This window comes from Mus caroli, unplaced genomic scaffold (genome assembly GCF_978045245.1).
Source record: "Mus caroli unplaced genomic scaffold, Mus_caroli_1 scaffold_7, whole genome shotgun sequence".
In the NCBI taxonomy this organism is placed as follows: Eukaryota; Metazoa; Chordata; class Mammalia; order Rodentia; family Muridae; genus Mus; species Mus caroli.
This window is the reverse complement of record NW_028227262.1, coordinates 106,134,285-106,205,811: the sequence shown is the minus strand read 5'-3', so window position 1 is coordinate 106,205,811 and position 71,527 is coordinate 106,134,285. Positions and strand designations below refer to the sequence as shown.

General features: G+C 43.0%; 2 protein-coding genes across 4 annotated transcripts; one reads left to right on the top strand and one right to left on the bottom strand.

Moving 5' to 3' along the window:
- The first annotated feature begins 12,030 nt into the window (after positions 1–12,030).
- Positions 12,031–36,788, top strand: Arhgef5 (Rho guanine nucleotide exchange factor 5). Of its 3 annotated transcripts, none has more exons than XM_021165422.2 (15): positions 12,031–12,131; positions 18,753–21,876; positions 22,430–22,487; positions 23,014–23,075; positions 23,283–23,536; positions 25,921–26,081; positions 26,638–26,790; positions 27,075–27,204; positions 27,428–27,502; positions 27,900–27,989; positions 29,640–29,797; positions 30,335–30,496; positions 31,792–31,862; positions 34,036–34,140; positions 36,070–36,788. In XM_021165422.2, the coding sequence occupies exons 2-15, from the start codon at positions 18,765–18,767 to the stop codon at positions 36,225–36,227; spliced, it is 4,749 nt and encodes a 1,582-aa protein (XP_021021081.1). In that variant the 5' UTR covers positions 12,031–12,131; positions 18,753–18,764; the 3' UTR covers positions 36,228–36,788. The 3 variants fall into 3 exon arrangements, with proteins under 3 accessions (XP_021021081.1, XP_029334547.1, XP_085696780.1); XM_029478687.2 differs by having other exon boundaries at positions 12,032–12,190; XM_085840654.1 differs by lacking the exon at positions 12,031–12,131 and adding an exon at positions 12,364–12,385.
- Positions 36,789–51,199: 14,411 nt separating this feature from the next.
- On the bottom strand, positions 51,200–56,811 carry Nobox (NOBOX oogenesis homeobox). Its single transcript, XM_021165767.2, has 9 exons — positions 56,775–56,811; positions 54,643–54,933; positions 54,439–54,543; positions 53,977–54,083; positions 53,565–53,671; positions 53,226–53,311; positions 52,765–52,996; positions 52,128–52,432; positions 51,200–51,510 (listed from the first exon to the last, which is right to left on the bottom strand). Exons 1-9 carry the CDS (start codon positions 56,809–56,811, stop codon positions 51,200–51,202), a joined length of 1,581 nt encoding a protein of 526 aa, XP_021021426.1.
- Positions 56,812–71,527: the final 14,716 nt, after the last annotated feature.

The following is a 71,527-nucleotide window of genomic DNA, read 5'->3' as shown; positions in this document are numbered from 1 at the left end:
TTTAAAAAAAATATAGTTAGTGAGTTGGGGAGATGGCTCATGAGCAACAGGAAAACCTCAGTTAGAGTCCCTAAAAGTCCCATAAGGAAGTGGAGCAGAGCAGCACACACCAGGATTCAGAGATAGGTGGGCTCTTCATGCTTAATGTCTTCATGTTCACTGAGAGCCTATCTCACAAAATAAATTGGATAGTGATATCAGACACCTGGCATCAACTTCTGGCCATATGCATCTGAATATATACATACATGCATCTGAACATACATGTGCACACATTCATGAACACACACACATACTAGCAGTACAGCTGCTGATGATTTATGGGGCATCACACATTGCTGAATGTTGGTCTAAAACTGCATGGAAAATAGTCCACTCATATCTACCACAATTCTAAATGTATACATCATTTGACCTAGAAATTCCATCTCCTGAAAAATACCCCACAGGTAGACTAACATGTACAGGATACTTATTAAAGTACTGTTTGTATATCAAACTATTGGAAGCAATAGCAACAGGAGACTGGAGAGGTACTTCATCCAGAAAAATAAGCAAGGGATCTCTTCATGCAGGGATACAGATCAACCTATAGATCCAAGTGAAAGGCTGCAAACTCAAAATACTTTTCAGGTCATTGATGCAAATATGCCCTAAAAGCACAGACTATTTTCGAAAACATTCTATAAGACATTTAAAACCCTGAAAAGAAGCTGGGGTGGGGGGTGGACAACTTGTGCTCTGAAGTATGTATTTCCACAAGGTGGTGCTATCGCTTCCAGCAAGCACAAACTCATGTTTCCTTCAGAATGTGGTATGTAGACCATGTCTCTGATTGAGGACAATCTGTATGTTTGGTGAGTCCATCAACAAAACACAGTAGGCCAACCTATCCTGAAAGAGGATGACTTAGGTCTGAAGAGTGAAAACTCTTCCAGGTAAATGCCTTCCACTGCCCCCATCCATACCTGAGTTAATGCAGATGCTTCCTGTCTGCCATAATCCCCAGCTTCTGCTGCACCCTCCTCTTCCAATTGCTGCCCTCACAGGTCAGGGCTACATGACACAGGGTGGGACCCTGTATTGAGGAGTGGCTGGAGCTATCCTGGAAATGCAAGCAATGGAAACCCAACCCCCACACGCATCACCCACAACCACCGCCCAGCATAGTGAAGAACCTCTAATAAAGCCTTTCCGTGCCACCCCAGCCCACATTCATCATCCTTTCCTCAGATGTTCTGGGGCTTCAGTGTTTCCAACCCCTTTGGGCTTATCAAGGGCTGATTTAGAATATTTCAACATTTCCATTTAAATGTTCCAAGTTCACTTAAGTCAATGACCCACGATAATGATCTATTGCATATCCTAGAGCAAAAAGCATCATAGCAACAAGTTATGCATAGTAATGAGACCAGCAAATGCCCACAGTCTGAAATGTGTTCCTTTACCTGCTGGAGTGACAGGGAAAATGCTAGTCCCAGTGGTCACTTTTTAGGCCTAGGAATGTGATTTTTAGATCATACCTGCTTTGGACTGTTTGATCACCTCTAGACAAGCCAAATGGAACTGTCTTTACTCTGTGGTTACCGAATTTGGTTTTTGCTTTTGGATAGCTTGCTTCTATCAGTATCTTGAGAATTCTGTCTTTGAGAGAGCTATGAAGGCACAAGTATTTGTATCACAGAAGAGACTGGAGAATTTCTTGTGAAGAAAACAGCACCATCCTTTCTGTTCTTCTTCATTCTTGGCTCTACTCTTCTCTCTTCGGCCTCTGTGCCTCTGCAGCAGTCAGCACCACTGACACAGATGCCTGTGGCTGACAGTCTCTTTCCACATCACCTCTACCCTCACAGGACAGGAAAAAGCAAGGAGCATCAAGGCCTCAGGGCACAGTGACTACAGGTTATCTTGGACCCAGTCTCAGGAGTAGTAGAAGAACCTACTGTGCTTTGGAAAAACAGCATGGAAGAGCAAGGACTAGGGTGGAAAAGAGGTCTTTCGTACTAAGGTGAAGTCCCCAGGGGGTTGGCAAAGAAAGCCATCCAGGTATAGACATCAGGCCCTGGAGATAAAGTATAAAGCCAGCAATTCTCTACAGGTAAAAGGGTGAGGTAGGGTTAGAACAGTAGGAACAGAAAACAAGATTTTTTTCCAGTTACAAAATAAATAGTATCTAATTAATAGTCTTTGTTTCATATTACACCCACTAGAATAGGGGACAGAAAGAGGACCCAACTTGTTCTTTAAGTGATATGATGGGATGCTCAAAAGGCAGGTTTCCAGTTTACCCCAACTAGAAGGAAAAAGAAGTGTGTATATAAAAACAGCATTGACTTTATATTCCCACAATAAAAACTTCTGGAGACTTCCCTTTTCTGTCAATGTTACTATAAACACCTCCATATGTATGTCCTTCTACAGGAAAACTATGACTCACAAACATGTATACAAAGTTACATATACATTTGATAACATAAAGTTAAAGACAGATTAAAAAAATAGGAAAATGCAGAAAATAGAACAGAAACCAAGAGTTTGAAATAGATGTGATAGTCCCCTCAGGAGATGAATTCCAGGAATCTCTGGATATCTTCAGATACTTAAATCCTTCATATAAAACAGTTCATTAGTTATATATAACCTACAGCTATTCTTTTAATACTTCAAAATCATCTTCAGATTAGCTATGATGTTAAGTACAACATAAAGGCCTTAAATTGTATAAAATGCAAATTCTTAAGGACTTTCTTGTTTGGTTGTTTTTTGAGATAGCATTTCACTGTGTAGATCAGGCCGACCTCCCAGAGATTTGTCTCCTGAATGCTGGGATCAAAGGCATGTGCCATCACGCATGGCCTGCAAATACTTACTACATTATGTCTTTCTGGTAACAGCAGGCAAAACAGTCTTTAATTCTTCAGTAGAGACAAATAAGAAGCCTTAAGATACAGAGGGCTGGCCAATCTTCCAACACATCTCTGAAACATAATTACAATGGTGTTATTGAATTCTATTTTCCAATTCAGACTGAGAATGAGAGTGCTATGAATTTCCTCAGACTAGGCTTGCTGTTTCTTTTAGTGCCTCCCCTAATTTGTCATGAAGATACAATCTTTACAACCCTCGGTTTTAGGAAACCAGAAGCACCATCCTCAAGGCTAGAAGTCAGTGGAGAGTCATGCTTCCCACCCCCAAGCACTTCGAAGCCCAAGCCACTAAGGACTCACTTTGAGTGGGGATTTCTCTTGTCTTCAGCCTTGAAGATCATTTGACTTGGAGCTTCCCTCAGAGATTCAAGGGTAACCACTGTGGCCATCTATTGAATAATCTTAAGTTGTGTGCTTTAAGGACTAGATTGTTTCTCATACAAAACAAACTCTGACCAAGCGTCTTGGTATGTAGTGAGCAGTAAAAGAAGTGAACCTCAGCCTTTGTGATCAGTTGCACCCCAAATGCCATGAAGATTAAAAGTGAAACAGAAGCGTGAGCCAGAGAGAAGACTCTCCCTCTTGCTGCTTGTTCACTCGTCTGCACTTGGTTTGGTTTTTTTGTTTTATAATTTTTAAGCTTTAACCAGAATCACTATTTTCTTTTAAGTTTTTTTTCCACTGTATGTTGATTGCACAAAGCAATGGGTTTCATGCCAGTTCCATCAAATCTCATGTTCTTTGATTGTACAGTTCCCTGGTACATCCACTCCCTGATAATACTCCTGTCTCTGGGTTTGGAAGCCGAATTCAACTCTTTCCTTTATGAATCACTCAGTAGTGGAAACAGACCAAGGCGTATGTGCATCTTTCACAGGACTTATTTCAAGAGCCACAGGCCTCTCCAGACACAGAGAGCATGGAAGTTAACTTACTTTGCATCCTAGCAGTATTACACAGAAAGATACTATCAATCAGAGCTTGCTTTGGAAACTCTAATATTTAGAGGGAACTATCTCTATAGGATTTCTAAACTCTCATGGTACTCTGCACACACCACTGCCGCAAAATATATTGTTCCACTCAGTGTCTGTGGGAATCTGTTCCAGGACCCCTCATGGTAACCAATATCTGCAGACGCTCAAGGATCTTACATAAAATGGGGTTGGTTTTGGGTAGAATCTATGCACATGCTCCAAAAACACTTGATACCATCTCTAGATAACCTCTACTACCTAGTAGTATGTAAGCACTAGGCAATGGCCAGCACACTGCATTATTTAGGAAATATTGATGAGAACAAAAATCTGTATGTGTTCAGTATAAATACAGGTTTCACACTTAGTTGGTTAAATCTTCCAATATGAAGCTCCTGGAAACAAAGAGCCAAATACATACTTTACTCCATTGTTTTTACCAGTTTCCTCTGTTAGAAATTAAGGCCAGTGGCCTGATTATCTCCCAGAGCCAGGAGATAGTAAAACATTGCTTATGATTGAGGTAAAAACACCCTTTTCTTTCTCCCTTCTGTCTAACCCATCAACACCTCCTATAGACACAAACAGTGAACAAAATAAATTGAATTAATTTTGGCTAAGCTGGTCTTTAAAATGAGAGGTCCATTTAAGAATCTGAGCAAACACTTGTTAGATCCTTTGCTGACACTATATCAGACTTTTTATCTCGGAAAGCATCAAACTATAAAAATATACATGTTAAAAGCATCTTTCGTGGGGCTGGAGAGATGGCTCATCAGTAAAGAGCACTGACCGCTCTTTCAGAGGTCCTAATTTCAAATCCCAGTAACCACATGATAGCTCACAACCATCTGTAATGAGATCTGATGCCCTCTTCTGGTGTGTCTGAAGATAGCTACAGTATACTCATATACATAAAATAAGTAAATCTTTTTTTTTAAGAGCATCTTTCTTAAAAAGAATGACTCCAGATAACCTCCATGTGAGCTGATTTTAATCCAGCTCTGAAGGGTGTGAAGAGATCTCAGCCTGGGACCTAGCTCCACACAGCAAGTGAATTCTCTATAGTAGGCCTTTCACTCAATGCCATACCATCCAGGGTAAGCTGGAACTAAAAGATTGCATATGACTTCATAATCTCAAAACTCACTTCACAGATAAAGTCAGTGTGCATGGCAGCAAGTTATCACACTTGTGTCCAAACAGACTTTTGAAAGATGGCTCAGTCAGTGCCCCTGGCCCTTAGTTTGATATTCCTTTACATCACTCCAACCTCACATCTAGTGGCTCAGCATAAGAAAGTCCCACTGGTCTGGAGAGATGTCTTCTCAGTGTTTCAGAATGCTTACTGCTTTTGCAGAGGGCCCAGGCTTACTTTTTAGCACACATATCAGACATCTCACAACCACATCTAACTCCAGCCCCAAGGGATCCTATGTCATCTCCTGGCTTTCACAGTTACCTATATGCAACTGATATATATATAAACTCATGCAAACATACACATACACATAATTTTTTTAAAAGTAAAATTTTAATGTCTTTTTCCCTGATGCTAATATTCTTAAAACAGATGTTGCAATCTACCCTATTTCCTTTCTCTATGTACTTGAACTCCATGAATCCCAAGCATTAAAGCTTTAAAAAAATGACCCACAAATCCCATTAAAGGCACTTGGGTATAGGCATCCTGCAAACTATACTTGAGGCATTCTGTACAGATGGTTATCACGGACACTATTAGTAATTCACAAATTAACATGATCCTGGTGTGTGTGTTGTAAGGCTATGGTGGTCTACTTAGCTTTTTCTTTTTTTTTTTAAGATACATTTATTTCATGTATGTGAGTACAATGTAGCTGTCTTCAGACAGACCAGAAGAGGGTATGGGATCCCCATTACAAATGGTTGTGAACCACCATATGGTTGCTGGTTGCTGGGAATTGAACTCAAGACCTCTGGAAGAACAGTCAGTGTTTTTTTTTGTTTGTTTGTTTGTTTTTTATATTAAATAATGCTTTATTAACTAAAAAATATTTTATTAGATGTTTTCTTCATTTGCATTTCAAATGCTATCCCCTTTCCTAACCTCTGAGCCATTTCTCCAGCCCCTCTACTTAGCTTTTTTAAATATATTAAACTACTGATGTCTACCTACACTTGGAATCTCTGAGAACACCTGAATGTTAGAACATTTGAACATGTATGAACATGCCTTTTATAGAAAACACACTATTTTCCTCAGTAACTTATTTTACTAATAATGAATTAAACCAGAAGGTAACAGGCATACTAGAGCTCTGGCTCTGGGACACAAATGAAAAGTGATCTGAGCTCCAGGGAAGGCTTGGTAGTCCATCATTGTAGTCAGTGCCTTCTGAATCCTAAATCAAAGTACCCACGTGAAAAAAAAACAAACAAACCAACAACAGCTCATTAAGTGAATATCCAAAGTAAATAGCAGATATTTATCTTCTGTGAGTAGAAATACAGTCATGAAGGTAGTCACTGCAGAAGCAAGACTCCAGCATTCCAGTACCATCTGTGGAGCATCATGGAGATGTTGTCTCGTACAGGCAGACCAAATACTCCAGAGAGAAATCATTTTTGGGTGGTGGTGGTGGTGAACATATGCAGTGACAGCTTCCACGGTAGTCGTTTTCATACATACGTCATTGTGCTCTGACTTTGTTGTCTTCTGTCTTCTTTTGCTAATGCCCTTCCCAATCCCTTGACTTCTATGGCTGATTCCTTCTCCACCTAAATTGTCCTCCTTTCTGCTTTTGTGTCACGTGTATCCCATTACCCTCTCTTTTCTCCCCTTCTTCCCTAAGATCTCTTCCTCCCCTACCATGGTCTCCTTAGTCCCCAAAACACACACACATTAAAATTCGGATTCTTCATGCAAGAGAAAACATGTAGTATTTGTCTTTCTAAGTCTGGTTTATCTTGCTTAACATGATCTCCAGTTCCATCTATTTTCCTGCAAATGTCATTTCATTTTTCTTCATGATTGAGTAAAATTCTAGTGTGCATATGTACAATTTTAAAAATGTTATACATTCATTCTTTTTTATTTACTTTTATTCATTGTTACGTGTGTGTTTTGCCTGCATGTATATATGAGGAGCACATGTATGCCTGGAGCATGTGGAGGCCAGCAGGCATTAAATGCTCTGGAACTGGAGTTCTAGAATTTAAGTTAGGCTCTCTGGAAGAGCATTCAGTGCTCTTAAACAAAGCCATCTCTCTGGCTCTCATCCATTGATTTCTTGATGGACATCTAGGATAGCTCTATATTTTAGCAACTGTGACTACTGCAGCAGAAAGCATGATTATGTAAATATCTCTGTGGTCTATTGCCTTTCAGTCCTGCAGGCATTGCCTGGAAGTACAGATGGGTCATACAGTAGTTTCACTTTTAGTTTTATAAGGAGTCTCCATACTGATATCTGTAGCAGCTGTACTAATAATATGCTAGGGGTTTCCACATTTCCCACATCCTTGCCAGCACCATTGTCCTCTCTTATTTTGAAAACAACTGTTCCTAAAGTTTCATGGAACTTAATGCAAGACGTTAATGTTAAGACCTGAAACTGAATCTTCTTGGAGAAAACAAAGATAAAACAGAAACTATAGAGTTAGAGTGGACTTTCTGCAAATGACTCAGAAGCACAGGGAATCACTCGGATATCTACACATGGGATTGCAAGAAGTTATACAGTGTTTACACTGCAATAGGAACAACCACCAAATCAAAGAAAGGTCTATAGGCTTGGAAAGATTCTTGTCCAACTGTATGTCAGGCAAAGACACTTGCTGGCAAGGGTTGAATTAATTTTTGTACAGAGGGAGAGAATGAGACCAACTTTTGCTGTTCTACATGTGGATATCCAGTTTGTCCAGCATTATATGTTGAAGAGGCTTCTTTGTTTTGTTTTGTTTTTCAATCTATTTCTGACAACTTTTATAAAACATTAACTGGCTACAATTGTGTGGGTTTACTTTAGTAGTCTTCCATCCTATCCCATCAGTTTACAAGTGAGCAAGTTATTTCATCTTCCCCCAAGTCAACTTTTCAGTTCTGAATTTATTATTTACCTTCAAGGAGCAGTCTTAACTCCAGTGCCTGCCTGCTTACCCACCTCTCCAGCACTGGTTCACAGTATCATCTGCCTTATTTAAGGACTGTAATGTGCACCAGGTTATCTACATCTATTAAGTAGCCTTCCCCATACCTACATTTCACTATCTACTTCTATCTACTCTCCGTATTCCAAAGAGAATGGCTTTTCCTTGACTTCTACGCTGATCACATCATGGTCTTGCTCACAGTTCTCCAGAGGCTCGCCTCCAGAGAATAGAATCTGAACTCAGTAGAATGCACTGCCATGAGATCTTCCTGATATGGTTGCCTGACCACCATTCCCAAACAGTCTCTGTTATTTCACCTCTCCTCTAGCTAAACCTGCACTATGTGCACTTCCCTGATGAGAAGATAATCAGGCTTCTCTGGTGTTATGTCCTATTTCCAATGTCCAATTGCCTTTGCTGTATCTCCCTCTACAAGCAAAAGAATCACTTTCTATAACAACTATGATCAAATATCTTTACCCACTAGGTCACCTCTGCTGCCCAGCAGTGAAGGGTGCTCTGCTTTACACACTCGTTACAATCTGTTCAGAACATGTGCCACACTTAGTCTGTTACTCTGATGTGGTGGGAATCTCCTTGGAAATAGACCTGGTCTTTGTATACCTGATGTCTATGAATATACGTGGAGCAGAGGATAGTGGGAAAATGAAGTCGTTAATTAGTACTAGCCGTGGATAGCACTATCTTGAATAAGCCAGTGTGGGAAGGCTGAGAAAGCAAATAAGTGGAAACCAAAATGTAGAAAGGATGGGTTAACCAAAGTGTTAACAAAAGAGCTAAGAACCATAGTGGCCAAGTCAGGGTGGATTTAATACACAGAGATGATGATACCACAGTTACATAAGTTAAGAAAAGAAAGCCACTCAAAGTCAAGTTCAAAATATTTAAAGGTGTGACACAAGAACAGGTACAAAGCAAAGATGCAAGAAGGTTTTGGAAATATTTAAAGAACCAGTATAGGATTGGCATGAGTCAGAGTTGCCCAAGAAAGAACAGGGAATATGCCATCAGGCAAATGCCTTAAAGACAGTGGCAGTGGCAGAGTTAAGCTTAGTGCACGCTTCCTGCAAAACACTTTAGTCTTACTATCTAGGACTACACAGGGAAGTTTCTCAGTCCTCTCTCACTTCTAACTGGATTTCAGAAGCACTTTCTCTGATTGAAGTGACCTCAGACTCTAAAGCCTACATTTATTCTTCTGCACCAAATACAGCTCTTATTTAAAAATATGTTTAATCTGAACCTATTTTCTTCTTGTTATTAAAAATTAATTCCACACGTATAACAGCCAGGCCCTCTTAGAAAAGAAAATAACCAATTACTAGCACGGTGGGGGCTATTCCTGGTTGTCAACTTGACTATATGAGGAATGAACTACAATCCAGAATTGAGGGGCACACCTGTGACCAGATCTTGAGGCTGACCTGGATATCAACATGGAGATCTCGTGGAATAGTGGCCATGAAAAGTTTAGGTCCAGATAAGGTAATACATTCCTTTAATCCCAGGAGACTGAGGCAAGAAGATGTCTGAGTTAAAGGTCAGCCTGGGACAGAGCAATTTCCAGGTCCAGGAGCGTTGGTACATACCTTAATCTGGGCCCCACCTTGTGCTGGAGGCCTACATAAGGACATTGGAGGAAGGAAGATTCACTCTTCTTGGACTGCTTGCACTTACCTGCCAGCACATCTGTTGGAACCTGCTTCTATAGAAGATCAGCTTAAACAACTAGCCTCAATGTGACTGACTCTCAGACTTACCATCCACAGCTGCCCATTTTTGGGTTAGTTGGACTACAGACTATAAGTCACCACAATAAATTCCCTCAATATATAGAGATATCCCATAAATTCTGAAACTCTAGAGGACCCTGACTAATTAATACAAGCACCTTCCCACAAGTTTGTATATGTGATTTCTCTCTATCCCTTCTTTAGCCACCTCAGCAACCCAGTGAAGTGGTATTATTGTATAGGAGCATCAACGTAAAGCACCAGAGAGTGATCATCCCCACATTGTCATGTTAAATAAGTGACAGAGGTAAAATTCAAGTATTCAAGTCGACAAGTGTCTGAATTTACATTTCATTCTCTTCCCACCACTCATTCTCTCTCATAGCTAAGAGTTTTAGAGGACATATGATCCCAAATAAAGTCTCTTTATTTCAGGACTGGATGACAACCCTAACTCCAAAGTCCAGGCACCAAGTAATGTTAAAAAGAAAAAAAAGAAAGATAAATAATGAAGCTCAGTCTGCATGGTGAGGAGAGCTAGAGTAGTCTTATATTCATGAATATTCATGAACACCCCGAAGATAGGGGCAGGGTCAAGAAGAAGCAAAGTGCCTAAGAAATCACTTCAACTTTTCTACATCTTAATACCAGTGGGAAAGCCAGGCCAACATTTATTTCCCTGTTTAACTAGTGAAAGGAGCTGGAGATCAGAGCAAAAAGGGTAGATACTTAAAGAGCAACAACGTTGCCAGCTCAGAATCAGCACACACCGGGAGGTCAGGCTGTGAGAGCCAGATGAAGAGAAAACCAAAAGTGAGCTTTCACTGAGGAGAGCCAAGGGCAGCAATGAGATTGCCCAGCTCCCTGTCCACACTGGCTGTGCCCAAGCAGGAGTGCTGTCAGACACCAGCAACTTCTGCAGCAGAGGTTGACAAAATATGTTCACCCACTAGAGATCAGGACTTTCTGAGTCCTTAGGTTTTCTCTCCCAGTCTAGAAGGAACTTTTTGACCAGCTTTAATTTTCGGATTCTCTTCACTCCTTGTTCTTATGCCCTTGCTGGGTTTATGAAGCATGCTGGCCTGCCCTTATATGGCCGAATCCTAGACTTGGCATTTCTTATTATTTCCTGTATACTTCATTGCAATTATGAGTGTGTCTAAGCTAGCTAAACTCTTTAAAGTTTAATCCTTCAAAAAGAGCATGACGGAACTAGGGCATTTTTTGAACACTGCATTGCTTCAGGACTATCAGAGAGGAGGCCTTTCTCCCTCGGTCATGTTTGATTCTACACGGCCTTCCAAACAACTGCTTAGCCTCTTCTGCCAGGGCCAGTGCAGCAGCGGTGGACACAGGGATCAGGGGACAGTCTACCCACAAAAGCTGATTGCAGTGGTGGGCCACAGCATTCCTAAAAGAAAAACAGCCAAAGAGCCTGTTAATTCTCCTGGGAAAAAAGTCATTATGGTACCTCCCAGAGCCAGGAATGGGTTTGGGGAGAGAGCCTGTGGACAGAACATCCAAAGTTCCTGTCATTAGGTAAAGGGGTGTGTGTGTATGTGTGTGTGTGTGTGTGTATTCTCTCTCCGAATACTGGAGAGAACAGAGAAGGATCATACAAACTGAGACATAAGATCTTAAAATGAACTCTGGAACATGGAGGCATACAGAGGCTATCTACAGAAAAGACATAAGAATGTTTCACATGCACCCAGTGAAGAGAGGGAGGAACATGGGAAGGAGAGAGGTGGGTAGAGAGGGAGAGACAAGAGATAGAGAAGCATACAGACAGGAACAGAAGAACTTGTGCAAGAAATACCCTTTATCTTATGGCAAACACCAAGTAAAGAAGCACGCTGACAATCCCAAATCTCGGATGTTCGGAAACATCGAGGGGGCAGAAAGTCAGCCGGGTCCGGATGAGCCTCAGTTGGAGACCTTAAGAGGACCCACGGAGGAAGAGACGCGCAGGGGAGTCTAGGGCCACGCCGGACACCGGCGAGTCCCGTGCCCACTTCTCTCCTGCGTCTCCCTGGTGACTCCTGCCGGGGTTCTGCCCCTGGACGGCCACAGCCTGCGGGTGCTATGGGTAGAGCTCAATCCCGCGGAGCTCGCTCTTCCCAGCTCTGCCCGGAGCTGCCCCTCCCCCGGGAAGGTGTGTCCCTGTTTCCTCACCTGAAACTTCCTTGGGAGAAGCCGGTCCCTCCCTCCCGTCCGGCGGCAGGGGCGGGCCGCGGGTGGGGCGCCGGGGCGGCCTGGCCTGGCTGGGGACCGCGGCGGGCGCCCGGACCTGGAGGGGACTCTCGGGCCAGCCCGGGGCAGCATGTGACTCCGACCAGGTGGGTGCTCTCCTCTCTTCTGAGCCCCGGACTCTGGGTGGTCGTGGCGCCCGGTGGAGGTAAGGCAGGGGCGAGAAAGAAGAGAGAACTAGGCCTCCCCCGGGACCAGTCCCGGGCAGGTCCCGGGGCGCAGACTCCGGAAATGGGGGGCTGGGCCAGTGGGCCGGGCTCCGAGTGAGGGGCTGAGTACCTGGTCGGGACCGGGAAGGGAGCCGGAAGGAATGGCCTCCTGGAAAACTTTGCTTTCCAACCAGGTCTGAGCCTTGGAAATGGGCACCCTGCCCCGCGATGTTCCCCGGCCAATAATCAGAACTTTTTTCCACCCGGAAAGTCGGGGCCCTGGGGAAAGCTAACTCCTTTGATAAAGAATTCTTGAGATTCAGTTTCTAGAGGGTTCCTTACCTGAAATTGTCTTTTTTTTTTTTTTTTTTTTTCTTTTGTAACCAGGCCTGGGCCTTGCTTCGTTATCTTCGCGGCATTTACATGCCTACGTATGTGTGAATCTGTGTACACACCTCTCTCTCTCTTCCCTCTGTTAACTAAGGCTCTGAAATCTGAATCAGGGATCCTTGCGCTGAGTTCCCTCTCCCCCATTTACCTGTGTATAGGGAGTTTCTTGTTGGCCCCCGCACAAGGTTCTAAGGAACGTGTAAGAGAGCTATTCGGAATATTGCGGGTGCGGGAGCCCATTTTCAGAGCCCTAGTTTGGGGCATCTTCTATAAATGCCTTTTAGCAGAACTGATCCGGGAGAGCTAACCCTAGAGCCTCAGTTTTCAAGTCTTCTTCCCCTCCGCTCACTCCCCTCCCCCTTTCCTGGATCTTGGGTTCTCTGGACAATCTTGTCCTCCTGTCGGCCTAGCAGTGAACTCTGGCCAGCGCTGTGTCAGACTGAGGGGGAAGGGCACACCAAACAGGAGGGTTGAGAGGGTGGTTTTCCTTTCAGCTTCCTTCCTCCCGTGCTCTCCCACTGTGCTCTCAGCTTTACTTCAAAAGCACCAAGTCCCAGAGAAACAGCCCCCAGTGTGGCCTCTTCCCACACTTCCTGCTTTATCTACACCTGGGGTATGCATGCTTCTGGCTCTATCAAAACAGTCATCATTTGTTACCCAGTCCTCAGGTCTAAGATAGAATCCATGAACCTTAAAAGGACTTGGAGGGGACAAGGGGGAGGCTGAGTAGAGGACAGACAGCTTATAAATTCTAAGTTTGCGGTAAAAGAGAGATGTAAGCATTGGAAGGGAGAAGTCAGAAGGAATGTGAAGAGATACCTCTTTTCAAAAGAATACAAAAATTGAAGATGTAGCCAAAGTTTTCATATATCTGTTTTCCCTGGAGGGTATGGCTGCCCATAATGTGGTTTGTCTGAAGTTGTGTGTGGTCACCTTATGGACTTGCCTGTCTTTGGGATAGACGTCATTTGTGGTGTCTGGAATAGTCACTTACTCTGGTGTGGACAGAAGTGCGATCTCCTGAGATAATGTTGTACAGAATGGTGTAGACACAAACAGGTGTTAGCCTGTGTTGTAAACAGGACCCTGTACCTGCAATGTGTGTAGAGTAAGCTGGCCACTTGGAGTGTCTGTAAAGTACACAATGTCATTTGTATGCCAATGACAAACAAGTCACACCTTGTTTGACTGGATGGCCCCATAGTCACTGGTAGGCCTAAGGGCATAAGCATCCTCACATAAGAGTGTTCTTATATAAGACCACCTGGCCTCTAAGACAACCCATGATATTGTCTAAGACATGAGACAATAGGTAAAAAGTGCTATTCCATTCTTTACTGGGTTGGTTGGACAAGTCATAACAGTGGTGTCATACTACACTTATTTCGGTGTCTGGAATATTGAGGGTAGTAATGTCAAACACTAAATCAAAGTACATATCTATGTGGTGATTATATGAGCTAAATGAAATGAAGAGGGTATCTTTTGGATTCCTCCAAATTCCAAGTGGGAGATTTGTTTTCTTACTGTAGGCAGAAGTATAGATGCCATTGTAAATGCAGAAGCAATCCCAAGAGGTAAGGAAGGGTATCTTTGAAATCCTTTTACACCTGGATAATTAGAAATGGACAAGAGCTAAAGTGTTGGTTGTGGAGTCTCTGTAAGACTGTGGAGGTCTTCCTGTGTTCTGCACTGTTCTGTTAATGGGATCACTTGGAGGTTTGTCTATGGGGTCTTGAAGATGTGAAGTGTCTCTGGTCTGGAGAGAAACCAGTTCCCTGTGATGCTCTGTGCCCTGTCTCTCCCTGTATGCAGATAAATAGTGATTAGTCATCCCAGATGAGAGGGATATGAGGATGTTTCATCTCTTAACGGAATAGGTAGTTTTAAAAAAAAATCCGTTCTAATGCCTTTATATGAATGTTTTACAGATTTCCTTTAGCTTTATCCATATTCTAGCTGGGCCATGCCTGTTTGCATAGGATTATTAAGTTAGAATTAAATATAAGAATTAACAGTATGTGCTAACTTTGGGGTATAGACAATTAAGTGGCTTTCTTTCCATCTTTCTTACTTACTTTTTTCCTTTCTTTCTTTCTTTCTTTCTTTCTTTCTTTCTTTCTTTCTTTCTATTTTTTCTTTCCCCTCCCTTCCTTCCTTCCTTCCTTCCCTCCCTCCCTCTTCTCTCTCTCTCTCTCAATCTCTCTCTCTCTCTCTCTCTCTCTTTCTTCCTGGGTTTTTGAGACAGAGTTTCTCTTTGTAGTTCTGACAGTCCTAGAACTCACTTACTAGACTAGGCTAGCCTCAAACTTAAAGATCTTGCTGGCTCCGCCTCCTGATTGCTGGGATTAAAGGGGCATGCCACTACCCTTCTTCTAAGGATATGATGATATTGGGAGAGAGGGTTCCAGACAGTACAGATGCTGATGAGGAGAGATAACAGGGTTTGTCACATAGTTTTCTGAGGCAGGTAGGAGCAAGTTTCAATGAGCAGATACGTTATTTAACATGTGGCTGAGAGAATAAGGTCATATTATGTATCATACATTTTATATTTAAGGGCTAGATAGAGTAAACCACATACTGCCTTTTCATAAGTGGAAAAGGACATAAAAGTCCTTCGATCCATGTGCCTTTATGTTAATCACATATACTTGCCCTATATAGATAATATCTGCATCTGTGAGGTGACCAGGAACTTGTCACAGACCACGTCTGCAAGATGCCTAGGGACCTGCTTGTTTGGTTATGTAAGATTGTATTGCATAGAGACTGTAAGGGTTGATTAAGTTGGTGTGTGTGTGTGTACCACACACACTTGAAAACTCAGCATGACAACAAAAGGCATTCTTACAAGTGGCTTTTAAACCACCTTTAAACCTGGAAGAAACCAGAAAGTTCCACAGTTGAGACCCACAGGCCCATGGTGTCCTCTTCTGTGTTGTGGCTGGATGACTGTGTACTTACAATAGACTCACATCAGGAGTCTTTGTTTCAGATTTACATGTATCCTTTCCTTAGGAAATGGAGTCTGTGGGCTTTAGTTTGCCATCTGCAAGTTGAGCAAAGTTTTGTGTTTCTAGGAATGTCTCTGCAGTCTTACAGTCTTCTATTTCTTTTCTACACATATTCAGTCTCTCAGATCAATAATACCTATACTTCCTATAACTTTTAAAGATAACAATTAACTTTTTGTATTATGTTAGTTAATCTTCATTAGAACTATGAAGGAAACAATTTCCCCATCTCTTAGAGATGAGGAAGAGATATTTAAATAGATTAAATGATTCCTACAGTGGACTTAAATAGTAGCAAAGAATCAAAAAGAACTGAAAAATAACCCTCGTAACTGCCCATCTTTACCAAGAACCATAAAACTTAAGTTAGAGAGGACTGCACAGTTAACATGGGAGAGGGTATCTCACAGAGATGTAAGATAGCTGGGGAAAATGACCGTAAAATCATAGGTAGTGGGGATTTCACAGTTAACTCAGTAGAGAGTGTACCTTCTTGAAGATCCTGATACAGGTGGGAAATGCTAGACAACTTCTATGTGTTTTTCAGAAGAAGCAGAGGGTTCTCTGGGACCAAATTTCAGCAGTGGTCCACCACATATGAAGGCCTATAGCTGAGCAAGAGGGGGTGGAGAGCTGAGGGTAGTGGCAGGTGCTGAAAAAGGAAGGCAAGGGCCAGATTGTACAATGTGTAAGACCATTGCTGAAATTTTGGGAATTTTCTTAAGTCTAGTAAGAAGATACCAAGGAATTTCAACTATAAGTGGTATTTTGTGTGGAAAATGCACTGTATGTGTGGAGTTTGGGACTAGGCTATGCTCCAGGTATAAAGATATGTGAGTATAATATGGAGAATCTTGGCCAGGTGGGAAACAAAAGGTTTATTCTTTATGTTTAAAATGTTTATTGAGCACTTACTATGGGCTGATGTTGTGCTAGATGTAGGCAACTGAACAAATCCTATCTCACGCTGCTTGCCACTTTTTGGTGAGACTGAAGTTGAATCAGAACACATCGTTATATAGTTGAAATGGTATACATGCAAGGGAAAAGTGAAGTGAGTCCTTTATTTTTATAAACTACCTGAAATAGGAATATAGTTTAAGCCTTTTGAGGAATTAGAAACCCAAAGCGTCAACCAAAGCAGGATAATGGCATAACTGCAAAGGAAATCCTGATGTGAGTAGTGATAGTCACAGCCAGCACCAAAGTGTGATCTAGAGGATCCTGGCAGAATGGCACCTATTGGAGCTGGTGGAGCAGGTGGGCGGGGAGGCTCTGAAGATAGCTCATAGGCAGAACTTGGTTTAGATATTCAGAAGTTGCCTGCTGCTGGGAACTCTTAGATACTGATTAAGTGTTAGAGCACAGGTTCTCAACCTCTTGGTTTTGACCTCTTTGTGGGGTGCTGAATGTCCCTATCTCAGGGGTCACCTAAGGCCATTGGGAAATACAGATATTTATATTATACAACTCATAACAGTGACAAAATTACAGTTATGAATTAACAATAAAAATAACTTTGTGGTTGGGGTTATCATAATGTGAGGAAATGTTTTAAAGGGTCATAGCCTTGGGAAGGTTGAGAACCACTGGTTTAGAGAGATAATCATGACCTAGAGGAGACAAGTAACAAGGTGGAACATGGGAAAGAGGAGGAGTGGGCACGAAAGCTTCTTTTGAATTGAATAAATTGAAGCAGCATCTCTCCATTGTTTGCTGATTGCTTGTTTTTTGTACAGTAGGATATGAGGTGATCTGTTGGAAGTGGGAAGTAGGGATACCGGGTAAAAGGTCACAATGTTGGCAAGTAGTAAGAGGAGTTAGCTTGGTGAGGAGGAGAGTATCATAAGGAAGGTGGCCCAGCCATGTCGAATATAGTAAGTGGGGTTATCTTAGCTCGCCATTTTAAAACAGCTGTCTCTATAACTTAACACAAAATTGTTTGTTAGTTATAAATAAGTACAGACACTGTAGAAGTAGGAAGATAGTAAAATCCAGAACCTGTATAAAGGATTCATCTGTTGCATATCGGCTATAATAGCTTGACCTATTTTAATCCCATGTCAACAGCTCAGGAGGACGGTTCTACCTCTGACACTGCTTCTCTGGGCTGTTAGATGTAGGGTGTGTCAACCATCATGTCTGGTAGTTACTTGAAGCTGACTCACACTGAGAGTCCAGAGAGTTGACTGGGAGAAATAGACAATGGCATAATAGAAGCTAGAGGGCAGTGACCACTGGGAGTTCCTGGAACTCCTTGACAATGGTCTTTAATGCTGATTGAATTGTTTATAATCAGTTTTTCCCACAGGGGTGCAAGATCAAATAGGAGCTTTGTCTTGGTCACTGCTGGTTGTCTGATACTTTAAAGGGTCCCTAAGTAGATGTGTGTGGCTTGTTTCAGTGTGTGTGTTGCATACGCCAGAATTTATGCCAGATATTTTTCTAGAAAGCTTTCCATCTTATCTTTTGAGAGAAGTTCTCACTCAACTGGTACTCATTGGTTGACTAGACAGGCTGATCAGGAAGCTCTGGAGATCTACCTGTCCCTGACCACACCCACACATATTAGGGTTACAGACATACATGATTATTCCTGGAATTTTTATGGCCATGCTAGGCTTCTTATGCTTGTACATTAGGCCAACCAAACCATCCTCCATACTCTCTTGGTAAATCTTCATTGTAGTTACCAATTGAACCATCACCTCAATCCCTCTAAGTCCCTAATGACTACAGAGATGACTTTAGCAATTAAGAAAACTTGCCACTCTTACAGAGGACCAGGGTTCAGTTCCTAGCACCCATATTAATAGTTCACAATCATATAACTCCAGTTCCAGGCGATCTGTTGCCCTCTTCTGAATTCTGTGGTCACTGAATGCACATACAGATATGTATAAATAAAAATAAAATTTTAAATTTTTATATAAAAATTATTTATTTGAAAAATGTATGTAACTCAGTTTAATTTAAAAATTAGTAAAGTTAAAAAGGTCACATACAAAGGCCAGCACTTGTATCACTGTATACCTGTCCAGAATGATCCTCAATGGAACCAAAGAAGTTTCCCATTCATCTTATTTGTGATCTTTTCTTGTATACATACACATAGAAGAGGCATTAGAAACTTTTATTTTGTATCCTTCTTTAGGATTCAGCCCTGATGGAGGCTGAGGAGCCTGAATATGGAGTATCTACAGAAGTCCCTAACATAGAAGAATTTAAAACTATCCCCGAAGGTATCATGAGGAGCAGTCAGATCCCTGCCTTGGATCCTGAAGCTCAAGAAGACCAAGACCCATCCTATAAGTGGACAGATGGACACAGACCCTTGAAGAACCAGTCAAAAGTGTTAAGGAACATGAGTGACCCTACACCTAATAGTATGGCAATTTTCTTCAAGAAAGAATCTTCGGATATGGAGACAAGCCAGGAAATCCTTCTGGCTGAGGCCTGTAACACTCCAGACCAGCAGGAAGCTGTAATCCAGAGCCTTAAAGACAGACTGTCAAGAACAATAGCTGCCCCAGAGCTCTTGGCATGTGCTGTCCAGGAAGAATGGCTAGACATACCCAGCAAACTAGACAGCAGAGTGGGGGCAGAATTGCAGTCAGAACTTATGTCTTTGACTTTGGCAGTTAGCAAAGAGAAAGAAGAGGAAGAAACCTCCCAAGACACCTCAATCCCTAGAGGATCTTGGCCTCCCTGCAAAAATCACCCTGATGAGACTGAGCAGAGTGAGGGCAGTGGAAGTGAACTGCTTAGGCAGGGGAAACAGCTGCAGTTGGAGGCCACACAAGAAAATCAAGGGCAAGAAGGCTTCCTTCAACCTCAGGAAGCCCGGGGACTGGAGGATCAGGAAGGACAGGAAGTAGAAATTCAGGAGGAAGGAACTCTGAACGAAGACATTTGTTCTGGTGGGCTCCTGGGAGAGCAGGAGGAGGTAGAAGAGGGGTTTAAGGGCAATGAGGAAGAACAGAAGCAGGAACAGATCCAAAGCTATATGCTACTTGGAGGACAATGGGAAAGTGAGGGGTTCAGTGGGGAATTAGAAGGTCTGAATTACAGTGAGAGAGGCCAAGAGAACAGGGAAAGGAGGGTTTGGGTTCAGAGAGATTCAGAAGAGGAGGGACAGGACCGGGAATTCAGGGAGGTGGAAGAGAGAAGGGTAGCCACTCAGTATACAGAGAATCAAAGGTTAGTAGAGAAATCAGAGATTGTAAGGAGAAAGCAGAGAGATCATGATCAAACAGGAAAAGTGATGCCCATAGGGGACCAGAAGGAGGTCATAGACTCAGGTGACAGGGTCCAAGGGAACGGGGATAGTGGTGGGCAGACAGCAGTGGAAAGGAGCAGACCAGGAGAGGACAGCAAGCCTTCTCTTCCGATGGCTTCCGTAGCTCCTGAGGTTCTCTCCCCAGGTACATTGTTCCCAGGTATTTCTTCCTCTGTGGCTGATATTCCACAGATTCAGAAGGAGCCTGTGTGTGAGGAACTGAGCCCTCAAGCTCCTGCACTGGAGCCAACAGAAGGGTCTCACCAACCCATTTCTCCCCCTGCCTCTTTTGCTCCTGAAGAATCTCTTGATAATAGGACTCACAACAGCCAGCAAGAAGAATTCAGGCTAAGGAAGGGGATTGAGGTTGTCTCTGCTAGTACATCTGTGGCTCCTTCAGGGACACCAGATTCACCTCCTTTCAGTCCTCCTAATGTTTTCTCCAGCACTGCCACCTTGTCACCTGTTAGCTCTTCAGTTACCCTTCCTGAGGAGACCCCAACAGCCTCTGTCTCAGCTGACACTCCACATCATTGTGGGCCATGTAAGACTCCTCCACTACCTGCAAAATCCTCCAGGTACCCATGTGCCACCTCTGACACAGCTGGCCCTCACAGCCCTCTTAGCAGCTACACTGGAGTTACCCAACATCTAAGAAGCAACTCGTTCCCAGGCTCTCACAGGACAGAGCAGACTCCAGACTCTCTGGGAATGTCACTCTCTTTCTCTCATTTGGAATTACCTCAGAGACCTCCTAAACCAGCAGCCATCTATGGCTCTCTGACCCCAAGAAGAAACAGAAGAAGTAGGGATGGTATTGTCTTTTCAGACTCCTCTACTGCTTTGCTTGCTTTGAAACAGGACTCTGAAGAATTCACTTCAAATCCAGAGAGGCCCAGCAGTCCTCATGGTAGTCCGACATGGGGCTCCCCACAGAACTCAGCCTTTGCCATAGGCTCTCCTGCAAATGTTTCTTCACCACCCGCTGTCTCCATGGATATGACGATACGTGAAGCTTTACTCCCTATTCCCCCAGAGAAGAGACATAGCTACAGTCACATAGTGGAGAGAGATGGCCTTCTTCATGAAGTAGCCTCTACACTGAAGCGGCATAGTCATCCTCCTCCACTGACCCTAAGTTCAGGGCTCCATAGATCTTCTAAAGGCTCATTTTCCCTAGTTCCTGACTCCACTGTGGCAAGGCAGCACCGCCCTCTGCCATCTACCCCAGAAAGCCCCAACCATACACAGACCTCCATCCCTTCCAGGCTGAGATACAACAAACCATTACCCCCAACTCCTGATATGCCTGAGCTCTGCCATCCCTCCATCTCTTCCTCTTATATCTCAAGGATATATAGGCCTCTACCCCCAGTCCCTATCATAGATCCTTCCTCTGAACCACCTCCATTGCCCCCAAAGTCCAGGGGGAGAAGCAAGAGTATCCAGGGAGGAGTTATACATTCAGGAGGTCAAGCCAAGCCAAGACCTAATAATCAAGATTGGACAGCTTCTACTCTCTCTGTTGGACGGACCTCCTGGCCTCCAGCCACAGGCAGATCAACAGAATCTTTGCCTCCCACCAGTAGGTGTAATAATGAAGTGTCCCCTGGCCTGGCTTTCAGCAACATGACAAACCTTCTTAGTCCCTCTTCTCCTACTACACCTTGGATCCCAGAGCTTCAGAGACCTACCACTAAGGATGAGTCAGGGCTCACTGAAGAGTCTGAGCCACCAGTGAGAGGATCATTTGGAAGATCCACCCCTCAGGAGGAATTTAATAATACAAGGAGGTCAGCTTTAGGATCAAGAAAGAACTCAGAAAAACCCCTCCACCACCAACTGGAGAAGGCATCCAGCTGGCCTCACAGACGCGACCCAGCAAGGACATCAGAAAGTAGCAGTGAACAGGTTGTTCTGGGCCAGGTACCCAACAAGCAAAAGGGCTGGAACCGGCAAGGCCTTCGTAGACCTTCAATTTTGCCTGAAAGCTCTTCAGGTAAGTAAGGAGCAGAGACTATAGAACCATTTATTTTAGACAAAGTTGTTTTTTTTGTTTTTTGTTTTTTGTGTTTTTTTTTTTTTTTTTTTTTGTACATCATCCATCTGCGAGGGCTCTATTGCTCTCTCAGCAGCTTAATTCACCTGTATCACCTACATCAACTCAGAAAGTCATGACCTACCATGATCCTGTCAGAATGTTCCCCCTCCCTTTCTACCTTTCCATCTTCTGCTTCTCCTGAAGCTCAATTCTTCTTGAAATTGCCAGTCTCCTTCCATTGCTATACCTTTTGAAAATTTTAAAGTACCCTTACTTATGCATTTCCTGTCTTGCATGAAGGCTGGGGGCACAGCTAATATATCTTCTGGAATTCCTACCCTGACATGAGCACCAGGGACACAGTAGGTACTGGGCTTTAGAATACCTTTGGAATCATTGTCTTCTCTTCCAGATTCCAGTAGAACTGTCTTCCCTTTGCTCACCTGTGGCTCCTGCTTATCCTTTCACCTACTCTAAATGTCCTTGTTGTGCCACCCATCTCACTTTTCAGATTTACGAAATCCAGCTGTGGGAAGACTTCCTGGCTCTTCAGATTCTGTTGTTTTCCGGTGAGTTGCCCTGACTCCTCAGTAATTCAACTGTACTGTCTTCATTTATGACACTAAGATTTCCTTAGTAAGAATTCAGTGAATAAAGATCCTGGGATCCAGAATTGCTGGTGCTTCTATGTCTAAAAAGTGAGGAGAGGAAGAAAGAGGCACCACGACTGCGGAGAAGGAAGGTTTTTATACCTACCCAGTTCTGCCTGCAGTGTCGGAGTCACCTATTGTCCTCCTAAGGCGTATGGAGGACACATACTATCCTAAAGACCCCTGAGTTACAAAGTAGAGTTACTGTTTGAGATGCCCCACTGAATTTCTAAGTTCTCCCTAAGTCCTCAGATCTCCCTGGACTATGAGATAAGGGAGAAGGGTTGAATGGAAGGACCCGTGATGGGGACAGGCTGAAGCAACTTTCCTTCAGTCCTGTCATCCCAGCATGTATATGGAAGGTTAGAGGATTTTAAATCTAAAGTCACTCAGGGTCTGCTGTCTCACAGTCAGTAAGCAACCTCAAATCCTGCCTACTCCACAGGGAGAAGAAACCAAAGGAGGGGATGGGAGGCTTTTCAAGACGTTGCTCCAAGCTCATCTCCTGTGAGTACTTTAAAGCAGATCTATAGGCTTGTGTGTGCTTTCTGCCTAAAATGGGACAAGGACTCATGACTGCCAGCAATTGAATGGTGGTGTCCAGAGAAAAAGGGTTGCCAGAGGTCAGCCATAGATGCCAGTTTCTGGCGGTGGGCTTCTACTCACTTCGTTTTCTCAGGATTTTCTCCTTTTCCTATGCATCTTCACCCATAGCCCAGCTACTTTATCAGGAGTACAGTGATGTTGTTCTGAACAAGGAGATTCAGAGCCAGCAGCGACTGGACAGCCTGGCCGAGCCACACGGGCTCTCTTCCCCACGGCATCGTCGAAAGGCACTGGTCTCTTCAGACTCCTACCTACAGCGCCTCTCCATGGCCTCCAGTGGCTCCCTCTGGCAGGAAATCCCTGTGGTGCGCAATAGCACAGTGCTGCTCTCCATGACCCATGAAGATCAAAAACTGCAAGAGGTACCACCAGGGCAGGGCAAGGGAAAGCAGGGGGAATAAAGTCAGATTCACTAATGTTTTATCTCCTCCTCACCTCTGCCACCAAGAGCAGGTTCTCCCCAACCCAGGCTCACCTGGATACATAGTGACTGCTCAGTGCCACACTGAAGAATGTGAAGTGCTCTGAGAATTCAGCATATTCCCTTCTTCCCTCACTCGTGCATGTGCCGTCTACTCTTTCCTGTCCTGGCTGGAACTCATACAGAGTGACCATGCCTTGGAATCCGTTGGGAGGGGTGTGAGAGTAACTTCATCGCGATAATCTCCTCTCCACATCTACAAGTGTTTCACACAAGCCATATACTCATTTTTTGCTGGTCTTTTGAAGAGGTTCTTTGATCTCACCTAGGCTTTACTATATCCCCGCTTGGTCATTATCCCCAGGACTAAGACTTCAGGAGACACTGCTTGTCTGGTTCTAAGCAGTGAGCATTAGTAAGTTTTTCTTGGGCAGATTCTGCTTTTATATTTGTCTGAAGGAGGAGGTAGAACATTCCTTCCCAGGGAGAAAATAGGGCACAGTGGGATAGACTTAATATCTAAGTAATTGGGTTCTATAACAGTGATGGAGAAACGATGCCTTTGTTACTATCTGTTTCTTGACTTTGGCCAAGTCACCTTGCTGTCTCTAAGCCCTTTGTAAAACAGATACACAGAGTTACTGGGAGAATAAGAAAGATAAATGGTTACTACAGAACAGTCAGTCAGAAAATATTGACTATTTGAATTTAGATGATGTAAGCCTGGCTTCAACTAGTGGGATAATCTTGGATAAGTTATATAATTTAACTGAAAACTTTAAAATACCAGTGTTTAGAAAATTACTAACCCGTTCTGTGTTTATTGATCAAATAATGGGAAGATGAAATGAACTCTGAAGTCACAAGGGTCCTGATTCTAGCCTTGATCCCTCTTGACTTTGCAAGAAGAGACACCTAAGTATCACCACCTCATACATACATATTCATTTCATAAAATAGCACCTTGGGAATCTGCAGGGTTCTTTGACAGACTCTCTTGCTATTGAAAATTGTGTTTGCTGAAGTGTGTTTGTGGTGGTGGGGTGGTCACTCTATATAAAAAGACAAAACAACAACAACAACAAAAACCCTGAGTTTCCGAGTGTTAAATGAGCCACTTAAGCCATGTGGTCTTTGATGTTATGTTGAGAATAAACCTGCAGTATCATAGTTTGGGCTTGTATATTAAGTTCAGCTGAGTGGTTGGCTATTTCAGTGATCAGTAAGGGATGCCTATCTTACTGTTTTCCACGTAGTCTGAGTGACCATGCTGAGAAGGAAAAGGAGTCCACTCATCTTGTCTATGAGTTATTGCTCCCCCTGCTGGAGCCTTCATGCACATTCTTAAGTGCTTTCCCTTTTAAATGACAACTGTAGCATCTTCTCTCATGTATCCTGTTTCTTTTTATTCCCATCTCTCCTCAGACATAAAATTGAGCTTGTCATCTTCCTCTCTCTCCCTGACACGGACCTCTCTGGCTTAGTCCATGATTCCACCATCTAACCTATTGCCTAATCAAAAGCAGGGTGGTGGCTTTGGCTCCTCCTCTTTACACCCCACTTCTAGCAAATAAGCAACGTCTTCCAAGTCCTGTTTGATGACTAGAGTGGTGCACTTTTCCACATGCCTATGAGTGATAGGCCTTCATCTCCCATCTAGACATGTTACCCAATTTCCCAGCAGGGCTCTTACGTCTTCTGGCCTTTTCCACACATTGCTAAAAGGTATTCTCATTCTAAGAAATGAAACAAAACAGAACCAAGAAGCAACCCAGCTAATTCTTGACCTTTTTACATTTTCACATCTCTTTAAGCTTAAAGGGTTGTGTTGTTGACATGATCTACCAGGCCTTGTACCTCATTCCTACTTGTCCCTCCAGCTTTATTTTCGTTTTTTCTTTTCTTTTAAATAAAAGTTCTACAAATGCTCAACTTAATTGTTTCTTTTCTAAAAGTAAACTTCATTGTGTTTAAAATATTAACCACCTTATTACGAGATCCAGCACAGTCTATTTGTTGGTAAAATGTTTCCTATCGCATGGTAAATTAACATACCTATGATATCACAGTTGTTTGTGTATAGGTATGAATGTATCTTTAAGTTTCTTGAAAACATAAAGGCTCTGTTCACGTTATTGGGCCCCTAAGTTGACTCTGGCATACTCAAATACTCCTTGTGCTCCTCCTAGACTAAGTTTCTTTACTATGACTAATGAAAAGATACAGCTAATTCAGTGATCAACCCTAAACCATTGTTCAGCAACTTTCATCTACCAGACAGTTCACAAAAGTATTCATTAATCTTCCTCTTTTCCAATCCTCTAGGCCAAGTTTGAGCTGATTGTGTCAGAGGCATCTTACCTGCGCAGTCTAAACATAGCTGTGGATCATTTCCAACATTCAGCCCAGCTGCGGGGCACCCTGTCCAACCAGGATCATCAGTGGCTCTTCTCTCGTTTGCAGGATGTACGAGATGTCAGCACCACGTGAGACTTCTTCCAAACTCCATTCTATCAACCTTGCTGTGCTTAGCCATTGAGGTTACAGCTGATTTTGTCCCACTTAGAAACCTTCTCTTTGTCAGAGTCTCTAGATAAAAGTGGGCCTGGGCTCCCTCCATGATTCCTTTAGGGGTATAAAGGGGGATAGGAAAAACTAAGAAGAGGAGGGTATGGAAGGTCACAGGTCTATTGATATAGATGAGTGAGAAGTGCTTCCTGAATTGAGATTTTATCTACTTTCTGGGTTTGTACTGCACTGAACACAATCTATAAGAACCACTGAAAGACTGGCAAACGAGAATAGAATTAAAAAAAAAAAAGAAAAAGAAATAGAATAGTAGAATTCTATTTAATTTCCATCAGAAATAAACTAGTAACAACCTAGGGGAGGATGGTACTACATAGCAAGGGCACAGAGTTAAGGAGAGTCAGGAGAAGTTAGTGATTCATGGAATTAGCTGCAGGCTCAGAATATACAGGACTGAGACAGATGCTGGGCTGAGGACCCAGTAGCTCATGAGACTGTTTAAATATTACACAGGTTCCTTTCAGACCTAGAAGAAAACTTTGAGAACAACATCTTCTCCTTCCAAGTGTGTGATGTTGTCTTGAATCATGCCACAGACTTCCACCGAGTCTACCTGCCTTATGTCACCAACCAGACCTATCAGGAACGCACCTTCCAAAGTCTAATGTAAGAATGATCCCTCTCCGTTCCCTTAGTGGACATTGCAGTAACCTTGTCTCAATCCCCAGCCCAGAGCCCTCTCTCATGAGTATATGTTTTTGTGCCCGATATGTCATTTGAAGTTTCAGCCCATTGCCCATATCAGATCCTCTCTACAGTCATATCTGGATCCTGTACATGGGTTCTCCTCATTCTTTCCTAATCCCAGATTCTCCACTAATTCCCACTCCCCATGCCTTCACTGAGCCCCCTTTACTCTCTGTCTCACTTCTTACTTGCTACTCATACAGGAATAGCAACAGCAGTTTCCGGGAGGTCTTGGAGAAGCTAGAGAGTGACCCCATCTGCCAACGCCTGTCTCTCAAGTCCTTTCTGATACTGCCCTTCCAACGCATCACACGTCTCAAGCTGCTGCTCCAGGTATGGCAGATACTTCTTTGGTTTAATTCCCTTGACTCAGACATGGTCTTGGAGAGATTGGAGGCAAACTGTCATCCATTTGTGAAGTTTGCACATCATGTGGAGGATGGGAACAGATTTCCAACTGTTCACATTTTTCTTTCTTAGAACTCATTGCTTTTGAAACTATGTCCCTGACTTGTCCTTCCCCTTATCTGGCTCTTGTCCACTCTTTGTTCCACAGAACATACTGAAGAGAACTCAGCCTGGCTCCTCAGAAGAGGCAGAGGCCACGAAGGCACACCATGCCCTAGAGAAGGTAGGCAGCCAATATATCCAATAACCTATAAGGGATATATAACCATTCAGGGAGAAGTCTTCCCTCTTCCCCCAATACTTATGACTGAAAAATGCAAGGGAGATGGGACCGTACTAAGGGGAGAGGTCAGTCACCTTTTGGCATCTACCAGAACTAATTCTTCACATTCCATATCTGGCAAGTATGTTCCTGATACCCCAGGCCCTCATCCCCGTATGTTCTCTCGGGTCATATAAAGTATTCCATCATCCCAGCACATGACTTTAATGCTGCTTTACACAATTCCAGCTGGTAGAAAAGACTGAGCTTTTCAGGCATCCTTCCAGGTTGCCTTTAAGGGGGCTTAAAGGGCAAGACTCAATGATCTTCCCCTTCCTTTCCCCTGCTCTGTTCACAGCTGATTCGAGACTGCAACAGCAATGTGCAGAGAATGCGGCGGACAGAGGAGCTCATCTACCTGAGCCAGAAGATTGAGTTTGAGTGCAAAGTGAGCTGTCCCTGGACACCTCCCTGCCTAGGCATCTCTTTAGCATATCCTACACACCATCCTCTAACACAGTCATCCAGCCTCTAGTGGTTCTACCTCTCCTTCTGTCCATTTCCGGAATATGCACATGAGCACTTCATTCTACAAGACATGTTGATAGGTGGAGGCATAGAATTATATGTGGATTTTATTACATATTGGTGTAAAAGTAGAGGATGCTGATCTATAATTATATCTGTGTGTATGTGCATAAGGAAATGATCAGCAATATCAGAAAAGAGGGAGGGGCAGTAGTTACTGGAGGAGGAGGAACACCCAGCAGATGGATAGAAGCAATTTCCCAGAATAAGGATATATAAAAATTTAAGGGTGAGGAATGCTTGACTCACTTATTTTATCAGATCACCTTCACCCTAACCAAAGCAACATGTCATAAACCTCAAATTCTCTTGTCCAAACAAATGTGAAATTGATCCTCGACATTTAAGTTGCAGTGCATTACAGATCATACATATCATTACTCCTCTAAAAGAGAACAGATTTCCTTCTCTAAGTTTTACAGGAGCTCTTTCCCAGGCTGCAGCTCCAGGCAGACCCCACCTAAAATCCTTATCCTCAACTCCAGTCTGATTCTCACTCTGCCTGTCTTGGTTCTGACCATCATTAAGGGGAAAGCAGATAACATAACTGCCCCTGATCTTTGGCTTTCATGATTCTGTGTTGTACCTTGACTGTTCATTGACATGTTCTCCTTGGGCTCACAGACGTTTGCTCCCACATCATCTCTTGTCAGGTCAGAGTCACCTTCCTTTCACCCAGAGTACAGTGTAGTTAGGGTTTTCCAAGAGAAACAATCTGGATGGCTTGATTTGCAGTGGTTCTCAACCTGTGGGTCACAATCTCCTTAGGAGATTTTTTTTTTAGCACGTTTCTTTTATTTGACATTTTCTTTATTTACATTTCAAATGTTCTCACCTTTCCTAGTTTCCCCTCTGAAAACTCCCTATCCCTTCCCACCTCCCCCTGCTCACCAACCTACCCACTCCTGCTTCCTAGCCCTGGAATTCCCCTATACTGGCCATAGAACCTTCACAGGACCAAGGGCCTCTCCTCCCGTTGATGACCGACAAGGCCATCCTCTGCTTCATATGTAGCTAGAGCCATGAGTCTCACCATGTGTTTTCTTTGGTTGGTGGTTTAGTCCCAGGGAGCTCTAGAGCTCTGGTTAGTTCATATTGTTGTTCCACCTACGGGGCTGCAAACCCCTTCAGCACCTTCACTGGGGACCCTGTGCTCCGTCCAAAGGATGGCTGTGAGCATCCACTTCTGTATTTGTCAGGTACTGGCAGAGTCTCTCAGGAGACAGCTATATCAGGCTTCCTTAGGAGATTTTTATATAAGATATCCTGTATATCAGATGTTTACACTGTGATTCATGACAGTAAAATTACAGTTATAAAGTGACAACAAAGTAATTTTATGGTTGGGGGTCACCACAACATAAGGAACTACATTAAAGGGTTGCAGCATTAGGAAGAATAAGAATCACTGCTTTAGAGCAAGAGGGAACATCTGGAATTGGTGGTTGGGAGGTTGGGCAGGACTAACAGGACACTCATCACCTGCCTCTTCTCTCTTTCTGCTCTGTAGATTTTCCCACTTATTTCACAATCTCGATGGCTGGTGAAGAGTGGGGAGCTGACGGCCCTTGAGTTCAGTGTCTCCCCAGGGCTGAGAAGGAAATTGACCACTCGTCCAGTCCACCTACATCTCTTCAATGACTGTCTGTTGCTGTCTCGTCCCCGAGAGTCAGTTTCTGGAATGGGAGTCCAGGGCATACCAAAGAGTGGGATAGGACCAGAGGGACATCAAATGACCTGCTGCCAAGGAATCCCTTTTCAATTAGACAACTCACAGTCTGAGTCATGAGTCAACTTAGAGGACAGAAGTGGGAATAGTGTTAAGACATGAGTAATCTATAGCATGAGATATTGTCTTCATGTGCCTTTTCAATACGTTTATTTGTGGCTTCTTTGGATTGTGCCCAGCATAATAGCCGATACAGCTACTTGGCTAATTTCAGAGCTGAAGCCCTGGTCATTAGGATTTTATAAAGTTAATATTGGTTCTCTCCTCTTCAATGCCTTAAAGTAGTGAATATCACAAATGCAGTAAATAGTTGGTTGGGACACATTATATTCAGAGCAAGTTGAAGCCCTCATATGGCTTTTATATGATACAGTCTGTAGAAGCTAGGGCAGGGAAATGGAATCCAAGACTAGAGGGTGAGGGTGGATGAAGTTCCAAAACTCTAGACTCAGACTTAAAAGATTTCTATCTTGCAGGGGCAGCCGGTTCCTGGTATTTGACCATGCTCCATTCTCCTCCATCCGAGGGGAGAAGTGTGAAATGAAGCTTCATGGACCTCACAAAAACCTCTTCCGTCTCTTTCTCCTGCACAACGCACAGGGCACCCAAGTGGAATTCCTCTTCCGCACTGAGACTCAGTGAGACGGGGCTGGACACAGGAGTTGGGGGTGGATGTCCCTGGACAGAACCATATGCAGACCATGACTCAGCACTTCTGGGGTCATTCATAGAGAGAAACCCAAGGCTCTAGAGCTAAGTGATAACTTGAAAAGGATTCAGTGTGGGGTGAAGATGTGAAGTTGCCACCACAGCTGAACATCTGCTTCATAGCCAGTACTCAAAAAGCACAAAGTCTGTGAGGTGTAAGGGAGCTGAGCTGGCATGGAATGAGTGAGAATTGGATTACTGTGTTTATGAGTGATCAGCTCATCCATGCAACCCAGCTCCACAGCTGGTGGGCACTTTTGTGAATAAAAAACACCTTGTGTGCTATCTGCTTTTCCTCAATCTCCTAGCTTCGTCCTCTATTGAGCAGAAATCTGTAGTGTTAAGAAATATGAGTTGTCATCTTTCTGATGATAATAACAAACGAATACATTCACATATACATACAAATGTTGAGAGTTGAAATGGTAACTAGAGAATCTGGCACGCAATATAGCAAACTAAAGAACACCCAGTAGCTTTGCTGGCGCCATGAAAGACACAGGAAGAGCTTCTCTGTAAGATTATTAAACATATCTGTGGCTTAAGGTTCCATGTGATATGGATACTTTTCAGATTGATCCCTTGGAAGACAGTTCAAGTGGGATCAATAGTTTCTATCTCTCCTCATGGAGCGGAGAAGGTAGTGCATGGGTTTGTAGTCTGTATTTCACCCAAGACAAATAACCAGGAGCAGATTTGTGTTCTTTTGTAGAGATTTGGGTAGCATCCTTTTGGAAAAGTGAAAGTACCATTCTCAATAACCTAGGCACATTGGGAAGCAGAGGATAAGATAGGCTAAGATTACATTATACAACAATAATGACTTGGCTTAAATAGTATTAAATACTAATTTTCAACTTAGATATTTGATTGAAGGGAGGTAGGTGACAATCAAGAGCCATGCAACGTGGTCATGTCTAAACAGATGAGTGATTTTTTTGGTATGATTTCCAGACTGGAAAATGTTCATGTGTGTGACTGACAGTTCACCTGTTGACTCTTTCTTGGAGATATGCCTGGAGGGAGAAAGGAAGGATAAATACGATACACTAACATATAATGTATGGTCACACTGTGTTTCCAACCAGGCAGGATCCCATTGCTTTTTAGGAGTCATTAGATTAGACATGTCCTTCCTGTAGCCACCTGCCTTCTCCGCCATTGACCCTCAGCCTGTGTGCCCCTAGTCTGTCACTGAGGCTAAGGCTTTCCTTTATTTTGTCAGAAGTGAAAAGCTTCGCTGGATCTCAGCCTTGGCCATGCCCAGAGAGGAGTTGGACCTCCTTGAGTGTTATGGTGAGTAAGGCTATAACAGAGAAAATGGCAGTGTCTATCTAGTCTCCTTTGGATGAAGGGTAGTGTGCTGGGTGGTAACTCTAAAAGGCTTCTGTTTATTGTTTTTCCTTAGAATTTCATAGTAGATTGCTGAAGATAGAAGCTTAAATTCTCAGGATACAGCTGATTAACAACTGTCCTTCATGATGGCAGTATCTTTGCTTGAGCATTCACTACCTTAGGCAAATGTTTGTTCTTTGTAAAATATATATTCCTTTAAAGGAATATCTGCTGTGATTTTGACTTAATTTTACTGATTGAAGATGTAAGAGGGAAACGGGGTGGGGGGGCACTGTACCCATAATGGGGATGGCAGAAGAGCTGCACACATTTAGTCTGACTACAGCTGGATAGCTAAGTTTGCCTACCCAGAGCACACAGGAGTAGCCAGAGCCCAGAGGGTTTGAAAGGAACACTGGGCTTTTGTGGGAAAAAAAGAACAAAAGTGTGTAATGAACCTTAGAAAGGGATCTAGGAGACTCTATGCTATTTACGTGCTGTGCGGTTCGTTAATTAGCTTCATTTGTGATGGGTAAAGAGGGTAGCAGGGAACTACTTCACTACTTTTGCATTTCATTTCTGTGGATGGAAGATTCGCTTTAGAAAAATGAACTGCACTGCTAATACGTGGCATTCATTCCACTTACTTTCCGCAAAATCAGTGCACGGAAATAAAGTATGAAGTCAAATCCATCTCAGATAGATTGCTTCTAGAATAGGTATACTCTGAACTTTGTTATCTTGAACTTAATTACAATCTATGGTAATGCTGCCCAGCTCTTAAGAAAGCATGTAGAATTACCTCATGAATCATTTGGATCAATGATCATCTCGATCAATTACAGATGAGGAAAGTGAGGCCAAAAAGGAGAAAAGACATATATGTCATCCAGAAAGTTTAACGGTAGAAGGCTATTTTTAAAGGCATGGGATCCCTTATCTGGTACAAGCAAGAAAATGATGCAAGATATATAGACTTCAATTTTGAATCTTGTTGGAAAGGCTGTGAATTAAGTTCTGAGTTCTATGCTGAAGATACCAGTAATCACTTGAAATTTCTAGTTGTGAAGATGCAGTGTCACAGATCAAGAGCCAAAATTATCATGTGTCACCTTTGGTCCCAATAGTAGCCTTTATTGCCAGCCCCTATCTGTCCTGATGGTCTTGTGACCGATATGTAAAACTTGTGGATATATTGTTAACCTTAGTATAGACCGTTAGCTTCACCAGCCCTGAAGCTAAGTCTGTTAAGATAATATCTACAACCTATAGGAGATATGTTTCCTTTCTGCTATAACCTGCCTACCCAAGGACCTCACCAGTGTTTTCTCAAACATATTATTCATGCCTTGCTTTTGTTCTCTGACCATAGAAGTAACCTCTTCCACAGTGGAATGTGTCATTCTATGCTTCCAGGTCATGGTCACTTGTATTTAGCTCAGAACATACTACCTCTTGCTCCCTTTAGAACAGGATCTGTGCTTTGAACTAGCAAAGTAAATTGTGTGCATAGAACGGTTAGATAAGGGATACCTGGCTTCCCTTCAACAGTCAGTTCTAAGGAATTCAAACTCCATTGAAGAAAGAAGGGTCAGGAAACATCTCAGAAGGAAGCCGGATCTTCAGCCTAACCTCAAGTATTTGTCATGATGATTAATTAAATGTGGTCACACGATGTATTCCGGGCTTCTTCCCTAGAGAAGCAGAACTTGTAAAAATTAGATCCCATACTGATCCTGTGTTTCTTTACTGAATTGTTTGATTCCTGGGAGATAAAGATTGTCCCAAATGCCTCGTTGTTATTGTTGTTGTTGTTGTCGTCATTGTCATTTGTTTTCAGGCTTTTATTTTTGTGGGTTTTTGTTTGTTTGTTTTTGTTTTTATATGTTTGTATTTTTAAACAGGGTTTCACTATGTGTCTCTGGCTGACCTTACTGTGTAGAGCAGGCTTGTGTAGAACTCACAAAGATTCCCCTGCATCTACTTCCTAAGTGTTGGGTTTAAAGGTGTGGGTCAATGGCTTCCTTTGTCAATGATCCCACACTTGTCTTTACCTCATGTCCTCCTATACTCCCCTCCCAATTCCTCATGTTTGTCCTACACTGCTCCTAACCTTCATTCTTCTCTTCTATAGACTCTCCACAAGTTCAGTGCCTCCGTGCCTACAAGCCTCGAGAGAATGATGAGTTGGCATTAGAGAAGGCGGATGTGGTGATGGTGACTCAGCAAAGCAGTGATGGTAAGACGGAAGATACCTGAGCCTCAGGTGGGCCAGCAGACTCTGGACAGAGATACACCAGCTTTCTAGGGCTGCCATAACAGTACTGAAATCTTAGTGCCTAGTAACAACAGTAATTTATTCTCTCAAGGTTGTGGAGTTGAGAAGTCCCAAATCAAAGTGTCAACTGAAGCTTCAAGGAAGGTTCTTTACCTTGTCTCCATCTCACAGGCTTCAAAATGGCTGCATAATTCTAATCTCTGCATACATATCTTTGTGGCTCTCTTCCTTTCTGTGTACATCTAAATTACCCCTTCTGTAAAGAGACCAATTCTGACTGATTGATGGACTCCAGGGTGGCCTCAGTGTAACTTTATCAATTGTATTTGGAGCAGTTTTGTTCCCAAGTTTCATTACTGTGAAGAGACACCCATAACCAAGACAACTGTTATAAAGGAAAGCATTTAATTGGGGCTGGCTTACAGTTCCAGAGTCAATTATCGTCATGGCAGGAAACATGGTGGCACACAGGCAGCCATTGTGCTGGAGAAGGAGCTGAGAGTTCTACATCTTGATCCATAGGCAGCAGAAGTAAATGCCACATGAGGCCTAACTTGAGCTTCTGCGACCTCAAAGCACACTTCTTCCAACAAGGCCACACTTCCTAATAGTTCCACATCCTATGGACCTATGGAGGCCATTTTTATTCAAACTACCACACCAAATAAGAACAGATTTCAAGTTACCAGGGTAGCTCCACTATGTTCATAGCAGCCTTATTTATAATAGCCAGAAGCTGGAAAGAACCCAGATGCCCCTCAACAGAGGAATGGATACAGAAAATGTGGCACATTTACACAATGGAGTACTACTCAGCTATTAAAAAGAATGAATTTATGAAATTCATAGCCAAATGGATGGACCTGGAGGGCATCATCCTGAGTGAGGTAACACAATCACAAAGGAACTCACACAATATGTACTCACTGATAAGTGGATATTAGCCCAAAACTTAGGATACCCAAGATATAAGATACAATTTGCTAAATGCATGAAACTCAAGAAAAATGAAGACCAAAGTGTGGACACTGTGCCCCTTCTTAGAATTGGGAAAAAAACACCCATGGAAGGAGTTACAGAGACAAAGTTTGGAGCTGTGACAAAAGGATGGACCATCTAGAGACTGCCATATCCAGGGATCCATCCCATAATCAGCTTCCAAACACTGACACCATTGCATACACTAGCAAGATTTTGCTGAAAGGATCCATATATAGCTGTCTCTTGTGAGACTATGCCGGGGCCTAACAAACACTGAAGTGGATGCTCACAGTCAGCTATTGGATGGATCACAGGGCTCCAAATGGAGGAGCTAGAGAAAGTACCCAAGGAGCTAAAGGGATCTGCAACCCTATAGGTGGAACAACATTATGAACTAACCAGTACCCCGGAGCTCTTGACTCTAGCTGCATATGTATTAAAAGATGGCCTAGTTGGCCATCACTGGAAAGAGAGGCCCATTGGACACGCAAACTTTATATGCCCCAGTACAGGGGAATGCCAGGGCCAAAAAATGGGAATGGGTGGGTAGGGAAGTTGGGGGGAGGGTCTGGGGGACTTTTGGGATAGCATTGGAAATGTAATTGAGGAAAATACATAATAAAAAATATTAAAAATTTAAAAAAATTAAAATATAAAAACCAAAAAAAAGTTATAAATAAATACTTTGATGGGCAAAATTCAACTGATAGTAGGGAAGAAGAAGAAGGCCTGTAAACATCAACAGGCCTAGAGCAGCCATTTCCATAATATACATAGCTGGGCTTTTCATGGCAGAGGATCCTGGTCCATTCAGCCTCAGAATGTCGATTAATTTTCGTCAAGGAGGTCCAAGAAGTTAGCATGAACCCTTAACCTCTAACTCTTCTTTCCTCTTACTGTGTACTGCAGGCTGGCTGGAGGGTGTAAGACTCTCAGATGGTGAGCAAGGCTGGTTTCCTGTCCAGCAGGTAGAGTTCATTTCAAACCCAGAGGTCCGTGCTCAGAACCTCAAGGAAGCCCATCGAGTCAAGACTGCCAAACTACAGCTGGTAGAACAGCAAGTCTAACTGTTCTTGATGAAGAGTCTTCTGAGCTCATGAACAAGCATTCCTGGAAATGGCTAGTCCTAGAAACCTGCTGCAGAAGTTTTCTAGGGATCAGGAACCTGGCCTTCTGAAATCCCAAGGATGAGCTCAGTCCCTTGCTCCAGTACTTCTTTGCGTTTTGTGCTTGGTAGGGAATATTGATTGAGTGACTGCACACTGGATTCTGGGAACCTTTCTTCATAGAAAAAGGGCCTGTGGGGCATGAGCCTTGGTGCTGTACTTCCACTACCAGATGGTACTTGTACATCATCTGCTACTACAGTGCAGATTCAGAGCTGGCCGGATGTAAGGTTGTGGACAGACATATGTTACCAGATAGACCTCAGCCCACTCAATGGAGGGAGGTGTTTAATGGGGATTGGCACATCAGTTGGGAAGGTGAACCTGGTGACCTCTAGAATAGCTTCCAATCTGAGATTGTCCTCAGTGCATGTGCCCCTGCAGTCCTTGTTTCTTGGTGGTGATGTGAGGGTGGCGTTCTCTCACTCTAATAAACTTGGCACTTCACGTGTTTTCTTCTCAGGTTACTTAGTACTCACTGAACAAGATTTACAAGGAGAGTCTCCTAAGAACTCCAGCCTATGTGGCATGTCATGAAAGACCAAACTGGTGCACAGATTATATTGGCTACTAGCTTCCTCTAGTAAGACCTAGGAGCTTGGCCAGTGGCTCTGCTTATTGTACCTTCAGAGCTTGTAGAAGGAATTAGAAGGCACGAGTAGTTATGATAGAACTTAGTGGGGAAACCCCCACTCAATTTTCGATTCGGCGTGCACCCAAAATATCAAGAAGGACCATCTTGATGTAATTACATGAGGTCATTTAATGATGGAGCTCTGGACCGACATGCATCCCACACAGGAGATAACAGATGTGGGCCACGAGGCTCAGAAGCTAGGGGTTTTTATGGGGTACGGGGCTTAGGGGTGTGGATTTCAGCATAGCGACACACTATTGGCTTATTCAAACATCAGCAGAAAAATCACATGTACGTGCAGGGTGTCAGAGTTCTGTGAGTTGTTGACTCAGTTCAGATAGCCCTGTTATGTTTTCACAGTCCTCTTTATCTTTAAGGTTAAGCTGTTCCCAGGAATGTTTTAACTACGGGGCATACCTGGGCTTGTTTTCTTTTTTCTCAGCCCCAGGCAGCCTCTAGGCTCACAAACAACCAGCAATTTCTGAGTACTTTATATGACTTACAGGTCTTGAAATTTTATCTTTCTTTCAGTTAATAAGAGCCCATTCAAATAATTTAGCACATCCATAGGCACAGATAGGTTAATTTGTGTGGATTTGGCAAATGCTAATCCAACCATTTATGACTTTCTGTTGTGACTTTAATTGCAATGAAGATGCCGCCCTAGGTGTTCCATCTTTGTTAAAGGCAGTGGAAAGAGACCTAGGACCCAGTGACCATGCTGCCATGAGTCAATCAGTCCAAATCCTTAAACAGCACCTGATCAATACACTGCAAAGTCCGAGCCAAGCAAACGATGAATCATTCTCTGTCCTCTTTAACATTGCCTTTCTCAGTTGAAGAATGTCACCACCATTGTTTTTCTTGTCTAGCATCCCAGATGACAACACATGGCATCCTTTGTCCCATCTTTTAAGTGGGATTATTATAGTCCTTCCTTAGTCATTTTATTATATTTTATGATTAGGAGGACTTAAGGACAGCGTTGCATTGCAGCTTTGCATAAAGGTAAGAATGAAACCAAATTAGTTTAATAACATAATTTAAATAAAATTTATTAATTAGCAAATTAGCAAATGGTTAATATATGTTAATATAACAGTAATATTAACTCTTGACAACACACTGCTGTTTAATCCATTCTAAAGTTCAAGTAAGCTTGTTTGCCTTTTTAAAAACACACGAATATTTTACTTGAGGCAGAATAAGTACTAAATCTACACTAGGGATAATTTTAGGGAAGCCCAGTTGATATGTCCACAACTGATTTTAATATTGTGACATATTTTGTATGTGTATAGTAATATGTAATTTAATGACATTCATATTAATGCCTGTGGTAATTACATTCCAAACTATTATTGTAAGTAACATTAGCATACTGGCCATACAACAGGGAGAGGGTTACATGCAACTTTGCAATTTCCAGCTAAGTTCTTTAATATTTCGTTAGAGGTAAAAATAACCCATTTCTTCAGCTAGATCTGCAGGCAGCTGTTGCATTGTCTGATTGGTTCAGATTATATATATATAAATATATATATATGCATTAAATTATTCTTATCTAATCTGGCAAACCAAAAGACATTTGGCTTCTACATATCAGATGGCTTTTAATTTAAAAGAGAGAAACTTAAATATTTGGTTTTAAAAAGAGAGGAAAAACTAGACATGGGTAATCTCCAGCTCAGTTACTAAATTTTCTAGAGACTCTGAGTTTGTGGAAATGGTGAATATGCAGTCCCAGTGGTTGTACCTTCTCTGGATTCTCATGAATTTGCCAGGCTGCTGTCATTGGCCCTGAGCCCCAGCAGCTGCTTATGAGAAGGTGAGAAACACCCGCATTGAAACATCGAGGACGTTCAGCTTTTTGTTGCTTTTCTAAGTAAAGTCATGCACTGTGGGGGGGGGAGGGGGCATCACCAATAGTCCTGCTTTTAGATCTGAACAGAGAGGGCCATGGAGCTTACAATCAAGGAAATGTATGCTGAACTGATTCCTTTATGTAGCTGTTTACAGCAAACTGAGTCATTTTTACAAATTCTTGTGAGTTGCTTATTCAGAGTCTGTTCACCACCTGCTTTCAGTTAAAATTAACTATGAGTTTAGGATTTTTATTGAATATTATTTAGTGCATCAGTTAGAATGAGTTTTTATAACAGCAGCCTGTGGGGATTTTTTTCCCTTTCTTTTCAGAGCATTGATTGGGAGGCCAACATTCCACTACTCATCTCCACTCCACAGTCCCCTTTTAAAATTAACCTTTGGGATAACTATTATTCAAGGGTCTAAATAGATTACATGTATTGACTTCCTTCCTATGACACGTGTTTTATCTCCTAAACGTAAACTGATTGTAGTTTGGATTCTCTTGAGGTACCCACATAATTTGTGCTTTTTCAATGGTATTTCCCATATTATGTATCTAATTATGTGATTAAGTATTTAGTGCTGTTTCCTTTATTAATAATTGTTTTCTGGATCAAATTGTAAAAACCAGTGTTTTGGCCCTTTGCAGACAGCAGCTACTTGCTAATCCACCTCCCCACAACACTGCTGAGCACTTGTGCATGTTTGAGCTTGGCTTTGAGACCTCTGTGTAAATATGTTAAGTGGTGATGACTTGGTTTTTTTCACTACCACAGACCAATGCCTCTAAAGCCACATTAGCTGTAAACATGACTCAGGAGCTGCATGACTGTAGGGACAGGAGCCAGCAGCTTAGTGTAATCTTCTCACTCTGAAACTAGGTGTGTGGAAAGGCCAAAGGTCACAAGCAACTGACCTGGAGAGGAGATGGGCCAAACTCAGCCAGGAGTCAAATAAACTTCTTGCTTTGATACAGAACATTCTCTACTCTATGCCCTTTGACCCATCTTTCCAACCTGCCTGTTTTGAAGATGACAGTTACTAGTGGAAATTTTCCTTGTTCCTTCCTTGTAAGGGTGCTCAGTCTAATGGCCACAGAATGTTACAAAAAGAAATGGCATCCAGTGAGCAGGGAGTGTGGATTCTGGGTGGGCAGTGGACAGATTTTGGGGGAGAAAGGAACTCTAAGCTGTTTTTCCCAGCTGGTAAGGGTGGAGGTGAGTGCTGATCCCTGCTGCTTGGTGAATGAGTCATGGTGCCTGAGGGCAGAACTTGCAATAGGGAAGGGCTAAGTCTGGCCACAAATGAAGCACCAATGAGCAGATAAATATTTTCCTGGCACCTTACCTGAGTCTTTCAGAGAGGCAACTCTCCCTGAACAATGCAAACGGAAACTGTGGAGTAAGAGCCAGTCTGCGTGTGCACTAATATGGAAATTCTAAATCTGCTTGCAGACCGAGGGGCTCCTGAACACCAACGAGAAAGTTCAGACTGTTCAGGGAAGGTAGCCAAGATCAACAGACCATCAGCTATGATAGATCAGAGTCACAGAGAAACTGTAGGCCACCAAAGGAGTAAGCAGTCCTGGGATAAAAGGAAAATAAGATGGGACCCATCCAGCCAGTTCTTGGGTGTTTTCTTAAGATCAAATTGTGATCCGAGTGAGATTATTCCCTATTGGTGCTGAAAACGCCTGAAGACCTTTGTATCTTAACAGCCTCAGTCCTGTCCTTTGACAGACTTGGTGAAGTTAGAGATGGGAAGGGACTTGCTGAATGTCACACAGCCAATTAATTATGAGCTACAGGTGCAAACAGCTCTGTGCTCTCCACTGAGATTTCAGCAGGTTGCCTTTGGAGTTTGCTGTTGTCATAAAAGGTCGAAGGTGATTGGCTATGAGTTAGCAAGGTTGGACAGACAGAATGAGCAGCCCGGGTGTTTCTGAGGGAGCAGGAGTACTAGTGCTCACCTGGATGGGTGGTTAATAAGCAGGTGCGCATGATGGTGCTGAGCTGGGTTGAGCAACAGATTGGAAACAAGGGTCAAGGTGTGGTTTCCAAGTAATTTATTATCCTTACACAGTGGACCTTCAGATTCTAGTGAGAACTTATGTTCTGTGTGTCTGTGCGTGCATGTGCTAGTGTGTATGCATGTGTATGTGTTTAAATTTAGAGGAGGAACATAAAAAAAAAAAAGAATTTTTGGACAAGGTGGATTTGATCCAGAAGACTGGATTTCCTCCCGGGAATGAAGTAATGTTAGAATTAACTAACCAAAGAGAAACAAGGATTAGAAAGCAAATTGAAAGTGTTTTTAACAGTTGGCAGTTGAGCAGGTGCTCGCGTATGCCCTTGTGAGTGCTTTCTCAGTTGCTCTCTACTTTATTTCTGGAGAGAGGGTCTCTCAGTGAGCACTGAACTTGCTAATTAGGAGTGGCTAGCCAAGGAGCTCTGGAGATTCTCTTGTCTCTGCCCTCCTACCATGGGCATTTCAGCTATGCCCCAGATTTATATTTGGATGCTGGGGATCAAATTCAGACACTCGGGCTTTTGCAGCAAGCAATTTACCAACTGAGCCATTTCTCTGATGCCAGAAAGTCTTATTTTTTTCTTCTGTTGTTATACTTGGCTGCTCATGTCTCCACCACCAAAACAAACATAATTTTGTGGTAATTAATCCCTGGACACGAGAATGAGTTCACTGCTCTGTCGATTCCCAGTCCTATCACCCATCATTCCTCCCGAAGTGTATTCTAGATTGATGTCAAATTTGAAATGTTCTCCCCACCTCCAAACTGTTACTAATAAGTCTTGCCACTAGTGGACCCAAACAGATGTCACGCATGCATTGCACAAGGAGCCTCTGAGTCTTCTGTTTCTCCCTAACCCCAACCCTTCCACAGACGCTCACTCTCTCCTCTGCCTGTGTGTTTCTGTTGGTAGTGGTGGGTTTTTTTCTCTCATTCTCTTCCTGGTTTGGAAGGGTACAGCCTTCCTGTCCCCTTCACATCTCCCTCCTCTCTATCCAGATAATCTTGTTTTTTATTTAAGACTTAACAGCAGGACTGAATATTTACATTTTTGAGAGACAAGAGATCTGGGCCTTACTGAAGGACTTGATTCCACTTCTGTTAAGGTTTAGATTCATTTTTGTGCTCCCTAAATCTCAATAGCCCTCAGTTATTGATGTGCACATCTCATGGCATGGGAAGCCTGTCTGAAACCTATTCTTACAATTTGGAGTACCGTCCCTCCATTTGAGTTTCACATTTTTACCTAGCATATACATACTCCTTACAAGGTTGCTTTCAAATGAAATTACTCATCAGAGAGCTAGTTACACAATGCATACTAAATACATTATTTATCATTAACATTTCATTTGAGACCCAATTTCTAGGTAAAGTCCATGAGTTATTTCAGCTCCCCATAGTCTTATAAAACACATAAACACTCAAATCAGGGCAGGCTATGGATGATGGCCTTTTTTCTAAGAAAACTCCAAACTTAAAGTGGTTGACATTAATGAAGCAAGATCCTGCTATCTGCATTTGGAGAGTAAACTAAAATCATAAGATATTAATGCAGGTTTGGCTAAGGTGATTTTTGGAAATAAATCTCATGTTCTCTCTTCTGTAAATCAGGATACTTATGCCCTTATTTGTGCATTTACTAGCCTGACTTCTCTGTGACCTACAGCTCTCAGTGAGCTCTAGACCATTTTCTGTTTTTATATATAATATATTTACTTTTATTTTTTGGAAATTCATATTTTGCCTGCATGTATGTCTGTGTGAAGGTGTCAGGTCCCCTGGAACTGAGGTTACAGTTGTGAGCTGCCATGTTTGTGCTTGGAGTTGAACCCAGGTCCTCTGTAAGAGCAGCAGGTGCTCCCAACCACTGAACCGTCTCTCCAGCCCCTTCTGAATCATTTTCAACCCAACATCTCTTCCAGCTCTTAATACCTCTGCCCAAAAATTACCTATTACTACACAATCTCAATAGCAGTCCACGGTCCTATTCTCCTTCTCCAAGATGTTCCCAGAGCAAAAACTGTGAGTCCATCTCAGGATGACTATTCTTCTCACTACTTGCCGTGATGGACAAAATTGTGTGGTCTCCTGACCTCAACTATACTTTCTGTCCTCCTCACACAAGCCCAAGTTCTTTGGTTCTCATCTCTCTGACCCCGATTCCATGTTTTTTTTTTTCTTCACATATGAACTCAGCCTTAGCAAACACAAAGTATCTGCACTCATGCAAATTTGCTGTATCTCCATTCTTTTCTCGTTATACCAGCTTTTACTTACAAAGCTATTTATTTTTTCCCCCTTCTCCTCATTCCCTTTAATTAATTTCCTACCATGTTGCAATGATTCAAACCTTAGCATTCCCCAGGTCTACTGCCTCTTCAGCCTCTTACGTTGCCTGCACTGGTTATCTCTGAGGCTAGTTCAGTCCCTCTGGACTGAATCCTTATAACTTCCCTCTATATATCTGCTGATCTCACTGTCCATTTCTTTTTTGAAAGCACAGATCAGACACAGGCATGCCCATATGTTAAAACAGCCAGTGCCTGTGTTTGTGCAGAGAGTACAGTCTGAATGCCTGGACCTAGGATGTAAAGCCCCTCCCTGCCCCCCCCACCAGCTTCAGCTCCCTCACAGCCTTCAACCAGCTGGTCCGACACACGCACCACCCCGAGCTCCCTGGTCATCATCCAATATCAGTAATCTTGTGCCTGCTTCTGCTGAGACAACTGCCTTTTCTGCCTTGCTTATCTAGAGCTTGCTCTTCCTGTCATAGCTGCTCTATAAGTATGCTCAAGCTTTCTTGAGGCTGCCCCAGCAGACAGAACTACTCCTCAGTAGTGCTCCTGCTCACCTTGTTCTCATGGAAAGCCCCACACAGGCCTGCTCAGCATTGTTCCCTGTGTTGTACCTGGTCTTCTGGGTCTTTCAGACTGTCCAATGAGACTAGCAGTTCTCAGGAAGCTAGGAAGACATTTTATTCATCTTTGTATCCATCAAGTACATTTGGTGCCTATAAATTCCTCTTAACTGCAGGAACAACTATGCCTGCCCTTATTTCTCAGGGTGTTGTTATGGAATCCAAATGGAAAGGTATTTATGACAGACAGAGCAGGATACACTAAGCCTGAAATGTAAAAACTAAATGTCCTTCAGTGTCCCCCTTGCTCAAGCAAGCACCACTTCTGGGTAAGCAGAGAAAAGCCTCCCTTCAGAGGAATCAAATTTATTCCTAAGTAACCACAGTCATTTAAGACTCCAGCTAAATTGACTTTTGTAACCTGGTTCCATCCCATATTCCATTAATTAGATCATAGTTAAGACGACATTTGGAGTCTATTGAGTGTTGTGAGTTACATAAGCAACATGAAATATTCAGCTGACAAGAAAATATAGGAATCAAACGGCTTTACAACTTCTAGAAGAAAAAACATACACATGTACACGCGCGCACACATGCAGGAAAACAGGAGCCTGCATGGAGGGATACACAAGCCTGTCAGCCTGCAAAACCCTGTGGGGGGTGGAATCAGAGAGGAGCAGAAAGATGGCTGGGGAATGTTAGCAATGAACATAGGACTATTCAGAAGCCTGGTATGCAAGAGGCCACGTAGACACCGAAGCAGACTCTGGGGTCTCTGAATTATGATGCTTTTTGTGGCTCACATATCCTGAGCTGAGAGCTATGGGGATGCCTGGCTGAGTAGATAAAAATACCAGACTCCCTAAAATACAGCTTGTCTAGCCTTTAAAAAAAAAAAAATCATTTGTTGCTAAGCTGATTTTGCTATTTACCTGAAAAAGCCAAACTGAAACCTAAATGCCTTTGATAACTAAGTCTTTGATAGAATAGGGTCCTGGGGCATTTAAGGGAAAGTACTGAGCAATTATCCCAAGGGCTTTCTGACTTAAACAACCAGAAATTCTAGGATCACAAAGAAAGTGGTGATGCATTGCCATCTAGTGGAAAAAAGCTATAAGGAAGTTAAACAGCAGTGCTGGCTTATATTTTTACTTTATTAAGATGTCTCTGATGCTTACAGGCAGGGTGCTGCTCTGGATAATAGCAAAGTGCTGAGGAGCTGAAGTTGCACTGCCAGAAGAAGATGTCAATCAGGGGATGACTGGGCAGGTGATGTTGGGGTAAGGCTGGAGTATGATGGTCTAGAGCTCTAGGTGAACTGCCCTAGAGGGGGCAGTGAACTCTCCAGCATGCAGAAACTTGATTCCCATTAAGGAAAAACAATAAGCAAGAGTGATCTAGAAGTGCAAGAACTTTCCAAAGGAGGGTACTCAGGGGTCTAACTACGGAAGCTAGGAAAGAACAGTGTTGAGATAAGTGTAGCTCCCAAAGTGGTCACCATGGCAACCAAGGATAGCTTAAAGCCTTGATTCTTATTTAAGCCTCTTTGGTCTAGGAAAGGAAAGCGCTGTAGAAATTAGCAGGTTTAAGTCAGCTGTTCTCAACCTGTGGGCCGTGATCCTTTTAGCAAACCTCTATCTCCAAAAAAAAAGTATGAAGTTGTGAAATAGCAATGAAAATAGTTTTATGGTTGGGGTCAGCATAATGTGGGCATACTTTAGGGCTGTGGCATTAGGAAGGTTGAGAACTACTGGCTTATGAAAAGTAAAATGAATAAAAAACAACCTTTGAGCCCAAACCTGGCATCAGAGCTGGGTTCAATAAAACCATCGCTATTCTAGTACAGACAGGAGAGAGTCCCTGTGACCTAATAGAGCCATAGATACTAATTTCTATAGAGCTGATTTTCATGAAAATAAAGTTATTATATGTTGCGGCCGGCCAGCGGCTCACATGTCTGGGTTCTAGTCTGGAAAGGCATCTTGGAATCTGGAAGAGAAGGTGGGTGGGGCATCATCCTTGAGTACAGTTGCAGGTGACCACGTGTTTGGCTCCGGAACAGCAAGGCAGCAGGCTCCAGCAGTGGGAGGGGCAGAACGATAGGGTGGCAGGCTCCACCCCAATGCTCTCTTCTTGCTAACAGAGAAACCTGAGCTGGGGGGGGGGGGGGTTTACAATTATAGACTTCTATAAAAGATTTCTGAAGTTTTTAAAAACCATTCCAAACCAAGAAATCAAATAACAACAAATATAAGGATGTGTGGAAAGACAAATCTCTGTGTGCTACTGGTGGGGGTGGAACCTAGTGCAGCCATTATGGAAGTCAGTATGGAACTTTTAAAAAAACACAAAATAAATGGAACTACCCTAAAACTCAACTATACCACTTTCCACACATCTCCAAAAGATTCTGAGTATTACCATAGAGACACCTGCACATCCATGCTTATGGCTGCATTGTTCACAGCAAGGACATGGATCTCTGTTGACGGAGAATGGAAAATGAAAACATGGTGTCTATATATAATGGAAGTTGTTTCATGTGTGAAACAAAACTGAAACTTCCAGAGAAAATGAATAGAACTAGAAAGTATTCTGTTAAATGAGGTAATACAAACTCAGAATGTACTTCATTCATATGAACCTGTGGGAGCCATTCAAACCACTACAATGTTCTTATGAGGCATACAAGACAGTAGGTGTCCCCTAAGTATACAGCATTTGTTATGTAGTTAGGTTGACAAGAAAAATAACTTGTCTGGTTGCACTACAGAAAATATGTTGATTTTATTGGGTCACTAAAAGTATTCTTCTAAAAAATGTTATTGTAGAAGATAGCAAAGGACAGCTTTGGATGATAGCACAGTTGAGGATTCATGGCTAGCTTAACTCTCTATTGCCATTAATAGATTATTTTCCAAGGGAATGTCAAAATATCTTACATATCCCTATGATCCTGCTTATTAATTTAGCAATGGTTGAAATATAAATATCCTAAATATACTGACCCAATTTTCAAATAGGATAAAATCTATAAGCCAGATGATATTCTGTGAGAATTTCAAAACATCTTTACAAGATCATAAAGAGTTAAAACTAACCAAACAAAGCTGAATGGGTGATATAAATCCCAATGTATTTAGATTTAAGCTGTTATTTCTCCAAGTACAAATTAGCAGTGAACTGGACTCAAAGCATCTTTTATTAAAATATCCTGGAGGCTGTAGTGGTCAAGAATATAAATGTGCTCTAGGGCTAAACAAAACACCACACTAATGGTTTTCACTAGAAAAACCATTAGCAGAGATCCTGTTAGATAGTCTTCAATAAGCACCCCTGGCCCCATTAGCAGAGGTAAGGTCCAGACCTGACATCACCATCATTACTCAGAGGAATGTTAGTAGCTCACATTCACCTGGCAAGAGACAAGGGACCTGGAGCCCAAGCCCTGCTAGGGCTGAGCAAAGTGGTTCCAGCATGCCTGCAGAATGCAGAGCTTTTGAGGATGTCACACACTCCCCAGTGCTCACAGAGTTAGTTTATTCCTGTGGTGCCTCACTTGCAAAACATAGAAAACAAAACTGTACTCTAGGGGCTATAGAGATGGTTCAGTGGTTAAGAGCACTGACTCCTCTTCCAGAGGTCCTGAGTTCAATTCCCAGCAACCACATGGTGGGAAATACATATATTATGGGACAACTCTACTCTATCCAGTGAAACTAGATTTTGTTTCCTCTCAGAGTCAAGAACTTGAAAGGAAATCTGTTCAAAACCTTTGTTGAATAGAGCCTACAAAGACCCAGACTGTTGGAATATTGTAGAGCCACTGATGGTGGTAGGAGTATATCTGGTGTGGTAGGAGCCCAGGCTTGATAGCCAAGGAAGTTTCTTCAGTTTCTAGGTTCTAGGCCTGGCTCCTCTGTTTCTTCCTTCAGGCCATCTTTCATTTCTCATTCCCAATACCTAAGTTTACTTTTAATAAACATATGTATACTTAGATTGCCTAATAGTTTGTCTAAGATTTGCATGTAAGGATACATCTAGAAGCTCATATTTCAGTGTTTAAAATTTACACATATATGTACACACACACATATCTGTGTGTGTGTGTGTCTGTGTGTGTGTGTATTTTTCTAATCAAGAGGTTGGATCCCAATCTAGGTCTAAGCTATGGGAAAATACCCAGAGTGCTAACTAAATTATATCTAAAATGTCTAAGTTTTGAAAAAAACTGATGTCTGATGAAAAAAAAAGAAAAAGTCTTCTCTCATTTATGTTTCAAGGTTGCTCATTTCAAGGGTCTTTTGTGACAGAATGTAAAGGAAGAGGATTTTCCAACTCTTTCCTTTAAAAGGCTCACTCGTGCACATAATGAAAGTCATCAATATTGCAGGGAATACATTTGAGTCCCCAAGTTAAAGACACTGCTAGTGATGCTATGACTATTGGGTGGCAAGGAGATGGTAATAACAACACTACACTGGGTTTTTAACTTAATCTGTAGACCCCTGTACATTTTCCCATCAGTATTGATATAGGATTAATTCTAGGATTCCCCTGGAGGCAAAAGTCTGCAGATGTACAGGTCCCTTGGCTGCAGTGGCACAGTGTCTGCACACAACCTATACATGTTTTCCCGTATTTGTTGTCTCATCTCTAGATTTATAATGCTCCAAACAATGAAAATTCTATGTAAAAAGTTATCCTAAATGACAAGGAAAATATTTACACACACTTAGTATATACACCGTTATCTTCCAAATATATTTAAACTGCTGATGATTGAATCTATGGATGCTTACGCCATGAATTTGAAAAGTTGCCTCAAAGATCAATAAAGAAGGATATTTTGTAACAAAGATATGTCCACTTCCAAACAGTGCCCCTTGTTGGTTCTTATAGCCACTAAACCAAGAACTATTTTGATAGATATGTAAATAATTTATTATGAGAGTGAGTTTCTCTGGAGAAATATTTATCCAATATTCATAGCAAATCCTAATTTAGAAAGTATTATATGTAGTTTACCAAAGTTGGATGCTAAATATAATTTTTTGCTTACAGGGAGATTGAATCATGGGTCAAAACTCTTGGCAGGAAAAAAAAAAGAAACAAGACTAAAATTTTTCCTGTGCTTCCTGAGTCTGATACCTTCCTAAAAGCTTTCTGTTTTAATCCAATAGCAACCCAATACTGAAGGATAGCAAATACAGATGATCTTAACAGAATCACTGAAGTGTCCCTACCCCTAGCCTATTACAAATCTGCCACTGATGTAGACAAATGCCTGGTCATATGCTAATGCACAGCACTGGCTCCTTGACAGCTAGCTCTTCTGTCTCCTCTTCCCCTTACTTATACTGCAATAGTATTGACTCTTCAGATGTCTCGGCCATCTCTGAATATCATTCAAGTCACGGGGACTTTTCCACTAAAAATGCAGTATTTCAGGGGCACACTCTCCGAGCTACTACAGCCAGAGCTCTCCTCTCCTCTTATTAGATCCACCTGCCTCCCACATTGTAAATTTGACAGTGACCATTCATCTCCATACAGATCTCACTTTGCTCCTTATGGCCAGATGCCCCTCTTCTGTTACCTTTCCCCCACTGCTCTTGACCGTCATTATCTTGATGCCCTCTCACCTGCTCTGAGTTCCTTATCTCCCTCTTTCTTACATGCCCTTTTGTATCTACTCACTTAACCAGGATTTACTTACATACTTCCCTCATATTCATTTTACTCTCTGTAAAAACTTTCCTACCACATACAAGTTAACTCCTCGTTTCATTTCTCTCCACCATGTGTGTTTCTCTGGTGGATTTTGCACCCGTTGAATGGCAAATTTGCACTCATCTTCCCTAACTCATTTTCAAGTCTTCAAAGCCTTCTTCTATGTGAGAATACGGATCCTCCGAACTCTTTTGAACTTTCTCCATTCCCTCTCCCTTTTCATGCCGGGAACCCAGCTTTCTCTGCCTATTTTCAGTTTTGACTTCCTTTCACATGAACTCTCCATGCCCCTCCCAAGTGTTGTCTCCTGGTTCTCCTCATCACCTACTCTTCCTTACCTTGGACCTTGGGTTCTCTTTACTTCAGTGTCTGGGCTTTAATTTTCCTCTTTGATAAAATGTGAGAATAGAAGAGCACAGTCCCAGAATGAAATTTATCACTCAGTCCATGTTTCGTAATTTACTACTGTTTCTTCTTTCCTTTTTCACCCATTTGGATCCATCTGTCTGGCATCTCTACTACCTTTTACCTTCTCAAACTAACTGTATACCCACCATCCTATCCGTATAATAAAGTAGGGATTTATATACAGAACCAGAAGGGTCTACCATTTCTTCCTTTGTTGTGGAATTTGTCATTTCTCCAGGTTGGCTAACAACCATAGAGAGAAGGAAGCTATTTAGGCTTTACCAGACTGGAAGGTGGGCATGATCATGTGGGCATGACCTCATGCTCTACCCAGTCATTCCTGAGCTCTTGACCCACCATCTAGATATTATTTCTCTTCTGCCTATATCTTAAAATAACCACCATAACTGCCTAGATTAGTCCCCAACCCCAAATAGTAGCCATAAATAAAGGCTGGGAATTTTCAGTCCCAAGGTTAAGAAAGAAACTATAGTCATTTTAGCATAGATATTCTTTCCACGTACGTACCTACTCAGGTATTTTGGCTCCTTTCCCAGCTATGGTGACAAAGACAGAAAGATCCTTGGATCCTTCATCCCAACTCAGAGAGATGTCTATTAGAGATGAGAGGTACTATGACATCATCCTAACCAGCCTACTTGCCATACTGTTTTAGATACCCATTATACCTCACTTCTTCCTTATCCTCACCCTTCACAAAAAAGGGGGGGATAAGTTGAAATTCACAGTGATAGTTGACATTCAGTAGCTCCCATACCACTCACATTTCTCTTGTGCCACTATCCCTACAAGGCCAAAACTTGAAAGAGTGGTCCAGACTCTCTTTCAGTTCTGAGTTTAAAAATAGACTTATTTTAGGGGTAGGACTGAAGGTAAAGGTGCCCCAAACCTCCCTTAATGGAGAACTGGACCCAGAAAATGCCAGGCTGCACATAGGAATGCCCAGTGGGGACCTCCCAGTAGGGTTAGATTCCTGTACTTGTGTAATCTAACTAGCACAGTAAGGAAGCCAAGGAAGCAGCAACACAGCTCTTCATTCACAAAACCAAACACCCAATAGTTACTGTTTTATTTATTGCATACACTACCTAGGATGGCAGTAATACCACATGTAACGTTTAGAGTTAACATGACCATTCTATTCTTTTGAATTACTAAGGGGTAAAGGGGGAAATGTGATGGCAGCTCTCTTCCTTCTCTAAGCCCAGGCTGGAAAGACCTTGGACCACCATAGCAGGCTAGTCCATAGTCTCTCATATCTTTCAGGGTTATTCTTCCCCCTTCCCAGGCCTCCAATAAGGCCTTCCTTCTCTTTACTCTTTAGCTCCAGGGGCATGGCTATTCTTACTTTTGTCTCTGACCTCCTCTAGTGCGGGCTGCTCAAGGGAAGAGGAAGTCTGCTCATCTGACATTTTGCTTAGTGAGGACCCTGTGTCTACTCTAGTGCCTTCAAGAAGCCCATTGAGGCCTAATGAAGACTGCTTACTCATAGTCAGAGCATATGGAGTTGGTAATAGGTTAGGAAAGTAACCCTCTGCCCCTAGGGGGTGTCCCAGAGCCTGTGGGTAGTGTGGACGAGGGAAGGGAGGTTCTGGCAAGCAATGGCCACTCCAGGGTCCTGTACCTGTGGAATCAAAGGACATGGGAATTATTGGACAGAATTAAGAATATCAAACATCACTGAATAAACTGGAAGAGTCTCTTTTTATTTCCTTGGGACCATGGCTTAGGTTCCTAGTGGAAGCCTGAATAAAACATTAACACTAGCCTCCCCTCCCCTCCAGGATCAGAAAGGTTCCTGAATTCCAGATACTGTGTGGTTTAGCAACTATGACTTCACAGATCACAGGTCAAGGCCAAGTGCTGGCTTATAGAGGCACCAAGGAGACCAGGAACCACCTGGAAATCTCTTTTATTTCTCCCTATAGAACTCTTTCATGCATGAGATAGAGGGCTTTGGGGTTTCAGAAGTCCATGTAGTTTGGCATAATTAGCTGCTACCAATTCTGTGCCAAGTCCTTTTGTCCACTATGTCTAGTGGTCACCATATCCCTCCAGCAATATGAAACTAGGGTTCCAATGCCAGGCCAACAGAAGTTTCAGGATAGCTACGATCAGGGGCAAGTGAGAGGTTTGCTCATCATCCACACTGCTTCATTCTTTCCTCCAGATGAGGACATAGTCTGTCCTTTCTCTCCTTTAAACAAAAGGAGGTTATTTTGCCCTCTAGCCCAAACTCACCCATGTTTTCAGCAGGTGGCTGCAGCAAGATCTGACCTGGTGGGGGTCCTGGGCAATAATCCTGTGATGAGTCTCCACTGAAGCCAAAAGGAAATGAAAACAGAGAGTCTTCTGGTGGTAGAAATGGCATCGAGCTTGGGATGGGGTAAGGGAAGGGGGGCAGATAAGGAAACTGTGACTGAAGGGATGGGAAAAGGGGTGGATGTGGAGCCTGGGAGAGCTGGAATGAACCCAACTGGCTGCTTGCTTGGTAGTCCTGAGGCCCCAGGTCTTCCAAATTTGAGTAGGTGGGTGGTGAGGCGATACTATGGAGGACAGAGGACTATTTAATGAGATGTAACAGTGACTTCATTCCCACCATAGTTAAGAGACCATTCTCTTATAACTCCTTTCTCCATCTCTGTGGCAACATCAAATCTTGGGCAGCACATCTGTCTCTTCCTCTTCCCACCCCCTGTTCACTGCTGCCCCTGCTTCTCTTCTATTGCTATAAAATGCTTGATCACTCCTCCTCAAACCCACATAAGGTTTCATTCCCCTTCACATAAGCCACTTTCTGACCCATTTCAGCCCTTTCCTTTCCACACCACTATTCCTTTCTTCTCTCCAAGGTTACAAATGAACTCAGGTCCCATACCTAGTGCCCCAGGACACATAGGCCTTGTCCTTGTATATGCTGTCACTGCCAGGAACGTCCCTCATTGGAGGCAGTACTTGAGGAGTTTGAACAGGACCCAGAGGAAGAGGAAGGTTGGCCCTTCGAATAGGTGGGGGACTGAGGAGTGGTGGAGTCACTGCCACCCTCTCAGCACCCTCATTATGCTGAAAGGGGGTCAGAGTCTGTTCAGAAGTCAGCAGCATGGGGGGCTCTAGGAAAATATGACAAAGAGAGGCACTCAGCATAAGAAGATGGGGAGACAGCTGTGTCATTGCTGAATGACAGACCGTGCAATCAATGCCCAGGGCTCACTGGTACAAAACCCTGGAGTGCTGTGGTCACTGACACCTCTACGGAGTGAAGCCCTTCTGTTTCAACTGTCTTCTTAGCTTTCATCCCCACCCCAACTCCCCAAAACCTTTCTGAAAGTAGGAGTTCACCAGGAAAGACATCCAGAATGTTCTCTGGAGGAACGGGGCCAGGTTCTAGGTCTGTAGGCATAGGGTCTAGGAGCTCAGGAGCAGATCTGGAGGCAGAAAGAAGGAAGACTGTATCTTGTGGCTATTAAATGTAGAACTGAGATTGCGTGCAAGGAAAGGACCACTTACAAGGCACCAGCAACTCCTTGTCTCCAGCCCAGCCCAGATCCCTTAAAGAATTAGTCAACATCCCTAGCTCTTACTCCCCATACACAACATTCTCCTTCAAGACCCCAGGTCTCTCATGCTGACTCCACTTCTGCTTGGTGTGGACACCCAACAACCAGAGGCCATTCTCACCTGTGCTGGCTGCTGTCAGCACTGGGGGCTGTAGGACCATTCTTAGTTTCCTTCTCGTTCAGTTTCTCCACTTTTCTCCACTTTGCCCTGCGGTTCTGAAACCACACCTAGGAATAGAGGAAGGGCACCTCAACTTGAGAATGCTGGCAGAGACAAAGGCTTAAGCATGATTGTGGAGGACACTTTCCTGGGTTTCAGCTACCTCTTAGCTCAGAAGTATAAAAAGATCTCTGTGGTATCTTTCTCTTTTAATTGGTTAAAGCTGTGGCCCTTGGAACACTTGGGACACCCTTGCATCTGAGACTAACTTCAGCCTCTATCTCAGCTGAGGCTGAGCACATGGCCTCTCCTAGAGAGTTCTAACCAGCAGCTTCCAGATTACTCTTCTGACCAATTATCCAGTCCCTTTTACCATGATTCGTTGGGGGGTTACCCCCACCATCTGGGAAATCTCATGGCGTTTGTCACTGTCAGGATAGTGGTCTTCCTGGAATATCCGCTCCAGTTCTTCCAGCTGGTCTGAAAAAAAAAAAAAAAAAAAAAAAAGAGAGACGTAATGGAAGAGGCCAGCCACCATAGCAGGAGAGGAGAAAGGAGATGCTCTTTGTGTACCCTCAGCAGATAAGGCCCTTGGCCCCAACCCAAGAGCCAGGCCTTCTCTCATGCATAATGTGATATATAAATTTCTGAATCTTCTATCCTGGTCTAAGACAAGATACCCTGCCTGGTCTTCCCTTCAGGGGTCAGAAGTATTGACATTGCCATGGACAAAGAGAAACATTCAGGGCAAAGTGACTGACTGCACCCTCCAACATCTCCTTGGGCCATACTGTTTGCATAGATTATACTCTTCCCTCCACCTTAGACAACTAACCTGAGCGGTACAGGGTTCGGGTCTTTTTCCGAAATTGACAGGTCACTTCCAGGGATTCTTTCTTCAGGTCCCCTTCACGAGAGTTGAGGGAACTGGCGGCTTGGCCTGACTCAGAAAGCATAGGTTTGTGAATAGCACCCAATTGAGCGACATCAATGAAAGCTGTTAATGCCAAACCTGTGGCAAGCAGCTTTCTGGGCTTACCAGGGACTGCAGAAATGGATGGCTTCACCAATTCTGCCTTTCTCTGTGGGAGAGAAGAACCTTCTTCCTCGGATTGGGGACTACATGCATCTGGTGTGGGGGCTTTGTGCACTCTGCAGGTGTCAGCATCCATTAACTCCCCAGAGGTGTTCGACAGTGGCCTCTTTCCCAAGCTAGACCTGGGGAGTGAGGACTGCTTGTCTTGATCATCTTGGATGGGTGGGGAAGAATCCTGCAGTGGTCCCTCTGTCTCCAGTGCAGCAGTCCTGGGCTTGTCACCAGCTTCCTGGTCTGTGGAGAGCAGCAGCCACTGGCTTCAGCGCTAGGTGGCAGAACCCCTTCCTCCCTGTAGCTGCTATGTTGTTAGAACCCAAAAATTCCTTTGCCTGTCTACCAAATGAGGCCTGAATGCCAGGCTCACCTTCTTACCTGGGCAGTTGGAAGGATGAGTTAAATAAGTGGTTCTCAACTTTACCAATGCTCTGACCCTTTAGTACAGTTCCTCATGTTGTGGTGACCCCCCAGTCATAAGTGTTTTTGTTTCTACTTTGTAACTGTAATTTTGCTACTGTCATGTGTCATTATGTAAATATCCTGTAGCCTCAGGCCATCCTTGGGAAAGGGTCATTTGACACCTCCAAAGGGGTCATGATCCACAAGGTGAAAATCACTGGATTAAATAATCCAAATGTAAACCACGACTGCACCTCTGCCGGAGTCTTAATGTGAGAACAATGGAAAGCTGGGTATACATTTTCTCAAATTTCCCCAGACATCAGAGGTGCAAGCTTAGGCGACAAGCATCTGTTTGATATTTCTAATAGATAACCATTGGGGAGGGGTGAATAGGAAGAGAGAAACAGGCAGACTGCCATCCTGGCTTTCCTCAGACTAGCCCTGGTTTCAGAAGGGAAGCAAGGCACTGTGGGTTGCAGAGGAGATAAAGCAGGGCCCTGGATCTTCCAGAGCACAGGCACCACCCGCGGAGGCCACGGGGTGGGGGAAATCACAGGAATGAATGATGGGGCCTTTACCTTCCCCAGTCCTTTCCCCCTCCTAGCCCTCAATCCACATGTGTTCTGGTTCCTCCCTCCTCTCCTTCCTTCCGCCCAGTCCCACTCTTCTGCAGGTGAGGAAGTCCTCATCTGGAGGGAAAAACCCCTTCAACCAGCTGCGAAGCTCACCCTCCCTGACGCTGAAGTAACCCTTAGAGATGGGCTTGCTGTGGATCCTAACAGGAGCACAGAATCCATTTGACCTCCCTCCCACCCCCATGTACTTCCCCCTAGGTGAAGAAATGCAAGTAGGCTTGCTAAATAATCAACCCAAGATCACACAGGGATTCGGTCCACGGGCTCAGTCTACCCTCAGCCACCTTCTGGAATCCAAACGCTTCTCCTACTTACTTCAAGTACTTATCACAAAAGAAAATTCACCTCAGAGAGTTGCTATCATTTCCAACGAAAACAGAAACTGTGTAAGTAAACGGTAACCGGAGCCTTTGACTATACCCCTAAAAAAAACTTTCTAATAATAGATAAAGCTGGGGGCAAGTCCTGGCCCAGGAGCCTTTTTCAGATGATTCTATATACACCATAGAACCCTGTTAGAGAGGTGGAGGCGGGGTGCAACCAGAGGGTGAAGGCAGTAATGGTGTCGAGGGTCGCTGGGACAAACACCTTTAATCCCAGCACTTGGTAGGCAGAGGCAGGCAGATTTCTGAGTTCGAGGCCAGCCTGGTCTACAAAGTGAGTTCCAGGACAGCCAGGGCTATACAGAGAAACCCTGTCTCGAAAACCAAAAACAAAACAAACAAACAAACAGTTTCATAACAGTGATTAACATGTAGCACAGTAATAAGCATGGTACGGAGTAGGCACTCCACAAACACGGACCTTATTCCACTAATGTACCGTAGTGAAAAGGGCAAAGAGTGGGAGAAGCTAGATTAGAGCGGCACTTTATCCCCAGCACACCTGAGATGATCCCTCAAGAGAAGGATGTGGTTAGGTGACCTCCCTTTCCCATTACCCACAGACTTAAACACGCTCTCGAGGCTGGACCAGTGAGCAGCAGCCCTCACAGGCTCAGCAAACCCTCCTCACTAAGGCCAATCCCCAACGGGTGCTCACCCTGCATTTTCTTGCAGAGCTTCTCCGTAGGTTCCATGGCCCAGGCTCCCTCTCCTGAGCTCGCCCTGGTACCACAGGCGCGGCTTTAATGAAGTCCGTGGGGTGGCCAGGTGTGTGGAGTCTGCACAGGCCACGCAGCACAGCCGCAGCCGCCGGAGCTGGCGCCCCCCAACTCCACCCCCAGGGCGAGGCACCGCACACCTGGGGTGGGGGCTGGGAGAGCCATCCTGCAGTTCCCTGTGAGCCAAGGGTACCAAATACTGGTCAAAGACACCTCCCCAAAGTCGGGGCAGGAGCAGAACAGCAATGGAAGGGAGGCTCCCAGGCTAACCCACATCCTAGCACGCAGTGAATGGACATGGTCGTGGCTCCCCTCTTGACCCTTGAATACGAGCCTGTCCTAGCTACTGCTTGCTTCAAGGATTCTTGTGCCTCAAAGTCCTAACTGACTTGAATAGCCTTAACATACAGATCCAGGGGTAAAGACAGGAATGGAGTTGAAAGTACCCCAGGCCTGGAGATTAAACCTCTCGGACCCCGCACAAGTTTGCAAGTATAGACGAGGTTCAAGCGAGTCCAGGTTTTCTTATCAGGCTTGTCCATTGAATATCAGCTTTTTGGATATTGAACCAGGATAAGAGAGACTCCTGGTTCATGGAATGTTTATTTCTGTTAGGAAAAAAGATAGCAAAATTATACAATTCTTACTTCTTCTTACCACCGGAGTGGGAGGGGGTGAGGAATGTGAATGTTGGCCAGATTGAAACAGCTGCGGCAAGCTGGGGGAGGAAGAGCCGCTTCTAACCAGGGCTCACGTGTTTTGATTTTAGTTACTTCCAAGTCTCTGGACACCAGGCATTTTTCCTGCCATATTAAACAACCAGCTACCGAGACATTTCCCTGTGTCTAAAGATCATCTTTGAGAGACTTCTGACAGGAGTAGGAGTCTTAGTTATTTCTGCAACATAAAGCTCTAAATTAACTAAGGGCCAGTAAGATGGCTCAGTGGGGAAAAAAAAGCGCTTGTTTTTACAAACCTGGGTTTAGCCCCCAGTGAAATGTTGGAGCGAACCAACTCCTGAAAGGTATCCCTTGACCCCATAGTCTTGGGATGATGGCATGAGCCATGCCCCCCCCCAACGACTCTTTAAAGAGAATTTTAGGCTCAAAATCCAATTTCTGGGCTAGAATATCTGCAGCATTCTGTAAGGCCAGCATGGTGTGGGCCCAGTGAAGCTGTTCTCTATGGGAAACCCAGCATCATTTGGTTGTGGCTGGAACATTATGGTTTTCTAGTGTATACATTTAAAGGACAACTACTGTGTACCAGAAACTAGGGCAGACGGGGTGGGGGGAAATGCCTGCCTTCCCCACAGCAGCTTATCGGAAGTCACAGATTCTGACAGTAGCTCAGTGGAATGGGCCATGTCAGTACTACATGGTCACTGTCCATTGAGTAGGGGGCAGGCAAGGGGACCTGGAGCAGCAGAGCCTCTTTTTGCAGCAGAAACCACTTCTTAGAACTGCTGACCCCTTTGCTGAAGCTGTGTGGCTTACCATGTCACAGCCTACTTAAAAATCCACAGGACAAGGCCTCAACCTTGATGTAAGGGCCTTCTCGAGGCTGACTCTCTGTGCTCCACACCCAGGTGTTCAGAGCACGTTGATCGAATGGTTTTGGAATTATTCTGATACCCAGCCATAGACCAGGATTTTGTAATGAATTTGTTTAAAATGCATCTTGCAGGTCTCCTCCTCTGAAATCTTAATTACTACTAAGTTCAAGGAGGGACCCCAAACATGCACTTTACCAAGAACCTTAGGGGGTTTACTAGGCCTCACAAACTAAGGCACTTTTACACTTTTGAAAAGTTAAGTCGAAGCTTCCCAAGGAAAGGCCTTGGGGTAGAGTTCAAAGGTACCGTGTTTAGCATATCAAGGCTCTGGGCTCATTTGTTTGCTTGCTTGTTTGTTTCTTTTCTTTTTTTGTTTTTGTTTCAGCACTGCAGAGCAAAGCAAAAGTACACTCTTTGGGAATAAACATGGATGGTGGCCCATATGGGACAAAGACATCAGCTTTTCCCTCTCCTATGATGTTTCCTTGTAGTGAGAAGTAGGATATAATTTCTTAAATCGATTAACCTATCACATTCAATAAAAACCATGCCATCCCTCTGCGTCCTTGCCCTGTTATTGTGGTTTTCCCACAGGCTGACCCCACCAGGGTGAAGGTAAGAAAAACACCATCACTGTTACCTCTGACTGTAAAAGATACAAGGGCCTCGTTATATAAAAGATTTTGGGTAGGGAGTTGGGGGATTAAAAAATATTTGTTATTTTTTTAAAACACATAATTGGATTTATTGGGATATAAAATTTGTTTTGTTTTCTCTTGCTCTTCATCATCTGGGCTTATTGTGACTTCTTTTTTCTCCAAATGACAAGGTTCAGTGTTTTTTTTATTTACATGAATGGCTTATACTTGATGCTACAAGTGGATTTTGGGTCGGATGTACCTCACAGCCTGCTTGATGGGAAGGTATGGTCTTGACAGTATATATTATTATAAATCCTACCTCTGATGGAACAACTTGAAGTGGAGAGATTGTGTCATGGCTGTGGACACTCTTTCCAGACAAAGTCATCTCTATTACACAGGAGACGGCAAGGTGTTTTAGGGGCTCTTAAGGATGTTTATTTTCAGGTCTTGTTTGGATACATTTCATCTTCGTAATTTCCGACTACTTGATATACTCAACTGTTGTTTGGAAGGAAGGCACATGCTGTTTATGTTTTTATTATTTGGTTTCTTAGTTTTCAGAGAGAAACCAGAAACCACACCAGCAAGAGCACCATGCAAAAACTATTTGTTACAATATATATATATATATATATATATATATATGTCTGTCTGTTTGTCTCTCCCTCTTCCTCCTCTTCCTCCTCTTCCTCCTCTTCCTCCTCTTCCTCCTCTTCCTCCCCCCTCCTCCTCCTCTTCTTTTTTACTGGATATGATCATGAAAGAGCAAATGAGATGTGTCAGCTGCTACTAGAAAATTGTCAGTTCCCCCAGTGTGTGTAGTGCCCACCTTATAACCGGGGTAAGCAAGTAAAGTAAGCTCTCTTTCCCCTTTCTCTTTTCATCTAATGAGAGCCACAAATGAGTGATGGCAAAAAAAAAAAAAAAATGCTCCAAAGCAGCTGTTCTTTGTGCCACACCTCAGATTACTGTGAGAACTACAGAGATACAGGAGTTAAGTTGTGAAAGACAGCTGGAGATCTACACAGGCCTAGGATAGTGAGACCAGCTTCTCAGCAAACAAGGAAGCCCGGGTGCCAGAAGAAGAGGTGCTTTGAAGTGAAGCATGAAAACGGAGAAAAGCTGATGCAGGCTCAGTGTTAGAGATTAGCAGTCCAGAACCTGAAGGACAAGAGCCAGGTGACCCAAAGCTGATACTGCCAGTGATGGGGGAAAAAAGGAGGACCCACCCATCTCCAGCCACTGGCTGCCTTTGGAAACCAGGGACAGGATGGTTTGAGCTGTTGGTGAAAGGGATTGAAGACACCTGAGTGAAGAAGGAACTGCTCTGGGAAGGCCAGATCAGAGTGGGTGTGTGAATCCATACAGTACATCTTCATTCCTTTGTTTGGAATGCTCCAGATTGGATGTCCAAGATGAGTATGCAGACTGTGTGAGGCATGTGACTGCTCTTGTTTGTAACTGACCTCCACTGGCTAGGATTTGCAATTTAGAAAAAGCTTTTACATCTGCTCGATTGTCATGGGATTGCAAAGCTGGAGTGCCAATTATAGCACAGCCTGTAAGTTATCCCCAAAGCTTTGTTCCAACCTTTACCCAAGCTAGGCTCCCCTCTGTCCCAGCAGCCTTTGTTGCTGCCTTTCAGTCCTCAGAATGGCATAAGCCCTCTCATGCCTCGGGCCACAGAAAAGCTGGTTATCGGCCTGGAACATCTTTTTTTCCCTTCCATTTCAGTCTTACTCATACTTCAAAGGCCAGCATAAATACTCAGTTTTCTGTGGAACCCGAGTCAGCCAGAATTTATTGCTCCTCCTTCATGCTGTCCTTGAATTATACTGTGTTTATATTTGCATAGCATTACTTAACACACGCTGACCTGATTAGAATTTTGCCCAACCTCCAGAGGCTTGAGCTCTTAGATGATAATATCCATCTATTGTATGTTAGACATTTCCACTTGCTTAAAAACAAGTCGAGCTCATATATTTTGTACAGTTCTATTTTTAGCCCCATGTTATTGAAGAACAAACTGTGTTGTTCTTCAATACATTCCCAAAGGCACAGTGGCTAATCAAGATTGGAACCCAGTCAGTCAGGTTCCCTCCTGAACTCCTAAGCATCCGGTTACACTATTTATCTGACTATCAATCACTGTGCTTGGTAGATTGATTTACATATGGCAGAATAATAACTGTTTATTGGATCAAAAGTTGGTCACCAATGCCAGAAGTCAGGCTGTTGGACCAGAAAGATGGCCGTGGCTATAAAAGGGTTCTGCAGGGATGGAGCTGTCCTGGCTCTTGACTGCCATGGAAGTTCCATAGGTCTACATAGAGGGTAAGATTACACAAAACTAAATTCACACACGGGTACAGAAAGAACTAGTGAGACTTATTTAAGCTCTGGGGCTCCTGGTGGCATTTCACTGGAGCTGAGCTTGATGTGCCCTGGGGGAAGCTTGGCAAAGGATGTATGCAATCTATATTGTGTCTGACAACCACATGAGAACCTAACCATCTCTGAATAAAAAGCAGGAAGGAAAAAAAAAACTTTATTTCTGATTATAAGTTCAAATCATTTAGACTTATGTAAGAATAATACATAAAATTAAATTAAACACTGTATTTTATAGGTAGTAATGTTGGTAGCTTGTTGACAATTTTAAAGTAATTTATTAGTGCTAATTTTAAAGAGGCTTATGTTCTCTCTTCCCCTTTGTGTATGTGTTCACACATGTACATGCTTGTGTAGGTATAGACTACCACAACTCACTTATAGAGGTGAGAGGTCAACCTGCAGAAGGGAGCTGGCTATATCTTTCTACCATATACGTGTCAGAGATCAGAATTCCAGCCATTAGGTTTGGTGGCAGGTACCTCTTCCATGTAAGCCATCTTGCTGGCCCAATGTGTTACTTTGTATGCATAGCTAACATTCCAGGGTGCTGGGTGGAGGTAAAAGGACAATGGTGGACTTCATTCTATCCTTACACCTTTACAAGATTTAGAGGAACAAATTCCACTCTCCAGGCTCCTGTAGCAGGTACCCTTACCTGCTTACTCATCTCATTGTCACTGTTGACAATAAGTTTTAAATAGAGATTTAAATTATATTAATATTCCTAACAGGGTTGTGGACAGCCAATCAGAGATATTTACATCACATTCACTTTAAAGATAAAACAAAGAGTATGTCTTCCAGTGCAGATTTATTAGGAAACTAATGGTAAATATATAACAATTTACCCTGGAAAATACATTATTTTTGTTGAAATGACAGTATTAGTCATTAACATGTTGGTGCATTTCCTTGCTGCACATTTGCTTTGTGTTGGCTTTTTATATCTGCTAGGATGATAATTCCTCTCCTTATGTAATTTCAAGCATTTCTCTTTGGGAAAGCACCATGAAAAGCGCAGCTCTGCATCACTGCCGAGTCTGCAGACTTTAGAGTAGCCACACAGTAATGCAAGTGCTTTGCAGATAGTAGGAGAAAAATATTCTAACTTAATGTCTACAATTTGAAATGTATTTACTTTAAAATTGTTTGTGGATTAATTCATTTATGTATTAAATGTATATCAGTATTTTGTCTGCATTTATGTCTGAGACTCAATGTGTGTGGTGCTTACGGAGGCTGGAAGAGAGTGTTGGATCCCTTAGGGTTATAAGCCCCAATGTGGGTTCTGGGAATTGAACCCAGGCCCTCTGTAAGGACAGCCAGTGCTTTTAACTGTAGAGCCATCTGTCTAGTTCCTACATTTTTTTAAATTAAAAAAAAAAAGGCAAATTTGCAATGAAGCTTCTTCTGTTTTTCTTTCCTTTTCTTTGTTGTTATTGACCTAGATCACCTTGTTTCTTATTCTCAAGGCCATGAGGTCTGATCGTTAGTCAGAATGGTCTGCTTGGCAGGTGGGTGTAGTGCCAGAATGTACCATCTAGGAAGGGTCATGGAACTGTGGCCATGTGCATTGCAGTGTATTGGAGCATCCATAGACGAACAAGAGGTGCCCCTGAAGAAGTCTTCATTTATTCTGGGGCTGTCATTTCTGCGGGTGGCTTCAGAGACTTTCTCCAGGCCTGAGTTAGTGGTTCCCAGCAGGGTGTGCTTTGGAAGACCTCAATGCCCAGGAAGAGGCATCCCTCTCTCCGGAGCGCCCTTACCCCAGTTTTGCCCGTATTGTCTAGACGTGAGCCCCTCCACCCCTATGTTTGATACCTTCCTTGTTCCCTGTGGCCCAGGTACCCTCCAGGACTGGGGAAGAGAGTATCAAAGGTCATGTTCTGGCCTTTTGCAATAACAAACTTTTAGCCTATTAGTACTATGCTAACTATTCTAGACCTTTCCAGTTAACAATGCCCAGACTATGTTTGTAAATGTCTACTCTGCTTGATAATGATCACCAATGTGGGTTATAAGTTAGGAGTAACTTCCTTTGCCACAAAGGCTGATGGTGAAATGAGAGGCTTGCATTTGGAGAGGCAGGAAAATTAAACAATAGCAGATTAGATTGATTACCTGGGAAATAATTCAGCCTGCCAAACCTGCCATTCAGTTTGTTGGTAGGAAGTAATAGAACTGGATAGGCTGCTTGGCCTGGTCTTCATTTTGCAAAAGGCTTCTGGTTGTCTTTCCAGCTAAGTTGCTGAAGGTGTTATTAACGTGGTGCAAGCCTGGGTGGAGTTTTGCCTGGACTCTCTGGAATTTAGTCATGGGGTCATTCAGAACAGGCCTAGTGGTGGGAAAAGAGAATGGTAGAGCCATTGTCTGGAATTTCTAGTCTATTGAGCTTTTATTTTGTTTAAATAAACTCTCCCTCTACATCCCAGCTTGGCCTTGAAGTCCAGATTGCCCTGGTGCAGTCTCACAAATGCTGGATGACAAGGCATGAGCCAGCAACTAGGCTCACACATTCTTCACATTTCTAATCTGAACTTTACATCTACCGCCCTGAGAACCAGGTTGGGGGTTGGGTGGCTTATTTGTTTGTTAGGAGGGCTTATTAGAGGTATTTCATCAAGAGAGCAGTGGGATGGGCAGTGACTAGAGGATACACTGCCAGCTTCTTTTTGGACTTTTGAGATATGGATTCACTCTGTAGCCTAAGCTGGTGTCTTAGTCAGGGTTTCTATTCCTGCACAAACATCATGACCAAGAAGCAAGTTGGGGAGGAAAGGGTTTATTCGGCTTACACTTCCATGCTGCTGTTCATCACCAAAGGAAGTCAGGACTGGAACTCAGACAGGTCAGGGAGCAGGAGCTGATACAGAGGCCATGGAGGGATGTTCTTTACTGGCTTGCCTCCCCTGGCTTGCTCAGCCTGCTCTCTTATAGAACCCAAGACTACCAGCCCAGGTATGGTCCCACCCACAAGGGGCCTTTCCCCCTTGATCACTAATTGAGAAAATGCCTTACAGTTGGATCTCATGGAGGCATTTCCTCAACTGAAGCTCCTTTCTCTGTGATAACTCCAGCTGTGTCAAGTTGACACAAAAATAGCCAGTACAATTGACCCCTTGTCAACTTGACACACAAACACATCACTAGTAAGCCTCAACCCTTACATTCTTATTCATCCCCAAGATCTAAATAACTTTAAAAGTCCCACAGTCTTTACATATTCTTAAAATTTCAATCTCTTTAAAATATCCATCTCTTTTAAAATCCAAAGTCTCTTTACAATTAAAAGTCTCTTAACTGTGGGCTCCACTAAAACAGTTTCTTCCTTCAAGAGGGAAAATATCAGGGCACAGTCACAATCAAAGCAAAAATCGATCTCCAACCGTCCAACGTCTGGGATCCAACTCACGATCTTCTGGGCTCCTCCAAGGGCTTGGGTCACTTCTCCAGCCATGCCCTTTGTAGCACATACGTCGTCCTCTGGGCTCCAGATGCCTGTACTCCACTGCTGCTGCTGCTCTTGGTGGTCATCTCGTGGTACTGGCATCTCCAAAACACTGCGTGACCCCTTCAGTCCTGGGCCTTCAATTACAACTGGGGCTGCACCTTCACCAATGGCCTTCCATGGCCTCTCACAGTGCCGAGCCTGAGCTGCTGTGTGACCCCTTCATGCCTTCAAAACCAGTACCACCTGGGTGACCCTTACACATTACCAAGTCCCACTGCAGAAGGAGTACAACCTTGCCTATCTCTGGAACACAGTCTCTTTGTGCTTTCAGAAAACACTTCCCAGAAGATGTCACCTCAATGATGCTGGTCTCTTCTTAATCACCGCTAATTTCTTAGCTCCAGCTAACCAGCATCAATAGTCCCAGTAATGCAAAGTTTTTGCTTTAGTAGTTCTGGTATCTTGTTAATCACAGCTGATTCTTCAGCCCCAGCTAACCAGAACTACAAAATCTTCACAATAAAAACAGTAATGGCCCTGAAGAGAGTCTTTAATTTTCCCTCTGAAATTTCACAAACCAGGCCTCCATCTTCTGCACTGTTCTCAGCATTATCTTCCAAGCTCCTACACAACATCTGACAGAGCTCTTAACAACGAATGGATCTTCAAGCCCAAAGTTCCAAAGTCCTTCCACAGTCCTCCCCAAAACATGGTCAGGTTGTCACAGGAATACCCCACTCCCAGTACCAATTTGTCTTAGTCAGGGTTTCTATTCCTGCACAAACATCATGACCAAGAAGCAAGTTGGGGAGGAAAGGGTTTATTCGGCTTACACTTCCATGCTGCTGTTCATCACCAAAGGAAGTCAGGACTGGAACTCAGACAGGTCAGGGAGCAGGAGCTGATACAGAGGCCATGGAGGGATGTTCTTTACTGGCTTGCCTCCCCTGGCTTGCTCAGCCTGCTCTCTTATAGAACCCAAGACTACCAGCCCAGGTATGGTCCCACCCACAAGGGGCCTTTCCCCCTTGATCACTAATTGAGAAAATGCCTTACAGTTGGATCTCATGGAGGCATTTCCTCAACTGAAGCTCCTTTCTCTGTGATAACTCCAGCTGTGTCAAGTTGACACAAAAATAGCCAGTACAGCTGGTCTTGAACTCTAATAACTCAGGGCAATTTCCTCCCAATGACAGCCTTGAGCCAATTCCCCCAGTTAATTCTGTAGGTTCTCTGTTAACTTGTTGAACAAAGATGACTCTCAAATGTCTGATTCCTCACTCTAAATCTGCACCTCTTCTCTCTTCTATGTCACCCAACCAGCTGTCACCTTGGATTCTGTCTTCCTCACAGTGTATAGATATACTGTTGTAAAAGATTAACCTCTTGCTCCCCTTCCAGCCTTGCAATAAAGCATGGAGAGCTCTGAATCAGGCAGAATGTGTCTTGCCCTCTGTGCATCATTTAATCCTTTCTTTCTTTCTTTCTTTCTTTCTTTCTTTCTTTCTTTCTTTCTTTCTTTCTTTCTTTCTTCCTTCCTTCCTTCCTTCCTTCCTTTCTTTCTTTCTCTTTCTCTTTCTCTTCTCTTTCTCTCTCTCTCTCTCTCTCTTTCTCTCTCTTTCTTTCTTTCTCTCTCTCTTTCTTTCTTTCTTTCTTTCTTTCTTTCTTTCTCTCTCTCTCTCCCTCCCTCCCTCCCTCCCTCCCTCCCTCCCTTCCTTCCTTCTCTCTCTCTCTCTCTTTCTTTCTTTCTTTTTCTTTTTCTCTTTTTTTTTCTGAGACAGGGTTTCTCTGTGTAGCTCTGGCGGTCACTCTGTAGACCAGGCTGGCCTCGAACTCAGAAATCTGCCTGCCTCTGCCTCCTGAGTGCTGGGATTAAAGGCTTGAGCCACCACTGCCTGGCAAAAGTCTTTTCTTTTGTGCTGTCTGGCTTCCCCAGTTTATGAGAATATGGGCTTCTTAGTTGGGAGAAAGAATGATCAGATTTTGAGTAACATTGTGCTACCTTTACTAACCATAAGACCCTCCCAGCAGCCTCCCAGCACATACCTCTACAGCAGGACGTGCCTCTGTGCCCCAACACCTCTGTGATGGTGCTAGAATACACTTTCCTTCTGCACATGTTGGCATTGTTATTATTTTGGTTTTCCGTAATTCAATATCTTTTAAAATGTTTTCAGAATGAGAAACATCAGCGTTCTATTTTCTCTTCATATGTTTAGAGTTTTCAGTGCTCAACTGTCCTGTAGGTAGATCCTAATTTCTATAAAGCACAACTAGCACGTAAAAGGGAATTTATTTCTTTTTTACTTCCCTTTCAGTTAAAGTATGATGATGGACTCATCCACTTTTATATGTCAGCATAACTGCAAATCAGCAGATACTTTGTCCCTTCGGTTCTTTCAAAATGTCAGCCTCCTCTCTTTTATACACATTGTTCCTAAAGAAAAATATAGCATTCTTACCTTTGTTGGCCTGTCCTTGTAGTTTTGTCTTCTTATTCTGCTTTCATTTTTTTCTTTCACTAGGTTTTTTTTTTTGAGTTTAAAAATACTCTTTCTTTTTTTAAAATATTTTTATTACATATTACCCTCCCCCCACTCCCCTACCCACCCACTCCCTGATAAGTGGATATTAGCCCAGAAACTTAGGATACCCAAGATATAAGATACAATTTGCTAAATGCATGAAACTCTTTCACTAGTTTTAAGTGGTCTGAGTACACTGTTTCTTACTGCAGTCCTTTTTATTCACCTCCTGGAGCTTATTAGAGCCTTGACTTCATAACCTTATAATTCTCATCAAATTGGAAGATGTTGCCAGCTATTCTTTCTTTAAATGTTTCTATCACCTCTTCTTCAAGGACTCCAGGTCTACTGACATGAGTCTTCTGAGGTTGTCTCACCAATGTTTCATGTATGACTTTCAGGCCTTTCATCTCTATGTGTTTCATTTTGGAAAGCTTCTATAAAAACGTTTTGTAATTTTTTCTTCTTCAGTACTTGCAGTTACTTGTGTCTAATTATTTGTAATCTCAGTCACTGACTTTTTAAATCTATAGAAGTTTCAGTTTTGTCTTCTATAGAGGAAAACTGTATGATTCTAGTGATGTTATTTCTTTTGGGTGTACTTCAATTAGTATATTTTTATCTTAGTTATGAAACAAAATTCTTCTTTTTTTAAAATTTATTTTATTTGGTATTTTCCTCAATTACATTTCCAATGCTATCCAAAAAGTCCCCAGTACACCCCCCCCCCAGTCCCCTACCCACCCACTCCCACTTTTTGGCCCTGGCATCCCCCTGTACTGGGGCATATAAAGTTGGCAAGTCCAATGGGCCTCTCTTTCCAGTGATGGCCAACTAGGCCATCTTTTGATACAAATGCAGCTAGAGTCAAGAGCTCTGGGGTACTGGTTAGTTCATAATAATGTTCCACCTATGGGGTTGCAGTTCGCTTTAGCTCCTTGGGTACTTTCTCTAGCTCCTCCATTGGGGGCCCTGTGATCCGTCCAATAGCTGACTGTGAGCATCCACTTCTGTGTTTGCTAGGCCCCGGTATTGTCTCACAAGAAACAGCTATATCTGGGTCCTTTCAGCAAAATCTTGCTAGTGTATGCAATGGTGTCAGCGTTTGGAAGCTGATTATGGGATGGATCCCTGGATATGGCAGTCTTTAGATGGTCCATCCTTTCTTCACAGCTCCAAACTTTATCTCTGTAACTCTTTCCATGGGTGTTTTGTTCCCAATTCCAAGAGGGGGCACAGTGTCCACACTTTGGTCTTCATTCTTCTTGAGTTTCATGCGTTTAATAAATTGTATCTTATCTCTTGGGTATCCTAAGTTTTTGGGCTAATATCCACTTATCAGTGAGTACATATTGTGTGAGTTCCTTTGTGAATATGTTACCTCACTCAGGATGATGCCCTCCAGATCCATCCATTTGCCTAGGAATTTCATAAATTCATTCCTTTTAATAGCTGAGTAGTACTCCATTGTGTAAATGTGCCACATTTTCTGTATCCATTCCTCTGTTGAGGGACATCTGGGTTCTTTCCAGCTTCTGGCTATTATAAATAAGGCTGCTATGAACATAGTGGAGCATGTGTCCTTCTTACCGGTTGGAACATCTTCTGGATATATGCCCAGGAGAGGTATTGCTGGATCCTCTGGTAGTATTATGTCCAATTTTCTGAGGAACCGCCAAACTGATTTCCAGAGTGGTTGTACCAGCTTGCAATCCCACCAACAATGAAGGAGTGTTCCTCTTTCTCCACATCCTCACCAGCATCTGCTGTCACCTGAATTTTTGATCTTAGCCATTCTGACTGGTGTGATGTGGAATCTCAGGGTTGTTTTGATTTGCATTTCCCTGATGATTAAGGATGTTGAACATTTTTTCAGGTGCTTCTCTGCCATTCGGTTTTCCTCAGGTGAGAATTCTTTGTTCAGTTCTGAGCCCCATTTTTTAACGGGGTTATTTGATTTTCTGGAGTCCACCTTCTTGAGTTCTTTATATATATTGGGTATTAGTCCCCTATCTGATTTAGGATAGGTAAATATCCTTTCCCAATCTGTTGGTGGTCTTTTTGTCTTATTGACAGTGTCTTTTGCCTTGCAGAAGCTTTGCAACTTTATGAGGTCCCATTTATCGATTCTCGATCTTACAGCACAAGCCTTTGCTGTTCTATTCAGGAATTTTTCCCCTGTACCCATATCTTCGAGGCTTTTCCCTACTTTCTCCTCTATAAGTTCCAGTGTCTCTGGTTTTATGTGGAGTTCCTTAATCCACTTAGATTTGACCTTAGTACAAGGAGATAGGAATGGATCAATTTGCATTCTTCTACATGATAACCGCCAGTTGTGCCAGCACCATTTGTTGAAAATGCTGTCTTTTTTCCACTGGATGGTTTTTGCTCCCTTGTCAAAGATCAAGTGACCATAGGTATGTGGGTTGATTTCAGGGTCTTCAATTCTGTTCCATTGTTCTACTTGTCTGTCACTATACCAGTACCATGCAGTTTTTATCACAATTGCTCTGTAGTAAAGCTTTAGGTCAGGCATGGTGATTCCACCAGAGGTTCTTTTATCCTTGAGAAGAGTTTTTGCTATTCTAGGTTTTTTGTTGTTCCAGATGAATTTGCAGATTGCCCTTTCTAATTCATTGAAGAATTGATTTGGAATTTTGATGGGGATTGCATTGAATCTGTAGATTGCTTTTGGTAAGATAGCCATTTTTCAATGTTGATCCTGCCAATCCATGAGCATGGGAGGTCTTTCCATCTTCTGAGATCTTCTTTAATTTCTTTCTTCAGGGACTTGAAGTTCTTGTCATACCAATCTTTCACTTCCTTAGTTAGAGTCACGCCAAGGTATTTTATATTGTTTGTGACTATTGAGAAGGGTGTTGTTTCCCTAATTCCCTTCTCTGCCTGTTTATCCTTTGTGTACAGAAAGGCCATTGACTTGCTTGAGTTAATTTTATATCCAGCTACTTCACCGAAGCTATTTATCAGGCTTAGGAGTTCTCTGGTGGAATTTTTAGGGTCACTTATGTATACTATCATATCATCTGCAAAAAGTGATATTTTGACTTCTTCTTTTCCGATTTGTATCCCCTGGTTCTCCTTTTGTTGTCTAATTGCTCTGGCTAGGACTTCAAGTACAATGTTGAATAGGTAGGGAGAGAGTGGGCAGCCTTGTCTAGTCCCTGATTTTAGTGGGATTTCTTCCAGCTTCTCACCATTTACTTTGATGTTGGCTACTGGTTTGCTGTATATTGCTTTTATCATGGTTAGGTATGGGCCTTGAATTCCTGATCTTTCCAAGACTTTTATCATGAATGGGTGTTGGATTTTGTCAAATGCTTTTTCAGCATCTAACGAGATGATCATGTGGTTTTTGTCTTTGGGTTTGTTTATATAATGGATTACATTGATAGATTTTCGTATATTGAACCATCCTTGCATCCCTGGGATGAAACCTACTTGGTCAGGATGGATGATTGTTTTGATGTGTCCTTGAATTCAGTTAGCGAGAACTTTATTGAGGATTTTTGCATCAATATTCACAAGGGAAATTGGTCTGAAGTTCTCTATCTTTGTTGGGTCTTTATGTGGTTTAGGTATCAGAGTAATTGTGGCTTCATAGAATGAGTTGGGTAGAGTACCTTTTGATTTTATTTTGTGGAATAGTTTGTGAAGAACTGGGATTAGATCTTCTTTGAAGGTTTGATAGAACTCTGCACTAAACCCATCTGGTCCTGGGCTTTTTTTGGTTGGGAGACTATTAATCACTGCTTCTATTTCTTTGGGGATATGGGACTGTTTAGATCATTAACCTGATCTTGATTTAACTTTGGTACCTGGTATCTGTCTAGAAACTTGTCCATTTCATCCTGGTTCTCGAGTTTTGTTGAGTATAGCCTTTTGTAGAAGGATCTGATGGTGTTTTGGATTTCTTCAGGGTCTGTTGTTATGTCTCCCTTTTCATTTCTGATTTTGTTAATTAGAATACTTTCCCTATGCCCTCTAGTGAGTCTGGCTAAGGGTTTATCTATCTTGTTGATTTTCTCAAAGAACCAGCTCCTCAATTGGTTGATTCTTTGAATTGTTCTTCTTGTTTCCACTTGGTTGATTTCACCCCTCT

What these genes read in the sequence shown, in the direction of transcription:
- Arhgef5 (XM_021165422.2), top strand. Translation starts at nt 18,765, where the DNA reads ATGGAGGCTGAGGAGCCTGAATATGGAGTATCTACAGAAGTCCCTAAC. An exon ending in GTACGAGATGTCAGCACCAC is followed by an intron (nt 26,082 to 26,637) that starts GTGAGACTTCTT and finishes AATATTACACAG; the next exon opens with GTTCCTTTCAGACCTAGAAG. An exon ending in TTGCTGTCTCGTCCCCGAGA is followed by an intron (nt 29,798 to 30,334) that starts GTCAGTTTCTGG and finishes TCTATCTTGCAG; the next exon opens with GGGCAGCCGGTTCCTGGTAT.
- Nobox (XM_021165767.2), bottom strand. Translation starts at nt 56,811, where the DNA reads ATGGAACCTACGGAGAAGCTCTGCAAGAAAATGCAGG. An exon ending in TAACCCCCCAACGAATCATG is followed by an intron (nt 53,672 to 53,976) that starts GTAAAAGGGACT and finishes CTCTATTCCTAG; the next exon opens with GTGTGGTTTCAGAACCGCAG. An exon ending in TATGTGTCCTGGGGCACTAG is followed by an intron (nt 52,433 to 52,764) that starts GTATGGGACCTG and finishes TGTCCTCCATAG; the next exon opens with TATCGCCTCACCACCCACCT.